Source organism: Humulus lupulus, chromosome 8 (genome assembly GCF_963169125.1).
Source record: "Humulus lupulus chromosome 8, drHumLupu1.1, whole genome shotgun sequence".
NCBI classification, from domain to species: domain Eukaryota; kingdom Viridiplantae; phylum Streptophyta; class Magnoliopsida; order Rosales; family Cannabaceae; genus Humulus; species Humulus lupulus.
Genome location: NC_084800.1, coordinates 14,745,490 through 14,816,692, shown reverse-complemented (window position 1 = coordinate 14,816,692; position 71,203 = coordinate 14,745,490). Strand labels below are relative to the sequence as shown.

The following is a 71,203-nucleotide window of genomic DNA, read 5'->3' as shown; positions in this document are numbered from 1 at the left end:
AAGCTCTATGATGTTACAACATCAATTCTGGGCTTGCTCTCTGACTTGCTGTTGCTGCAGCAAAGTTCCATGATGTTGCAACATCAAAATTCAGGTTGCTCTCTAACTTGCTGTTGCTGCAGCAAAGTTCCATAATGTTGCAACATCAAAAATTCAGCATGCTCTCTGACTTGACTGTTGCTGCAGCAAAGTTCCATGATGTTGCAACATCAGCATTAAAACAAAACACATTTTTGGTCTTGCTCTCTAACTTGACTTTGCTGCAGCAAAGTTCTATGATGTTGCAGCAAAGTTGTTAAAAGACACATAGAGTAAAAATTTGACCCAATCCATTTTTAAAACCCTAAGCCCATCATCTTCATCATCACCATTTCTCTGTAAACACCCAGCCGCCCATAGCCCCCACGAACCCCCAAAATTGACCCTGATCTCAAATATTCATAATTTATCATCAAATAAACATTTCTATTACCCCAAAATTGACCCCGTTATGACAAAACCGCTAATCCACTATATATGACCGTCTCATGCCGAATAGCTCGAATATATCTCCATAATAATAGAATCTCATTCGCAAATCAAGTTATGCACCCAAATACACATATTCACCCTCAATGGGCCAAATTATCAAAATAACATAATTATTCGAATGTGGACCCACATGCACGCATATAACATCATATCATAATATAGTTCACATATACATGCATAATATCATTTAATGGCATAATAAACAAGTATGGCCCGCCCGGCCTACTAATCTCGCCATTAAACCATACCGGAGAATTTGGGGCATTACAGGTAGGGTTGACTCTGTCGCCTGTGACGCCGCCGAACCCATGGAGGATGCCACCTAGCCGTCAAGGAGGATCGAGAGGGAAAGAGCGAGAGAAGGAGGAGAAGAACTTATGGGTGGGCAGTGTCTGGTCGTCTGGGTGGTTGTTGTGAGCCGCCGAAGGGAGGGAGGGGGTCGGGGGGAGGGTCAAGTAGCCCTAGGTTGGTTTCTATCAGTCAGGGGTCGGGGGGGGGGGGGGGGGGGGGTTTAGTTTTTATTTTTTAATTTAACCCTAAACTAAAACTAAAAAAAGTAAAAAAAAAAAACAAATGAAGAAATAAAAATTAAGTAAAAAAGTAACCCGAACCCAAAGTTTCTTGATTTAGGCACCCGAACCTGACCCGATGCAACCCTCGGGTTGAGCCCGACCCAACTTCGTGGGTTTTGCCATTTTTTCAGGTGTCTCGGGTGTGAGTCAGGCGAGTCCTGTGGGTTGTTGGGTTTTCAGGTCCAAATGTGTACTCCTACACGATAGGTAAGCATTCCGAGTATGTTGTGATTCAGTTCCAAAGATGAATGTCTTCAAGGGTGCTGCGTCCCGAGGACCATTATCCTAGTCCTCCTAATTTCATGTTCATCTAATCCTCCAAATTTGCACGAGTTATCCTTGGGGTTTGGAGGGAAGCGCCAGGTGTCGGGCGCAACAACCCTGGACCACAAGCAACTGCTGACAAAGCTACCATTCCTTCAAGTCGTGGTGTCGAGTCTGTAAAAGTGACAAACGACATGTCCCAATGCGCTGCCTGATGAGGGGAAAACGTGCAGCGACCCCCTGACACTTTCAGGGGCGTGTCTCTCCAGAAGTTTGTAGGCTACAATCTTGGAAATGGGCCATGTGTGCTATGCACGGGCCCACCACCATCTTTATTATGAGAATGTGTATTAATTAGCATTTTGACCCCAATTAATTGAGAATGTTTGTAATAAATCCCTGTTAAGAGAATTAATTGTCCTCAGCCACTATAAATAGGGCTAGGACACCCATTGTATAGGGACCCCAAATTTTTGGTATTCAGAGAATAGCCAAGAGCTGCCTGAACTCCATAGAAGCTTGAAACCTTAAAGCTTCCCCAAATCCTAATATAGTAAACTCGTGGATTAGAGTTAATTAATAACCTAAACCACGTAAAATTTGTGTCTTCTTGCTGCATTTTCTCTAAGTTCTTTTAATCGGTTAATAGCGAAAAAAGGCAGCCAACAATGGTAAATAAAATAAAAATATACATCATAATATTTTGTGAAACTAAACGTTTAAAATAACAATTGTGGTTAAATAACACACAATAAAAATTATTTGCAAACATAGTATTTTTAACACCTTCAAATCCTATTAGCACGCATATATAATGTATATTATGGATATTGTTATTTAAAAAAAGAAAAAGAAATTGCAGTGAAAACCAGCAATTTAAAAAGTTTCACATAAATCACTAAATAGTATTTTTTGCATAAAAAAAATAGTAAGTAGTCTAAAACGTTGCACTTAAGTACTGAGTAGTTTTGTTTGCGGCAAAAGTCAGTAAATAGTCTGAAAATATTGCACTTAAGTCACTAATTGTTTTTTTGTTGCAAAAGTCGTATTTTACTAGGGATGGAAACGTGACAGGTACTTGACGGGGGGGTGCTTCCCCCACCCCATACCCGTTAACCATTTTAATTCTCGTCTCCACCCCCATCCCCGCATATTCATCGTCGGGGGCATGATGGGGAATCCCCGTTGGGGCTGGGGTTCCCACAGGTACCCATTTATTAAAAAGTAAACAAAAAAAAAGGTAGATTGCCTTAAATTAATATAAATTACACTATATTAATAGCTCAAAGTATTAAATATTATCAAAATAAAATTAAAAATCTTTAAAAAGTTACTAATATGCTAAAAAAATCACATAAAGAAACGCAAAATAAATAAAAAATATTATAAAATAAAAAAACTAAGTGGGGCCCTGTTGGGGCGGGTAATGCTATTTCCATCCCCACCCCATTTAATATTCGAGGATAGAAAATGGCCCCGCTCTCTACTCCATTACCCGTTTAGGCAGGGAATCCCCGTCGGGAAAATTTATATCTCTATATTTTACATCAATTTTTTCTTAATTTTAATTAATATATATATATATATATTCTCTACCTTTGAAAAATTATTTGAAATATGTTTTAAAAATAAAAAATAAATTGAAATTTCTAACATGAAAAAGTTATTTAATTTTACTTAAAATAAGTTTTAGAAAATTATACAACTTAAATTGAATTATACTTAGTTTAATTAAAATTAGATGTTTTATTCACGTTAAAACTTTTAAATTATTTTCTATATTTAAAACAGATTTCAAATAATTTTTCAATATTAGAAATATATATTTTTAGGTTTTCGTTAATTAATTAAAATTAAGACAAAATTAGTGTAAACTGTAGTTTTTGCAATAATAAAAACTATTTAGTGATTTAAGTGTAATATATCACACAACTTACTGAATTTTGTAGCAAAAAAAAATATACTTAGTGACATAAATGCAACATTTTAGACTACTTGCTGATATTTGCCGCGAAAAAAAAACTTAAATGATTTAAGTGCAACCTTTTAGACTACTTGTTAAGTTTTGCACAAATTTTCATTTAATATATATATATATATATATATATTAACCAATTCTATTTGATATCATTGCAAGTTATGTCATATATAAATGAAATCATTTGTGATAGTAAGACATCATTATAATTTTTATTTTATTTTAATCTAAAAAGCAGTTACAAATCTCACAAAAGACAATTCTTAAAAATGAACTATATCGTTACAGAGAAAAAACACCATATATGATAATATAATGAGAATTTTCACAAAACAAGCAAAAAGATGAACAAATGAACTTGATTTTCTTTTACAACATATTTTGGTGAATTAGTGAACCTATATGCAATGAAGTAAAACAAACACAAGGATATAGACTAGAACCAAAACTATAGTAAAAGTCATAAACTTGAAAATGTCACAAAAAATAAAGCGCGAGGCAAGGCACCGCGGGTGCTACCCCACTAGGTCTATCATGTGTTAATCAGGACAAAATGCAAGGCAGGGCACTACCTCGCCATATTGTTAAATGTATAAAAAGAAACATGATTTTTTCAAAATATTCTCTCACTCTCTACTATTCAAGTAGAAATTCTAAGGCAAGGCATATTACGGTAAGACACGATTTTGTTTTAGGCACATAAATCAAATTTTACTCTAGTTTTTTTATGACCATGTTCATTGTAGTCACAGTAGGCCTCTTGCAATTTTTTTGAAAAATCTGAAAAATTTACTGTGACGAAAATAGAGTTCAAACAGTTTGTTTTCCTCTGCGTATAAAAAAAGCACTCGTGCAACAAACTATTTAAACTCTGATTTCGGTACCGTAAATTATCTAATTTTTTCCGAAATTTTGCAGGAGGCTTACTATGACTACAATGAACATCGTTATAGAGAAAAAAAAAGTTGGGGTCAGGATCGAGATTGTTGAGTATTGACTCAAATTAATTATGGTTTTTATTTATAGAGTTTTAATTTTGGGTAATTACTTATTTGTGCAAAATAAGTGTCTTGTTGGGCAAGTTGTCTTGGTGTCCAAGTTTTACAACTCTATAAATGTATTTTGTGCATGTGAGGGTGTGAGCTTTTAATAAGACTATGAAAGTGGGTTTTGAAGAGACCGTGAGAGTGAGCATGTAGAGTGAAATAGTGATAAGCAAATGTTGTATTGTGTTTTGGGTAGAGAGATTGAGAGAGTTTGAGTGTGTGATTTTGAAATTTGAAGTGAAATAGATCTCTCCTTGTGGGTTTGGTGATTTTACCAAACCAAGTAAATTGCTTTGTTTTTTATCATTTCGCTGTGCTTGATAAGTTTGTCTTTTTCCCAACAAGAGTGGTAACAGAGCCAAGGTTCAGATCTTCATTGAATATGGCAAAGATGATGTCTTCCACAAAATTCGAGATTGAGCTTTTTGATGGAAATAATAATTCCAGTATATGGCAGAGCACACTGAAAAATGTTTTGGTACAACAATGACTCATGAAAGCACTGCAAGGAAAGAGCCTGAGAGTATGGATTATGAGGATTGGGAAGAGCTACAGGCAAAAGCTTATGTTTGGCTCCTGAATTAAAGTATAATGTATTGAATGAAACATGTCATTATGAGTTATGGAAAAAGTTAGAGAAACTTTATATGTCGAAATCCCTAACAAATAGATTATATTTGAAGAGGCAGTTATATAACTTAAAGATGATTGAAGGTGATGATGTTAGAGATCATATAAATAGATTTAATAAATGCATAACTCAATTGTTATGTGTAGATGTCAAAATTGATGAAGAAGATAAAACTATTATTTTGTTGGCCTCGCTACCAAAATCATATGAGACACTAGTGACTACACTTTTAGTTGGAAATACCGCTTTAACTATGGATGATGTGTTAACTGCTATTTTGGAGACATAGAGTATCAAGCAACCAAGAAAATCATTTTATACTTATCAAGCTCTTGTGACAAGGTCGTAATTAGATGGTGGTAGGAGTAAGTCAAGAGGAAGATACAATGACAAAAGAGATAATCATAACCAATCACGCTTTTGGAGAGAAGTTGAATGTTATTATTGTCACAAAAAGGGACAAGTGAGGAGTGTTGACTACGTTTTTGGCCAACGACGTGAGAACGTAAAAAACGATAAAGCCTTCAAGAGAAATAAAACGACATAGACAGTTTTTGAACAGAAAGTAAATAACACATCAATTTTTATAGTGGTTCAGCCCCAATATGTTGGTAATAGCCTAATCCACTTAGAGTTGTGATTATAGATCTGTACTCAAGATCAGATGAACTGAGCCAACTGAGTTTCTTCAGTACAGATTACAAGAATTCTTTATGATACCAGCACTTTCTCTCTCTAGAAAACTCAGACCCAAAATTTCCCAAAAGTCCCAAAAAGAAGAAGAAGCCTCCTTCTGATCTCATAAGCCATGTATTTATAGGCTTAAGATCATACATCTGATATCCCCTAGAATCGAGATATTTTATTATTCTTATTATATTTAAATTACAAAAATATTCAAAATTTAACAGAACACCCAATTTGTGGGGAAAAATGAGATATTCCTGCGTGTGCCAAGACCGGTTCTTGTTGAAGCCGTTTCTGGGAATCTTGACTTAGTCCTCCTCTATCTGGTCGACCCATATCTCCTACTGACCATTCATGCAAGTGCTGGTCGGACACATGCATGCTGGACATATGCAAGTGCTGGTAGGACATGCACTTGCTGGTAGGACATGCATTTGCTGGTAGGACATGTGCATGGTGGTAGGACATGCACTCCTCTCGTCTAACATGGCACTCTCCTCTAGCATGCCATGTTTCTCGTCTAACATGGCAATCTCCTCTAGCATGCCATGTCTCTCGTCTAACATGGCACTCTCCTCTAGCATGCCATGTCTCTCGTCTAACATGGCACTCTCCTCTAGCATGCCAGTGCTGGTAGGACATGTGCATGCTGGTAGGACAATGTCACTCCTGGGCAGACAAACACGTGACTGGTCGGACAAGGTCATGCCTGGTCGGTCATGACACTTCTCAAGCAGTAAAACTCTTCATCAGTCTACCGGGTCACTTTATCACAACTCTGAGGAGTCAATGTATTTATTGACTATTTAATGTGTCTTTTACGGAGCATGTACTGCAACTTGTCACCTCTATTGCCACGTCATCGATCTCCATTTTTTGGGGATAACATTTGCCCCCCAAGTTTATTATACGATTTTTCTCGTATGATAAACTTTTCTTCTAGCAAAATATTCTCGAGGTCATCCAAAAGCTCCTACCCAGTTGATAACTTTCACGTAAACTTCCACGACTAAACTTGTCTTGTGATTTCTTCAAACTCTATTTTCTTGATATAATGAAAACATAGCCTCCCTTTTGATTCTCCTTTGTATATTTTGCAAAATCATCATGGTATAGAGACAGGTTGTTGAGTATCCTCGATTTGGTTGCGCTAGGATTACAAATGTGATTCGATCGGACCACGGGTGAACTCCTTGGTCCCTCGGACATGCGTCCGACTAGGCCTTTTGTCTCCTCGGACATGAGTCCAATCACACCTTTTGTCTCTCCTCGGACATGGGTCCGACCACACCTTCTCGGACATGAGTCCGACCACACCTTCTCGGACATGAGTTCGACCACATCTTCTCGGTCATGAGTCCGACCACATCTTCTCGAACATGAGTCCGACCACATCTTCTCGGACATGCGTCCGACCAGGCACACTCCTAGCCCAAGTACACTCCTCAGTCATGCATCCGACCAGGCATGGTCCTAGCCCCAAATACTCTCCTCAGACATGCATCCGACTAGGCACACTCCTAGCCTAAATACTCTCCTCGGACATGCATCCGACCTGGCATGGTCCTAGCCCAAGTACTCTCCTCGGACTTGCATCCGACCAGGCATGGTCCTAGCCCAAGTACTCTCCTCGGACTTGCATCCGACCAGGCATGGTCCGCTCGGACCAACCCATGCCTCATCGCGGACATAAGGCATGCACCCTCTTGATCCTTCTCCTCGAGCTAATGTCCGACCACACTTGGATTGCTCCTCGAACTAATGTCCGATCGGACATTCGGACTGCTCCTCGGACTAATGTCCGACCGACCACTTAATCCACTCAGGCGTGTATCTCCTCCTCGGATGCAGCACCTTAGGCACCAAATTTCTAGGCCTAGATCCTTGGACATAGGCGAGATGCCCCTCGGACCAACATGCATTCGATCGGCCATCTCAAGGTATGCTTGGACACCACATTTTTCAAATACTTTAAGCACCCTTAGGCACTCTTAGGCATTTTTTTGGGCACATGGCATAGCCATTTAAGTCCTTCCAAACACCATCAAAACACCTTGTTCGAATCTCCCATAATTACTTTGAGAAGTTGATTTCTCTCAATCAATCTTGGTGAAAACTTGACTTCTCCTCTCAAAGACAACTTTTCACTATGTAGCATTTACTTTGCATGCATTCGTTTGATTCACTCCAGGGACTCATTGATGCTAGTCATGCTCAACAATAGAGTTCCCTACTTAACCAGTGGTATATGCTCATGCTTAGCTGACCAGGGAAGTTGTATCTCTCCCGACCAGGAAAACGCTGCACCTGATCAGCTAGACTTTGTACCTTGCCAGTAGTTTACTCTTTTTTGTCGTGTAGCTGTGTTGTTGGCATTTATACTTTACTTTTCTTTGTTAACTTAAAACATTCTAAGTCTCCTCTAGACTTAAAAAGTTATAAGTTTTTTGTGAATAGTAAAGTCACTCTGGTTTATGCCTTATATTTTCGCATGAGTACTTAGTTTTCTAACTTAGAAATTCTAGACATTTCATAAGTCCATGCTAAGTATACTTTCTCACACTCTTATTGCTCTAACATTTTATGAGCATGCTTATTGTCACACGAATATCTGCTCCTAACTTGAAATTTTTTTAGAAATAAATTCCAAGTTACTTAAGCTTTGTCAAACAAGTTAGCTTAATGACCTTTTTGGACTTCGAAAATTTACAAGTCAGCCTAAAAACAGATATATTAACTCGTGCTCTTATTGCCTGTGTTAAATTATATACCAGTATACCCCATGTGCCCCCCAGGTGATTGAGGGTTGAAAGATCCTTAGTCACTTGCTACCTGACCGAATCTGTTCGAGCAGTTAATTACTCGTGAAACACATAGAATATATGGAAAATATTATAGCAGTTGAACACTGCTTGAACATATCAACTAGTTGAACACTGCCCGATTTTACCGACCAGTTGAACACTGCTCGGATAACTAACACACATGCACATTTGTAGCAAGGATCGACCACGCTGCGTGTAGTCTCTTTTATTACTCGTAAATTAAAATGGAAAAAACATGTCTAATAACGAGTCTTAAACAACCAAAATTGTTCAAAAATAAAATGAATGGTTAACAAATAACCAGTTCATAAACCAAACTTAAATAATAAGTCTAACAACTCGAAATCAAGCTACCACTCTGAAAGCGATATTTAAAAATAATATATCCTTCGATGCTCTATGTGCACGCCACTCCAGTGATTCCTGATCCTAGCACTCCTGCTCAGTATACTTCTCCTTTTGCTTCGTTGCTCTCCTCAGCCAAGTGTGGACCTCCACATATAGTGTCTAAGGTAAAGTCCACAGGTCCAGGCTGCAAGGGTGGAGATCTTTGTCACTTGAGACCAGAGTTGCTGCTACCTCCTTCTCCTTGGGGTGTCTCTAACCGGTACTTCCTCAACTTGCCCGACCGGAGAAGAAATTCTATCTCGTCCTTGAGGTGGTTGCATTCATTCGTGTCGTGACCATAATCTTCATGGAAGCGACAAAACTTGTTCATGTCTCTCTTCCTCATCTCTTTCTTGATGGGTGGAGGCTTCTTGTAGGGAACCTCTTCATGACTAACAAGATATATCTCTGCTCGGCTGGTTGAGAGAGTGGTGTAGTTAGTGAATTGAGGCTCATACTTTGTTGGCTTTTCACTTGAATTCAACTTTGCTTTCTTTTCCTCATGGTGGTCAGACCCATTATTTCCACGTTTCTTTCCACCATCACTAGGAGAGTCAGTTGATCTGCCCGGATTGTTTATGCCATTCTCCCCTTTCTCTATTGCATCATCCAATTTCATATATTTGTCCACCCGGTCAAGAAATTGTTGAAGTGTTGAAATTGGATTTCTATGTATACTGTCCCACAAAGGGCTCCGATAAATTATCCCAGCAGATATGGCAACCATCTTCCCCTCGTCTCCTACAACAGTGGCTCTATTGGCTTCTCTCATGAATCTCTGTATATAATTCTTTAGAGACTCATCTTTTCCTTGTTTGATTTCTGCCAAGTCATTGGCATAAACTGGTGGAGTCCGGGCAGTGCTAAATTGTCTACAAAATTCCTTCCTGAATGCCTCCCAAGAGGTAATGGAGTTTGGCTTAAACTTCCAATACCATTCCTGGGCAGTATCCGTCAAGGTGGTGGGGAAGACTCTACACCGATAGTCATCACTTACTCTGAGCAGTTCCATATGGTCCTCAAACTTCCCAACATATCTGATGGGATCTGCCTTTTCTGTATAAATTGGCAGTACTGGTGCTTTGTACTTTGCTGGTGGTTGGGCTGCTCTAATTCGAGCACAAAATGGGCTGCCACTCCGGTGGTCGATCGCATCTATCTTGGAAGGTCGTTTCGACAAACCTTGCACTACAGCTGCTAGCATGTCAAGCTGGGCTTGGATGGCTGGTGCAACTGATGAGGTTCCAAGGTCTTGACCGCCTGGTCGGGCATTACCATCTGGCGCGCCACCGTCAAGTATTTCTACTTGACTGGCAGGGCGGTCCAGATTTTGCCCTTCGACCGGGACGGTCCTCCTCTTGTTGGTGATAACGTCTCTCAGATCCTTCCGGGAAGCATGCTCTTCAGCCCGATCAAACACCGTACTTTTTGATTTTTCAGAGGGCTTACTACGCAGGACTTCCTCTCTCCTGCTACACTGCTGGTCGAGGTGCAGTGGAGGCTTCTTGGCGCGCTCTGGGCAGTTTTCTCCTCCTTGTGGGTTGTGGCCCTCCTTTTCCTTTGACTGGTCGATAGGATGACTATCAGCCTCATCACGACCATGCCTATCTTTGAACTGTGAAGTCCCCTTATCTCGAGGAGCTCTATTTTGCTCCTGCCCAGGTGGAGTCTTCTTACTACCCAATCGGTGACTTCCTGATCTTGAATTTTCTGATCAGTGGCTCTTGGAGGGGGTCCTAGAGTGCTCCCTTTGTGTTGAGGCAGTGTGCGATCGGACTCCATCTTCCTCACGACCAGGTGGGTTATTACCACCCCTCCTTGGTCTATCATTGTTCTTACGACCAACTTCTGTAGTCCTTGCTCCTGGGGTGGCTGCTCCTCGTGCTGCATCTTGGGCATTGGCTTGGGCCAACTGGGTAGCTGCCTCTAAAGCAAGTGCTGCTTCACGATGTCTCCGGTTGACCTCCTCCTGTTGTTGTCTGAGCTCCTCGCTTCTGGCCTCCATATCGCGTCTTTGCTGCACTAACGCAGCTCTCTGCCTGGCCATCTCTTCAGCAAACGCCTCCTGCCTGGCGTGGAATTGTGCCATCTCCTCCTGGAAGGCCCCCATGGCCTCCTGGAGCTCTTCAACTTCTGGAGTCACGTCCTCGAGCATGACTCTAGGCTCATTCTCATGGTCTTGTGGGCTAGGACCTTCTGATCTAACAGGCTTTTTAGAGGAGCTTGTCTTCTTGGAGGCTGCATTGGTGTTCTTAGGTGCCATATGACTTCAGGGACCGTCTGTCTTTCTCTTCAGGCTCTCAATGAAAGCACCAAAATGTTGACCATGTTTTTGGCCAACGACGTGAGAACGTAAAAAACGATAAAGCCTTCAAGAGAAATAAAACGACATAGGCGGTTTTTGAACAAAAAGTAAATAACACAACAATTTTTATAGTGGTTCAGCCCCAATATGTTGGTAATAGCCTAATCCACTTAGAGTTGTGATTATAGATCTGTACTCGAGATCAGATGAACTGAGCCAACTGAGTTTCTTCAGTACAGATTACAAGAATTCTTTATGATACCAGCACTTTCTCTCTCTAGAAAACTTAGACCCAAAATTTCCCAAAAGTCCCAAAAAGAAGAAGAAGCCCCCTTTTGATCTCATAAGCCATGTATTTATAGGCTTAAGATCATACATCTGATATCCCCTAGAATCGAGATATTTTATTATTCTTATTATATTTAAATTACAAAAATATTCAAAATTTAACAGAACACCCAATTTGTGGGGAAAAATGAGATATTCCTGCGTGTGCCAAGATCGGTTCTTGTTGAAGCCGTTTCTGGGAATCTTGACTTAGTCCTCCTCTATCTGGTCGACCCATATCTCCTACTGACCATTCATGCAAGTGTTGGTCGGACACATGCATGCTGGACATATGCAAGTGCTGGTAGGACATGCACTTGCTGGTAGGACATGCATTTGCTGGTAGGACATGTGCATGGTGGTAGGACATGCACTCCTCTCGTCTAACATGGCACTCTCCTCTAGCATGCCATGTTTCTCGTCTAACATGGCAATCTCCTCTAGCATGCCATGTCTCTCGTCTAACATGGCACTCTCCTCTAGCATGCCATGTCTCTCGTCTAACATGGCACTCTCCTCTAGCATGCCAGTGCTGGTAGGACATGTGCATGCTGGTAGGACAATGTCACTCCTAAGCAGCAATGTCACTCCTGGGCAGACAAACACGTGACTGGTCGGACAAGGTCATGCCTGGTCGGTCATGACACTTCTCAAGCAGTCAAAACTCTTCATTAGTCTACCGGGTCACTTTATCACAACTCTGAGGAGTCAATGTATTTATTGACTATTTAATGTGTCTTTTACAGAGCATGTACTGCAACTTGTCACCTCTATTGCCACGTCATCGATCTCCATTATTTGGGGATAACAAGGAGGAATTATGAATAATTGACCAAGCATTTGGAGGCAATGAGAAATCAAGAATGCAAAAAGACTTCAGATTCCACTAATGTTGTTGGTGCACGTGTTTGAAAGTGATAGTGATGTTCTTTCATTCATTACTAATGAAATCTTTTTATGATTATTGGATTTTAGGTTCTGGTTGCTCATTCCACATGTGTCCATATAAGGAGTGTTTTGACACTTATAAGACATATAATGGTTGCCCTGTTTTGATGGCCAATGATTCTAGAAGGTGAAAATGTTTGATGTTGTTGTGAGAACATTGACTGATGTTAGACATGCTCCTATGTTGAGGAGGAACTTAATCTCATGGGAGCCATGGACACTATAGGGTGTGACTATTTTGCAAAAGTTGGTGTAATGACTGTTAAGAAATGTGTTTTGGTAGTCATGAATGGTCAAAATGAGCAGAATTTGTATAAACTAGTTGAGAATACTATTTTAGGTGGAGCTCTGATGGTGGAGCCAAGTCATAAAATGTTATAGTCTAGTGTTGTAATAGTAAAAGAATGCACAAAGGTGGTGAAGACTCCAGCTACAGTCAAATGTTGTTTGAAGAAAGAAGACATCAACACTCATAAGAAGAGTGAGTCATTGAAGAATGTGAAGACAAGTGCTCTTGTGAAATTCATGAGAGTATGAACTTAATGCATGCTTACTCTTAGTTGTGAGTTTAGAGAATTTAAGTCAAGGTGGAGATTGTTGAGTATTGACTCAAATTAATTATGATTTTTATTTATAGAGTTTTTAGTTTTAGGTAGTTATTTATATGTGTAAAGTGAGTGTCTTGTTGGACAAGTTATCTTGGTGCCCAAGTTTTACAACACTATAAATGTATTTTGTGTATGTGAGAGTGTTAGCTTTTGAAGAGAGTGAGTTTGTAGAGAGTGTGAGAATGAGTTTGTAGAGTGGTGAGAGTAGGTTTGAAGAGTGAGAAACAAATGATGCATTGGGTTTTGGGTAGAGAGATTGAAAGAGTTTGAGTATGTAATTTTAAAATTTGAAGTGGAATAGATCTATCTTCCATATTTTTTTCTTCTTTATCATTTAGCTGGAAAGTTTGTCTTTTTCCCAACAATCTGACCTTGCCAAAATTTATTCTTAGATCCATCAAAAGAAGAGCAAAGGCCTCAGGAAATCATGGAAGTTCGACTCTAAAACTGCTTGTTGTGCCAGAGTTAAGCGAGCCCAAAAGGCACCCGGTGTAAACATCACTATCAAACTTTGTAGTTTACATTACATATTAAAATATATGTAAAAAACTTCATACTCTTATTTAAAAAGTTTAGATATATGTTTATAAATATAATTTTTTAAAACATTTATATCATCTTTAAATACATTGCATTTAAAAATATTAGTATAAAGACAAATTATTATCTTCGTAAATTTGTAAAATATATTTTATTATAGTTTTAATAAATGATATATATACCTTTAATAAAGAGTATAAAAGTATCTTGTAAATAATTTATTTTGATTCCAAATAAAAATAAACACGTCAACGAAAAATATTGATTAGTATTTATGAATGATTTTTGCAAATCAAGTAAATGATTTATTATGATTTCAATTCATCAATTATATGAAACCAATCTTGTTATAATGTTATTATTAGTCGATCTGATTGCAAATAATTTTAATTTAGCAGAAGTACACCTACAATTCGATATTTACTCAACTATAATTTATGCTACATCATAGTTCAAATTGTAATACCAAAATTTCCCCAAATATATCTATTAATGCAAATCATTCCTCACTTGCTTAATAATATTGTCTAATATTTCATATCACCATTAACAAATGTTAGCTGAGTATTGGAATTATGTTGAAATAAATAAGTGACCCTATTAATAATTTGAATGTACTTAAATATAGTTTTGATCAATTTTTTTTCAAATTATATTGTGCTAATTTTTTTGCAAATAATATAATTTCATTATTAATTGATATAATATTTGCTTAAGAATTATATATGAAATTCCCACTAATTTTTTTTTCATTTCATTTCAATATAGCTTGATGAATGATGATAATTTGAACAAAATTTGAGTAGTTTGAACCAATTTACTTAGTGAAATTTAGTAATTCAGCATTGAAAGGTTAGTGTGATCTAACACTAAGAAAATATAATTTAAGTATTAAGTGTAAAATTAATAAAGAGTAAGGATCATATCTCTTATATATAAAAAGTGTATTGATAATGAAAATTCTTAGTTTTAACGGTTTGTTTTGTTAATTTTAACGGAATATTCTAAATATTTAATGGAATATAACTTTAAAACTAATTAGAAATAGATATTTATGAATTATATTAATATAAATTAAAATATTATAATATAAATTTAAATTCAAATTTTATAAAATATTATTATTATAATAATATATAATACAAAACTAGATATTTAATAATTATAATAATACAAATTTAAATGTGATAAAATAGTATTATGATAATAATAATATATAATCCTAATTTTTTACTATTTATATTAATATAAATTAAAATATTATTATGATAATAATATTTAATACTTATGTTAATATAAATTTAAATATTATAAAATATCATTATAATAATACATAATCTTAATTTTTATTCAAAAAATTATCATTTATGTTTAAAAATCATACTATTTATACACATACAACTCTTATATATAATGTATTTATAATATTTATTATTATTTAATACAAATGTATATTTATTTAAGTTAGACTAAATAATAAAAAAAGTAATATATTTACTTTATAAATATAATAATAATATTTTATAACATTTGAATTTAATATTTTTTTTATATATAATATTGTTTATTTATTTGAAATTTATATGATAATAATATAAATTTAATAAAAATAATTAATATGTTGATTGTATCTATTATATATATTTACACATTCAAGGTTTTTTTTTAATTATTTTATTTTTCTATTATAAAAATAATATGCTTATTTGTTTGTTGTTATTATTATTATTACTATTGTTTAGTGATGGAAGTTTATTATTATTATAGTTATTTTTTATGAATAAGTTTATGAGCAATTATTTTTAAATTAAGTCTAAGAGCGCTCCCAAGAGGTATTATAACTAATTTTTAAAATTGAACTCAAAATCATCAAAAATAACTTCGAGCAGATGAACTAAATTAATGCTCTATTTTACCTACATTTCCACATATAGCTAAATGTAGTATTTTTTATTCTTTCTTTTGCTAAATTAATTATTTTAATTAATAAAAATTTAATACTTAAGTAATGTAAATAGAAAATATTGATAAATTAATGTATAGTTAACATAAAAGGTAGATGTAAAATAAAAAAAAAAAAGTTTTTAGTAAAGTATTTTAAAGGATAATATGCATAAGAGCACTCACATCAGGTGAGTTATATCACCAAAAACCGTAAAAGATAGCTCAAACTAAGCAAAATGGGTGTACATCGGATGAGCTATTTTACAAATATTTTTAGATAAATCTACAGTAAAAAGCTATATGTAATGTATACTATTCATCCTTCAACCCAATATATTATTAATTTTTCTCCCAAAATATATTCACAATATTATATTATATTTAAATATTTCCAATGAAAACTCCCAAAATATATTTTGAGAATAATAAAAATTTTTATTTGTAATTTTTTTTAGAATAATTGATATTTTAGTTTATCTTATAAATTTGGATAAATTTAAATTATAATATAATTTTGTGATATTACATATGGGTAGATATTGTAAACATTAAAATATATAAAAATATTATTGATAGTTATAGAAAATATTTTAAATGAATAAAAAATGTTTGAAAATATAATATTTAAATGATATAGAAAAAAAAAATAGAGAATCTGATGTATGGTAAAATATAAAAAAATATAAAACTTAGAGGTAAAATAGAAAAATATGTGTTTTGAAAAAGTATTTTAAATGATGAAATAGAGCAACGAATAAGAATGTCCTAAGAGTGTTCTAAGATGACGCAAATTTTTCTGTCAAATTTAAAAATTGATCAAATCACAAGCCTGAAAATAAAAAAGATTCAATATAAGGAAATTTTTTCATAGTGATACCGCGATGTATAGTCCTTTTTTAAATAAAATTTATGAAAGGGTGTACAAGCGGAATTGTTTTGAATGTAAACGGGCACAATTGAAAATAAAGTAAAAGACAAGGACAAAAGTGCAAAAATCCGGAATAAGACTAAGAAACTCGGGTTTATACTCATGAAGTGAGTAGCACATTGGTGCAAATTTCGCTTCATTTGGTTTTGTTGTTCGAAAAAGCCCCTTCGCCAAAGACAGAAACTCATAGAGAAGAAAAGAAAAGAAAACAGAGAGAGAGAAAAAAAACCCATCTCTTCTCCCTCGCGAGTCGTGACCTTCAAACTCCTCAACCCTTGTGGACCAGATGAGAGAGCTGTAACGCTCTGAAACGGCACCGTCTTTTAGCTCTACGAAGGAAATGGCTCAGAAGCTCGAGCAGCAGCTCAAGGAGTTGGGATCCAAACTCGAGACCCTTCCGCCTACCAAAGACGCTCTCGTCAAGCTCTTAAAGGTTCGCATTTTTTTTTATTAATTTGAACATTTGCTTCCTTTTCACGCTTTTCAGCGATTAAATTTGAAAATTTGTTCTTCTTGGGTGAGAATTCATGCCCTCATGCGGTAGTTATTTCAGTTATTTTTTTTTTAACTGTTTGGTTCCTCTGAAAACTTATTGGAAGCAAATTAAGTGTTTGCAAGTTACGTTTCTTTGCTGCGGTTTCTTCTATATTTATTTTGTTTTTTTTAATATTAGTGAAATAGTGTAATTTTCAGCTCTATTGAGTAACAGAAGTAGTTGAATTAGGGTTTAGTCAGGGAAAGTTTTTGTTTTTATAGTGTTAAAGAGTGAAATTTCTTAAGATTTAAGTTTTGAATTCAGTTTAATTTTGTGAGGTTAGGGCGGGAGTGTTTCGCGAGTTTAGGGATTTGAATTTTGTGAAATTGGATGTTTGGTTTCAAAATTTATTCGAACTAGGATTATATATTTGGTACTTTCCAGAATGCCAATTTCGCATGTTTAATTTTTCTCTTTAAAAATAAAATAAAATTGAATCACGTCTATACGTGAATACCAAAGTTTTATGCTTTTAGATTAGAATTTGTAAGTTCTGTTGATGAAATTGTGGTTTGTATTACACTAGTTAAAATTTTCAGGAAAATATTCTTATTTCATATCCAGAGGTTCACATAAATGAAGAGTTTAAGCCAGAAAATTGTGATATTGATTTTCTTTGATTAATATTTTTTAAGGGGAGTTCTTGGAATTTCTTACAATTGTAAGAAACACTGTAAAAATTAATTGGTGTCATGTTACATACAGCAAAAATGCTTAAACTTGCGAGACATAAAATTTTCCCTTTTATTTTATTTTTGACTGCAGCAAGCTGCAACATGCCTGTCTGAGTTGGATCAATCACCATCGGCATCTGTCTTAGAGTCGATGCAGCCTTTCATAAATGAAGTTGTTAAACCAGAGTTGCTTAAGCATCAAGATAGGGATGTCAAGCTTTTAGTTGCAACAAGCATATGTGAGATAACACGAATTACAGCACCTGAAGCTCCTTACAGCGACGATGTTCTAAAGGTGCTTGTTTCCTTGACAAAAATTCAACTAGCTAATGGACATTGATCGTGCATTTTAGTGACTCATTATGATACCTATGGTTTTTGAAATTTCGCCTATTGTAAGCTGGATCCTTTTGCAGGATATCTTTCAATTGATTGTTGGCACTTTTGGTGGATTACGCGACACAAATGGTCCATCATTTGGTAGAAGGGTTGTCATTTTGGAGACTCTTGCAAAATATAGATCTTGTGTTGTAATGTTGGATCTTGAATGTGATGATTTGGTGAATGAAATGTTCAGTACATTTTTGGCTGTTGCCAGGTTTGTTTTATTGCAATAATTTTTTGTCTCAATAGTTATTTGAAACTTATTACTGCAAAAATTTCTGTTTTACATCTAATCTTATTAGTGTTTCTGTGTGATATATTATAGAAGTCCATTGTTTATTCTTTTGATACTTTCCCCCTCCCCTTTTCTGAATCAAGTTTAATAAGTTGTTCTTATTTATTTATAAGTAGAAATGTGACAAGAATACTACTTTAGAATGACCAAAGTAAAACCACATAATAGAAGTCAATTAAGAAAATAGGAACTGTTTAAATGACTGCTTTTGTGTTACCCTTTAATGGGATAAACTTTGATGGCTTTATTCAATTGATTAATTGTAACACAATTTTGACTTTTCCCTCGATTTTAATAATTGCTTTGAATAAAAGCTTTTCATTATGTCCCCTTCTTTATTAGTTTTTTCGTCTTCTTGTATATGCAGTGATGATCATCCAGACAGTGTTATTTCATCAATGCAGACAATCATGGTTGTTTTATTAGAGGAGAGTGAGGATGTTCGAGATGATCTTTTATTTATTATATTGTCTGTGTTGGGCCGTGGTAAAACTGTGAGCATGTCTTCTCTACTCTGGACATATTTTGTTAAATAATTTATGTATGATTAACATGCTACTGCTGCTGATACGGTGTATAGCCATTTACTGAGGTTTTCCTGCCTTTTTTTCTCTTTTCCTTTTTCAATTAACTTGGTAAACTTTCAAATCCAGGATGTTAGTATGGCTGCAAGGAAGCTTGCTATGAGTGTTATAGAAAAATGTGCAGGAAAACTTGAAGCTGGAATCAAGCAATTCCTTATATCATCAATGTCGGGAGATAGCAAATCAGTGAAGTATCAGATTGATCACCATGAAGTGATTTATGATGTATACCGTTGTGCACCCCAGATTTTAACTGGAGTTGCCCCATACCTAACTGGAGAACTACTGGTAAGTATCAATCCAGTGGCTTAAATTTCTTTCTTCTTTTTTGTACGCATGGTATCTTATGATTTGTTTATGTACATAAAGTTACTTGTGTTGATTATTGTAGGAATTTTGTTCAATTATAGTTTCTTATATTCTATATGTCCGAAGAATGTGTTCAATTAAAGTTCTCATATTTTGAATGGGTTTATATGTCAGTAGAAAGCGAATTACCTTGTTTCATCTTCGAGCTAACATTGCTCTTGGGATGGTTTATATGGTGTCTTAATGATTCAGGAAACATGATCATATTTTTTTTAAATTTGTGAAATTTTGGCCTATAGTTCTCAGTGAATTTTTTCGAAATTTGCAGACTGACCAGCTAGATACTCGCCTAAAGGCGGTTGGTTTGGTTGGAGATCTATTTGCACTACCTAGCTCTGTTACCTCTGAGGCTTTTCAGCCAATCTTTGCTGAGTTTTTGAAGAGGTTGACTGACAGAAATGTTACAGTGAGAATGTCTGTGGTTGAACATGTGAAGAGTTGTCTTCTGTCAAATACTTCCAGGACTGAAACTCCCGAAATTATTTGTAAGTGCATTGAATTGGTGTAAAATTTATTTGTGTTCTTCCATTCTGATGTAGTCTTGGGTTATTATTTCCTAGCTGCCCTCTGTGACCGACTCTTGGACTTTGATGAAAATGTAAGAAAGCAAGTTGTTGCCGTTATTTGTGATGTAGCCTGCCACGCTTTAAGTTCCATTCCACTTGAAACAGTGAAACTTGTTGCTGAGCGTCTTCGAGACAAATCTGTAAATAAGCTTTTCCCTTTTCATCTTTACTTGTTATTATCTGAATTTGAAACCCATCTTCTGATGGCTATTCATATTTACTTATCCCCCCTCCTTACTCTACAGTTGATTGTTAAAAAATATACACTAGAGAGGTTAGCCGAGATTTACAGGGTCTGTTGCGTGACAAGTGTTGAATCTGCTGATGGCTCAATCAAGTCTGATGAGTTTGATTGGATTCCTGGAAAGATTTTAAGATGTTTCTATGACAAAGATTTCAGGTAAAGCCAAAAGTTTCACAGTTTACAGGATCAAAATTACTCAACTCTTTACTTTACTCTTTTTTTTGAAATATTTTTTTGTGATACATAAATATCAACAACGAAAGCTAGATGTTTATCCATTGTATTTTTTTTTTAAATACAACTGTGCAATTTGCTCTGAAACATTTAGTGATCTTTGGTTAAAATAAATCTTCAAAAGTAATCAATGAAGTCTTTTCCTTTTACTTTGCAGTTTCTAATTTCTGAATTATTAGAATTCATTTCTTTTAATAATTGAAACTGCAGATCTGATACAATTGAGTCTGTTATTTGTGAATCGCTGTTCCCAACTGAGTTTTCAATCAAAGATAAAGTTCGACATTGGGCAAGAGTCTTTGCAGGATTTGATAAAGTCGAGGTGAAGGCTCTTGAGAAGACAATGGAGCAGAAGCAAAGGTAGTGCAAATTCTAGTTTCACCTGGCTGCAATTTGGATGAACCTCTCAGACTTTCAGTTTGGTCTTTGATGAATTATAAACTAATTTTCAGGGGGTTTCTTCTTGGATTGCAGGTTACAGCAAGAGATGCAGAGGTATCTGTCTCTCAGGCAGATGTATCAGGTTTGCAAAATTTTAAAATCAGAAAAATATGGACTAATAGCAGAAATGAAATGAAAAAAAGGATTTAATAACAATCAAATGCAGGATGGTGATGGTCCTGAGATCCAAAAAAAAGTTCTGTTTTGCTTCCGTGTAATGTCACGCTCGTTTGCTGATCCTGCCAAGGCTGAAGAGAATTTTCAGATTCTTGATCAGTTGAAAGATGCTAACATCTGGAAGATCCTTACTAGTCTTGTTGATCCGAATACTAGCTTCCATCAAGCTTGTACTTACCGGGTGAGAATGATCTATTGATGATGCAAATTTTTAAGAGTACATTACATTCAGGTAGCAAATGGTGTTGCCTTCAATGTGAGGTCCTTGACGATGGGATTAAGAATGATGTTGATGTATTATTTTAGATTTCAGAATTGCATACTTGTCAAAAAATAAAATCTTTTACCAAAATCCAAAAATTACTCCACTCCTTCCTCCCCATTGACTCCTTTTCACCGCTGTATCATCAGTTATCTGTTTTTTTTATTCAAATGTTGTCATGCAAAAGTTGCTACCTCTGTCGTGAACATCCTTTTCCCTGAAATCACTCAATAACCACTACAATTCAAAACAATTCCCTTAGCTTTTATATTTGTCTCTAACCTCTGAAAACTGGAATTTTGATGATTTACTTGAACAGTGAACTCTTTCTACTTTTATCAATATTGAGACTGGGGTACCAATTCCTACAGTCTATTTTTAAATTTCATAATATTGGAATTTGATTTATAATTTCAAGCAGTTCCACATTTTCCAAAATTGAAGGGAGTGCCAAGTCCTTATCAATCTCTTGGACGTGTTCTGCTTTTCTTTGTAAGATAAAATAAAGAAACCCATATGTTGTGTCTATTAATTAAATTGTTTATATTTATTTTCAGGAGGATTTACTTAGGATTCTTGGGGAGAAGCATCGGTTATATGATTTCCTTAGCACTCTTTCCGTGAAGAGTTCTTATCTACTTTTCAACAAGGAACACGTGAAGGAACTTCTTCTGGAGGTCGCTGCTCAAAAATTGGCTGGCAATTCACTATATACATCATCGTGTATGAATATACTGGTGGTAAGAGCATATGGTTCATGCATTTTGAGTTTTTTTCCCTTTGGAAATATTCACAATACTTTATTGTAGTATTTCAGTATCAATCTCTTGCATTTCTTCCCTTTGCTTGAATTCAGTTTGTTTTTCTCGTATGTTAGTTGTGTACTTGTCTTTTTCCCCAATATGTTTTCTCTATGTGAAATGTTTCCTCAGTCCACTGATCAGCAGCTAATGTGTCATTTTCTTTTTGTGATTGTTATCCTATGTTGGTTGTAAACCTTATGCATGTTGTTAGTTAAAATATATTTAAACTGTGGAATATGGAATTTTATTTTCTTTGTTTTCCGTATTTGTATTAATGCCCATAGAGCTTTTTGGCAGTTATGACTGTAAAGTTTAAGTTTTACATTTGGTTCTCAAGTGTTACAAAATTTTGTATGCTATTTTTCAGATTCTTGCACGCTTCAGCCCAATGCTACTTAGTGGGGCAGAAGAAGAACTAATATGCTTTCTTAAGGATGGTGATGAAATTATAAAAGAAGGTGTTTTGCATGTCTTAGCGAAGGCTGGTGGTATCATTCGTGAACAACTAGCTGTATCAACAAGGTGCAATTTGAAAGGATGTCTTGCATGCCCTTGCATTTGATTTTTTTTTTACTAACATAGTACAGTGCTTATATGTTGCTGTTTACTTGCAGTTCCATAGATCTTTTGTTGGAGAGGCTATGTTTAGAGGGGAGTCGAAGGCAGGCAAAGTATGCTGTACATGCCCTTGCAGCGATTACAAAGGATGATGGACTTAAGTCACTTTCTGTTCTTTACAAGGTGTAATTTTGATTTATTATGATTATTTTTTTGCATCCATCATTATATATCACTTCCACTTGGTTTAACTTTCTTTATCCATGATTAGTATTAACATTTGCAAGACATGGTGTTTTTCGATGTGCAGAGGCTTGTGGATATGCTGGAGGAGAAGACGCATTTGCCTGCTGTACTACAATCCCTGGGTTGCATAGCTCAGACTGCGATGCCTGTATTTGAAACCAGAGAGAGTGAAATTGAAGAATTTATAATAAACAAGATTTTGAAATGCAATAATGTACGAGTGCTTAAATTGATTGGACCTACTATATCTCTATGTATGTTGTTCTTATGATTAAATCTCATGCATTTTCTTGCTGCATTCTTGCAGAAGACAGAAGGCGGAACAGAGACATCTTGGGATGAGAGAAGCGAACTTTGTTTGTTAAAGGTTGAACATTTGGCTATTTTATTTGTTTGGACAGAAAAAAGGCTGTGTTAACATGATCTAGAATATGTTGTGCTACTGTGACCGTCTGTTGTGAGGTTATCTTTTTATGAAGTATCTAATCAATTGTATTACACCTTAGTATTTTTTACCTCATTTTGGCTACAGATATTTGGTATTAAAACACTGGTCAAAAGCTACTTGCCTGTCAAAGATGCAAATGTTCGTCCTGGTATTGATGGTCTTCTAGAAATTCTGAGGAATATACTTACATTTGGAGAAATGTCAAAAGACATAGAGTCAAGGTAGTTTTATAACTAAATCTCCTCTTTTGTTTTTAGGCCCGATAATTTTCTTCCAAATTATCACATGACATGAAGCTTAAAAGTCTAATATGCATGTTTGTGTGTACAGCTCAGTGGACAAGGCCCATTTTCGGCTTGCATCTGCAAAGGCTATTCTTCGTCTGTCGAAGTTCTGGGATCATAAAATACCTCTTGATGTGTTTCACTTAACATTGAGGATATCTGAGGTGTGGCCCCTTAAGATTTTTCTATTACTGTGATTTAGATGTCATTTTATGATTTAGATAGCTACTTTAATGTCATTTTCTTGTGTTTACAAATAACAAGCTGGTCATAGGTTACTTATCTGTTTTACTTTGGGTTCCTAGATTAATTTCCCTGAAGCTAAGAGCCTGTTTTTAAGCAAAGTTCATCAGTACATAAAGGATCGGATTTTGGATGGAAAATATGCCTGTGCCTTTTTGTTTAATATTTTTGGATCCAAGCCATCAGAGTTCCAGGAGGTATTTGGTCTATTCTTGCTTGGTTTAAAGTAAATTATCCATGCAAGTGCCTTTATGGTTGAGTTTTGTTCCTGATTGAATATGCAGGAGAAGCAGAACCTGGCAGACATTATCCAAATGTATCACCAAACGAAGGCACGGCAACTTTCTATCCAAAGCGATGCAAATTCCTTGGCCGCTTATCCCGAATACATTCTCCCATACTTGGTTCATGTTCTTGCTCATCATTCATGTCCTAATATTGATGAATGCAAGGATGTGAAGGCTTATGAAGTAATATACAGGTATATCATTTTCAAATTTATTTATTCATTTATGATACCATCTCATTATGTAGTTTACATATAATGCATGTTGAATATTTACTAGTTGAGACTTGACAGAACTGATATATGTGTTAAAGTATCTATTATCCAACGTATAATAACATGGCTTAGCTTCTCCTAAGCAATCTTTCAACATATGTTAGAAATTTTGGTTCTTTCTGTAATTTTCAGGCAGTTGTACTTGATTCTTTCTATGCTGGTGCATAGAGATGAAGATGTTAAATCAGAAGCGAGTAACAACATGTTGAAAGAAACCATTTTTGCAATAATCTCTATATTTCAAAGTATCAATCAATCTGAAGATATAGTTGATGCAGAAAAGTCGAAGGTTGGTAATAGATATCTCATATCCATATTCATATTAAATTCTAAGTTACTATAAGCACGATCAATTAAATTGCCACCACCCAACCATCAAAGGAGTGGAAAGAGGAGAGAATTTAAAATTGTAGAATAGATTGCAAAACTGTGAGCTTACACGTCAAAAATTGATTCTTTTTATTTTATTTTATCAGAATTCACATGCTATTTGTGACCTGGGATTGTCAATTACCAAGCGCTTAGCCCCAAAGGATTATGATGCCCAAGGCCTGACGGCATCTGCCCCCCTGCCTCCAATGATGTACAAACCATATGAAAAGAAAGAAGGGGATGATTCTGTGGTTAGTTATATTGTAACTATATATAGTTTTCTGTACTATATCTAATGTTTGGTAGATTGAGACAATTCATATTATACATGTGCTCTGATTCCTCCCACATAGCCGTGGTTAATGGAAATCTTTTGATCCATACTTGGTGGGCTTAGGTATTGCAGTACATGTACACCTCTTCACTACTTTTCACTATTTATCTATGAATTTTCTCATGTGCTTTATAATAAAATCAGACCAGGATTAATGATTTGCATGTGTATGATAGGCTAGTGAAGGGAAAACGTGGCTGGCTGATGAAAGTTCCTTGAAGCACTTTGAATCGCTTAAGCTGGAAACCAGTGAAACAGTATGCTACGCTTACAACATTTCAAGCTTGTTATTAATATTTTGTTTATGATTTCTTGCAGTGGTGACTAACTTGTGATGTATTTTTCTTCAATTCCCTTCTTTTATTTATTATTCTTGTTTTTTGCTATAGCTTGTTTCAGAAACTGCTGAAGATGAGATTCTTAAAGAAGGTGAAGGAGATGGAAATGAAGTACCTTTGGGGAAAATAATTAAACACTTAAGGTCTAAGGGTGCCAAGGGCAAAAAGTCTAAAAGGGACAATTCTACATTGGCTGTATCAGGGATTGCTGAAAATGATGTTGATGTCTTGAAAATGGTTAGGGAAATAAACTTGGATAACTTGGGAAAATCTAATAAATTTGAATCAAGCAATGGTCATGAACATTCTCCTAGTAAGAAATCAACTCCTGATTTGAAGCATAAACAAAATGAAAAAAGAAAAGCTAGTGATGAGACACCAGTTCCAGTTCCGAAACGAAGAAGGTCATCATCAGGGCAAAGTGCTTTCAGATCACAAAGCAGTACTTCAAAGGTCTCGTCAACAGATACTGGGGATGATTTGCTTAAAGTAAGAGTTTATTCATTTCAATATATTGATATGGAACCTGAGACTCCTTTTGATTCAAAACACAAAATGTGCATGCAGAGAAAATTGGCTAGAAACAATAAGTCAGATATGTTAACACCACGCTTTCAAAAGAATGTCTCTTCATCAAAACGTAAAGGGAAAGGTTTGGACTGGAGTCGGAATGATGAGACCAATGAAGTTGGGGAAGCTAGTGACCGTGAGGTAGGCTGCCTAACTATTAATTCTTCTTTTATGTTGTTAATTGTAGATAACAATTACTCTTTCTATGTCTCTTGCAGATGGCAACGGGCAGGATTGACACAAATAGCGATGCCCAGTTTTCTTCAGGATCTGTCAAGAAGCGGAAGCGAAAAAGTGTCGCAGTTTTGGCAAAGGTATACCTCATTCATACCAACATCAATTAATTCTCGTTAATATACATTTGGTATGCCATTTTTGAAGCTGCCTTCTTAACATGACACATTATCATGTAATTAATAAAATTCTGATGTCATGGTGGTGTGCTGATTGCTAATGGTTGTGTTAGTAATATATATCTATATGCAACTTATGAAACTACTCACAATATGCTGATTCTAATTGGGACCTTGCAGTATGCCCTCAAGTCATGTATTATTATTATTCATTTTAAGACAAACATCAATATCTTAATGTTAATAAAAGCTAATTACTTTTTAGTCTTCTGGATTAACTATATATTTGGAGAATTGACAGGTTTATACCATCCGATTTGTAAACAGTAACGAAATCTCTTATCATATCTCTATTTCAACTTCATTTCCCCCCAGTTTTAGCATTCTTAGCTACATATTGTGTGGGAATCATTATGGATAGTTGGTTCCTGTGCACTTGCTAGAGAACCCCTCCCTCTCTCTTTTTCTGTTGGTGTTTCTAATTCATTTTAGCATCTTGAAAAGTGTATATATATAAACCACGGTCTAGCAAGTCTATAATTACTAGCGGGAATGACTTAGGTGTAGATGTGTATGTGCTTTACACATATGCTGTGTTCATTTCTTGAGTAAATCTTCTCATGTCAAGTTTGATTCTAAAACTATGTTATTCCTCGACATAATTTTTTTTTCAAGTGCAAATTCAAAGAAGGTGGAAAGGATATTGAAGACTTGATTGGCTGCAGAATAAAAGTCTGGTGGCCTATGGATAAGCAGTAAGTTCTCTCTTGATAAACAAAAGAAAAATGAAGCATCCACATTATTTTTAATAATTATTTACCGTTAAACTTGCAGATTTTATGAAGGCACAGTGAAGTCATTTGATACTATGAAAAAGAAACATGTGGTAAGCTGCACGTTCTTGCTTCCCACCTTTTTGATAAGAATACTCGATAGAATGTGAGGATCTTTTTCTTTCTTTCATTTTTCATGAGTTTTCTAATTTTTCTTGTCTTTTGATGTAACATGGAAGATATTATATGATGATGGAGATGTAGAAGTGCTTCGCCTGGAAAAGGAACGCTGGGAGCTTGTTGACAGTGGCCGCAAGCCTACAAAGGTCTAAGATTATGATCGTCACTTTCCTGACTTGTTCTTTTATTTTCTTTAGTAGTAGAAATAGAAATCGTGACATTATCCTGACACTGGTACTTTTCATAATCTACAGAAATTGAATTCATCAAAAGCTTCCCCTTCAAAAGATATGTAAGTTTTATTTCTATTGCATGAGTTATTCACTCTCTTCTGTATATGTGTTGAAGATATTTTGTAACGGTTTTCTGGTGCAGTATTGATAATATCCATTTGCTCTGATAGACACAGAAAGTATGGGTGACAGTCGTTTCTTAAATGTCATCTTATTTATCACTTCAATGTCTTGCAGATCGCATGGTAAGACTAAGAATGTTGATGATCTACGCCAGAAGAAGAAAACGATCAAACCGTGAGTAGATATTGGGCTCTTGTGTGGTTCTATACTTTTGATTCACATAGTTTGTATTTATAGCATGGATGATTTTTCATTTTTATAGAGCTAAGGGGAAAAGAACACCAAAAAAAGTTTTGAAGCATGGAGGAAAGGGTGTGTCAAAAGGTAATCATTATGAAACTGAAGACAAAGAGAGTTCAGATGTGTCAAATCTTGAACCGAGCAGGACATCTGAAGTCGAAGATGAAATGAACTCAGGTACAAGTGTCTCGTCAGTTACAATTGTGTATTTGATCATGTGTGATCTGTTAAAAACTTCATATCATGGTGTGATGTGAAAACTTGATGAACTGGAGAATTTTATTTTAAGTTCTATTTTCTCTTTCCTTTTTCTGGTTCTATTTTTCATCATTTCTTTGCTCTTTCCAGGTGGTTCTGAAGGGGAGCATGATGAAAAAATGGATGAAAACATGTCTGATGAGAGAGAATCCGACAATGAAGTGAAGCCAGTGTCCAAAAGAAAACAGTTAATAGGCAAGAAGAGGAGCCCAATTGTTGAGGAGTCTGATGAAGAGAAACCTGGAGAAAGGGTTGCTGAAGATATGGACATGAGCCAGAATAGTGATGAAGAGAAGCAACATTCAGAAGATGACCATGAAGATGAATCAAGTGATGCCTTAGGGGAGCAGCAGGCTAAAGAGGAGGAGAAAACAGATTCTGAAGATGATCAAGGAAATCAGGCTAAAGATGAAGAGAAAACAGATTCTGAAGATAATCAAGAACATCAGGTTAAAGATGATGAAAAAACAGATTCTGAAGGTGATCAAGTAGAGCAGGCTATAGAGGAAGATAAAACAGATTCAGAAGATAATCAAGACGAGCAGGCTAAAGAGGAAGACAAAACAGATTCGGAAGATAATCAAGAAGAGCAGGCTAAAGAGGAAGACAAAACAGATTCGGAAGATAATCAAGAAGAGCAGGTTAGGGACGAAGAGAAAACAGATTCAGAAGATAATCAAGAAGAGCAGGCTAAAGAGGAAGAGAGAACAGATTCTGAGGAAGAGAGAACAAATTCCGAAGATAATCAGCAAGAGAACGAGGAAGAGAAATCCGGTTCCGAAGATAATGAAGAAACGAATGATGTTGGGACTAGTCCCTTAAAGTCAAAGATACCTGATAAAGAGCCTCCAAATTCGCTTGCTGGTGATGATGAACTTTCAGATGATGAACCTCTGGTAAATCTCCCCTCTGGTGTTGAACACATATATTTATTTCTGCACCACTGATCTCACTGCTGTCTTCATATTTTTTGGGTGACATTCTACTGATCTTCTCCTAATGCAGAGCAACTGGAAGAATCGGGTGGCAAAGAAAGGTTCAAACCGAGTCCGGTAAGCAGTTCTTAAAGCAGATTTTAATGCCTCTCGAGTTCCCGTTTTGGCTTGGAGAGTTTTGAAAAAGGCGAATGGAGTAGAAGTATCCAAGCACACGCAAATAAATGTAGCAAGCAGTCGCCGGCAGCCCCATATGTAGATTGTAAAAATAACAGTTTAGACAGTCTCCCACGTTTAGGTAGGTTAGTGCGTGTAACAATGTTGGGACATGATTAGGTGGTAGAGATATAGGTTTGACATATGATTGGTGGGGACGTTGTGAATCTTTCTTCCTCGCCATAATTGATAAAATCCATCGCCTACATGTACATACAGTTTATACGTGGGGAAAGTTAGTTGTATGTTATTCATGATTGGATTCTAACATCCATCCATCGAAGTGGTACTTTTGCCTACTTTGGTTTATTGGTTGAGGTTGTTATGCATTTTTTTTCTTGGGGCAGTGTAGAAGAATCAAATATTGAAGACCCCAAGTATTTTCATGTGGAATTCTATATTATCTGTGAACCCGTCATTTGGTAAACTCCTTTTTAACGCCTTTAATCCAAATATTACAAGTTTATTATGTTCTGTTGACAGAAGAGAAAAATTCAAAAACCATTTGATACATTGGACGACGTCTTCAAATTCCCTGAAAAACTATGTCTAGGAAAGAAAGATTGAAATCTACGTTGTTCAAAATCGAAAATTTGGTTTTTGACTGACGAAACAAGAATTAGAAATTGAGCAACTTTCTTCTAAACAAATATATTTATTGAGTTTTTGGCAGAGGTTAACAATGCACTGATTAAAATTAAAATGCTTCGTTCAACGTTGTTTCTTTCGAAAAAGACTTCGTTCAACGTTCAATAGTATATATTATTCTTGAGTCAACAACACTTGGTTCAAAAAGCCTGACTTGTTAACTCTAAAAATCCAATTAAACTTCTTGATCCGAAATGGAAATGTGAACAAGTTGTAATGGTACTCTACCTATCTTTTTCACCCTTAACTAAGACGAGCTTTGTCCACCGACCATACTTATTAATTTTTTTTTTGGTAAGGAGCTACTTCATCAATGAAATGAAATGATGCTCGTGCTAATTATTACTATATTTTTTTTCTTCTTTTTGGTCTTTTTACCTTTTTAAATATGTCAGTTTCAAGGCCTATTCAGATGCTTCTACCCCCACCAGACTACAATTATTTTTCCCCTTTCCACTTTTTTTGAACAATTTCACCTTCCACTTTTACAACCTGTCTTCTGTTATAATTTTATTTTTTATTTTTTCATATATCAAAATAATTTTGTTTTCCTTAAAATAATAATTACAATAATGTCCAGACAAGGAAAGTTAAGAGTGGACCGCACTGGTTTGGTTTGAAACAAGTAAATGAACTGGTCTAGTCAAAGCTATGATAAAATATCCTCATCACCGGCAAGTGCCGGTTACGTACATATTTTTTTTTTGCTTATGTTTGAACATTACAAAAGAAACAAAACTAATGAAATCCTCACGATCAACCCGTTGTTGCCGGTAGCCAAGCCACTGAAATCCAAAAATCTGGTTTCGCTCACTCTATTGCAGCGAACCATATATCAACACCTTCTTTTGTTTTGGCTGAGAACTATATTACAAACTTGCGAGATCATATATCAAATTCAAAACTATCAACGAACTTTTTTTTTGCTTGTAAGTTTCTATCTTCTACTTGTATATTTCTCTTCTTTTCTCTTCAAAAATATATTTTTTTCGTTTGTTTGTTGTATCAGTTAACAAAGGGGAAAAAAATTAATACTGGGGGTAGTTCTGCTAAATCTGTTGCCTTTTATCGTTACTTTGATATTATTTATGGAAGGTATGGTTTAGATCTTATGTGGATTAATAATCCAATATGTTGTAGCTTTTGAGTTGTGATAAAAGCTGCTTCCTTTTGATTTATTGCAAAGTTGGGACTACTTTCTTTTCTGATTTTCATGGCAAATCATCAAGCTTTGCTCTAATTTAAGCTGTTCCTGCATAATCAGGAGCCTGTTTTTGTAAATTAAGTTCCTCTTTTTCTGTGATTCGCACTCATTAAGGTTTCTTCATTCTCCTTTATACATGTGTACTTATATATATGAGAGATGTATCACAATATAAATATACCCGAATGTATTTGATATATCTCTCGGTTGGTAATGATATGATTCTTTGAAAAAATAGGCTTTCCTAAATTTACAAGTTAATGTGGCATTGGTTTACAAACCGACACTGTTCTTAACGGCCCTTTTTCTTTTTACATAATCCGGTTGAATCTTTGGTTAAGTTAGAAGTCTTTTTTTTTTTTTGGAAATTAATCAGATTATGGAGGAGCAATTGGGGCTACTAAAAGTTGTTGTTGTGCAAGGGAAAAGACTGGTCATCCGGGATTTCAAGAGTAGTGATCCTTACGTTGTAGTCAAATTAGGCAATCAGGTGAGCTACAATCTTCGTTTGATTCGTTCCCAACCTGGTACACTTTGTCAGTCCTATGATGTTGATATTTCTCGCCAATCTTGGCTGAACTCCACTGATTCTTGATTCTTTTGGGAGATGACAGCACAAGGGGCCTACATTTTTTATCCTTCTGCCCTCAACCTGGCTTTAGATTTTTTTTTTTAAATTTTATTATTATTTATTTATTTGAGTACCTAAAATGGTATTTTTTATTCATAGTTGGTGTCTAAAAATACTTGGGACCTTGGTCTTCCTTTGTTAATCTTTATTTCTGCAACAGACAGCAAAAACAAAGGTCATAAATAGTTGCCTTAATCCAGTCTGGAATGAAGAACTGACTTTCTCCCTCAAAGAACCTAATGGAGTTTTGAATTTGGTAAGTTCCCAAGATTTTGAATTTGTAGCTATCCAAATCTGCCACATAGTTTCAATTTCAAGATATAATTTAGTTTGGCACTCATCTCTGCTATGGTAAATCCTGAAGTTGTATTTTGTTTAGCCATTCTGAAGTTGCATATTGTTCAAGTCTTTACATAACTATGTTTTAGATGGACGTCAATTGTGTACAAACTTATTTTTTATGCGTTTATTAGTCTGAACTTGAAGTATTACAACTTTCTAATTGATAGCACAGCTCCAAAACCTTTATTTATTATCCCTATATTCTTTTCTCTCTGAATATGGGAGCTTCAGCTCTAACTTGTGAGTTTATGTAGCAAATGTTTCACCTTTTCCTTCCTCAAGCCAATTATTGGCTTTTGGCCTTTATCAATAGTTTCAGTTTGCATCTATTTTGTAAATCTTCTTCTCATGTATTCCTTTGAAGACATAATTAAGACTAGTATGTTATAAATTAGGATTACTGAGATTGGCAAAGCTCAGCTTAGTGAGCATGGGATTAGTGACCATAAGTCTCATTACCATTCTGTTGTAACCACTGCCACGTGAAGTTAGTTATCTCTAACTTTCTTGTAACAGAATTGGTTGTAACGGCCTAGTGTGCTGTGTTCTTCTACAGCTGTTGCTTTGTAATCTTATTCAGCTATATATATGTATATATATAGGCTTGGCCAGACTCATCAAGTAGTCTGGAGCTTCTCATATTCATCTGTAGCACAGTTTCATTTTCTCTGTTTGCATTCCGTTATCATATGACCAAAGTGCTTTATCCCCTTAGGAAGTGTTTGATAAAGACCTCTTGAAGACAGATGACAAAATGGGACATGCACAACTCAACCTTCAACCACTTGTCTCTGCTGCTAGACTCAGGCAGATTCTGCAGAACTTCAATGGCGAGACGGTGTTAAGGAAGGTTGTCCCAGATAGTGACAACTGTTTGGTCAGAGAAAGCTCCATCACTTGTGTCAATGGTGAGGTGGTGCAGGGTGTTTGGTTAAGGCTGTGCGATGTTGAATCTGGGGAGATCGAATTGAAGATCAAACTAGCTGATCATCCTCCTGTTGGTCATGCTACCCCAAGAAAGAGTGGAAACTAAGGTTGGAGTAGTTGTAGAATGTAGACTTGTTTCTAACAATTGAAGATTAAAAAAGAGTGGAAATATTGTAGTTTAGTTACCCTTGGATAAAACCCTATTTGATAATAGAAGGAGATTTAAATTTTGCTTAGCATTGGTTAAGTTTGAATATGAGATTGCTTAGTGGGGTGCCAAGATTGTTTGTGCTTGTGAGCCTGGTGAGTCCTATCCTGTGTATGTACACATGTTCCTTTTGAAAATGAGTTTTAATAAAAAAGCTTTATGTTTTTAAACTCTTTACAAAGTACTTTTTCTTGAGTACAATCTACCAAGCCCGACAACACTCAAACCTGTACTCAGTTGATTTCGCAGATAACTTTTAAACATAATGTTTTTAGTATAAACTAATAATGCAAAACGTTTAATTTTTATAAATTACCTTTATTAGTATGAAGTCACAAAGACTACTGATGTTCTAGCCATACCATTTGTGGTCTCCATTGTTAGATTCAAAAGCAATAAACTATAGTTTTTAGTGGTTTTTTTTTTCTTCATGAATGTTCTGGCGTGATTTATTATTTGTAATTGGCAGCAATGTTTGGAGATCTTTTGTTCCATTGTTTGTTATAAATCCAATTGAGTAGCATGCATGGGGTGATATTCTTGTCAATTAATAATGATAACTTTGATAAAACTCTTGTAGAAAATATTACCTAGAAATTTGGGCTCAATAGTATTTTTGAAGTTGAGTTTCAAACCAATTTTTAATGTAAAATTTCCGAAACTGCCCCTAATGAAGATTTGTAAAACGACTGACAAATATAAAATTAAAAATGGTATTAACAACAATAAAGTCCAATCGGGCTGAATCGAAGAGCCCAGATGATATGGGGTATTGGCCCAATAACAGCCAGAGACAATACGGCTGCTTGGCGCGTAAATTGGAAGTGGCAGTTGAAGAGTGGTGAAGGACGACGATGAGTTTGAAATTGAAGCCAGAAGAATTCTGTGAAAAAAACCCTAACCAAAATGAAACCCCAAAGACACAGACACTGGACCTCGGCGACGAAAGCCAAGTGCTATACATACCCAGGTTCTTGAGCTTCGATCAGGCATGGAGCTTTTTCGATTATCTCAACAATGAAATCCCTTGGACCCGACCCACCATTCGTGTTTTCGGAAGATCATGCCTCCAGGTCTCTCTTTCTCTCTCTCTCTGAATATGTATGTACAGACTCCACATTGAATTGCTTCAATTTCATTTTTTTGTACTAAAGAGGTAACTCAATCTTGAAAAGTATGCAATTGGGTTATTAATTTTGTAAGAAACTATTTATGGTAGGTTGGAATATATGTGTTTGGCTTTTAGGATTGGCTTTGTGAATTCTAACTGTACTTGCGTACATTTGCGTGTAGCCTAGAGATACTTGCTATGTTGCAAATCCTGGATTGCCAGATTTGATTTACAGTGGATATCAGCCACATGCTTATAGTTGGGATGATTTTCCTCCCTTAAAGGACATTTTGGACGCAGTAAGTCAGAACGCTTCTTTTTCTTGTCTTAGCTCCAGATTGCATGTTTGTTATTTTATCATGTTGGGTTCTTGATATTATCTCAATTATGCGTCTATGAAGGTTCATAAAGCGATTCCTGGGAGTAGTTTCAACAGCTTGCTTCTAAACAAGTACAAAGATGGTAATGACTATGTAGCTTGGCATTCTGATAATGAGAAGCTATATGGATCGATTCCTGATATAGCTTCAGTGTCCTTTGGATGTGACCGTGAATTCTTGTTGAAGAAGAAGCCTGGAAACAAGTCCAAAGGTATAGTTAAACCGCGCTCTCATCTCTTGATTCTTTGATCTTTTTGTCCTTCTGCTGAGAAAGAAGTTTAAACACCTGACATTTCATTACTTAGTAAAGTAGCTAATTGAAGTGGAGTTGAATTAAGCTGTTTTATGCTTCTAAGTTTGTTTTGCTGTGATTTTCAGAAAGAAGAAATGAAGAAGGGCCAGCAAGCAAACGATTAAAGAAAAGTAATCAAGTTGATCAACATTCTTTCACACTCAAGCACGGATCACTTCTATTGATGAGAGGTTACACTCAAAGAGATTGGCTCCACTCGGTGCCTAAGCGTGCAAAAGCTGATGCAACTCGCATTAATCTTACATTTAGGCATGTTGTCTGATGGGGTTTTGGAATCAAGGGATAATCTCACTTCATCTGCTGTGCTCGTTTTGTGTATTTTGTCTTTTGGAGCATGGCTGCTAAGGTATAAAACCCCTTTGTTTTGTGTAACACTTAGTGTCCTCTGTATGTTATTTATCTTTATAATTAAAACTACAATTAATCTGTCTGATTAAGCGACGTAACTGACCATATTTCTGTAGCTGTTGTGGTTGTTGTTGTCTGCTTTGCTATTCTCACCTAGTTATTGGACTTCCTACTTTACTGTGATAAATAGGCGTTTTACGTTTTACATCTGAAAAATGTCGAGACAATTGAGCTATACAAATTAAAAGATCTTCTTAGGTCCCAACATCACATTAGATTTATGTGTGTGAATTTAAAATTAAGTTGTTTTTATCATAATTTAATAAGTAGAGTATGACATTATAAAATTTTTTAGTATGACATTATAATCTAAACATAAGTGTGTCCTCTCACGTGGTGTTAGAAAAACTGGTTGAGGTAAAATCCTTTCCTTGCCCCCCAAATCCATCCCCACCAATTCTCACCCGAAAATATTGCCATTTGCGTTGATAATTAATATTCAGCACCACTTGTGTATAATAAACAATTGAAGACGAGCGATTACTTTTCGATTAATGAACGCGACGCGTCGGGCTAGTTGGGAAGAAAACATACCAATAATTACACTAAAATATAAGAAATAAAATTAATAATAAAAAAAAGAAATAAAAACAAGAAACATTTCTTCATTTTTCTATCATAAATAAAATTTTAGATTTTGAAAGAGCTTATAAAAAGTGCTAGTGTTAAATTTGTAATGCATTATTAAAATATACTTTATTTTACAAAAAAAAATTGTTATAATAGTATGTTAGAATTGTACTAAATTTGACATACAATATATCATGATGTATGTTTTACGTTACTATAAATGCTACATTTTTTATTTTACTTTTAGTATTTTTAATAATCATCATTAAAATAAATGCTACACTTTTTATTTTACTTTTAATATTTTTAATAATCATCATTAAATACTAGATTTTTTAATTTATTATTATCTTTAAGAAATATAAAAAAAAAAATTACTGTTTGAATATTAAGATTGATTTTTGCATTAGGCTTTTACAATTATACTACAAATTAATTTTTTGTGCCATATATAACAAGATATTATGGTCTTACCTGTCTAACTTGATTTTAACCACTCCGCCCCAACTTTAGCACATATTAATGAGGACGATATAAACTGATAGTGTTAAACCCATTTTAGGGCATAAACTACTGCGTAAAAAGGAGAAGACTTTATAAAGTTTCTTTTTGCACGTTAGCGTTGCCCATTGAAAAAAAAAAAGAAGAAAAAAAAAAAAAAGTGGGTAAATTTTATAAAGGAGGATTCCGGCGTCCCTCACAGGACTTTATGTGGGCCCTAGAAATTTGCCAAGTGTCAAAGTTACATTGGTATAAAAATGTTGACTTTTGAGTATTATGACTTGGTATAACCGGTTGTATAACCAGTTGTGATTTTTTTAGTTGGCATTGTTTTAGTAAGTGGGGGGTAGAAGGGTAATTTTAGGTCCAATAAATAGTACAGTTGAGGGTTTTATAGTAAATATAGGTAAGAGTTGTGACTTATTTACGATTGTGGACACGTAACTATTTGACTGCTATTAACTAACTATTATAATTGATTTAGACAAATGTATAATAAAATAACGTAACAAAAACTGAAGTTGTTATATATTTTTTTTATGTTGTATAAGAAATGAATATAATGTGGTGGCAAATTTTTAATATAAATAATTTTTTTTAAATGTATTAATTATTGAATGACACACCACATTACCATTTAGTAGTTAATTTTTGCATGCGCTTTTTATTTTGGATGAATATTGGGCATATTGGTATATGTATTGGCCAAGACAACCCACCGGTCGACATAGGCAAGCACCTCTCATCGGCATAGGCAAAGCACACCTCTAGCACATCTTTGGTCAGTATAGGCAAAGCACTCTTCTAGCACACCTCTACTCTACCATGACACATCTTTGATCTGTAAATGACACATCTCTGGTCTAGCATGACATATCTCTGGTGTAGCGAAACACTTTATTGGTCGGGCAAAACAAATGACTGCTTGGTCAAAATACTCTACTGGTCGGTCAAAATACTCCACTGGTCGGCCATAACATTTTACTGGTCAGTCAAAAATCTTCACCGGTGGGACAAAAATTACGCATTACAGTAACACTGTTGGATTTACTGCGTCGTTACACACATCGTTAAAGTCTGATGTGTTTACATTTTCAGAGAACGAAAGAACTACGGTACATATGAAAATCATAAACACACACGATCGATGACAGAAACTGGAAAATAATGGTGTTTTGATTCTCTCGATTTAGTTGAGTATATTATGCAATAGGTTATCACAATTATAGGGGGTTCACTCTCTCCCATTGATTATTTTCGAAAACGAAATTCATCAATTTCATGATCTTTAGTATACATATTACGAAATTAGTGGCTGATTTTGAAATTAATGAAAAATAATGTAAATCTTTAATTTGTTTTACGCATATATGGAAAAATAAAAGTTTCTATGCCTAAACCTTTTTTTTAGTTGCAGTAAATAGGAAATTTTTATATGAATATATAACAACACTCATATTTACGATAATTAACCGATTAGCACAATTTTCTGTTATACATTTAAAGATGTGGGGTAATTTGCCATAAAAAAAATTCAATTGTCACCACCCTTTTAATATATGCTTTATTGGTTTTCCTATGAGCAAAAATTTTCCTTGTTATGCGTAATTTTCCTTAAATTTTCTTATTTGTGGTGTATTAGAAATGGAAGACGCAAATCTAAATTCACATGAATTGGATAATTTGTTTTATTACGATTTAGAAGCCCGAAATGGTTTTTCAAACGTGGGACCCGAACCTATTGTAATGGACCCGATACAAAAAAGTAATTGAGTGGGAATATACCAAGGCATTTGCACTATATATTTTTTTTAAATTCAGAAAAAAGTATGAGGACAAATTTAGCAAATCATTGTCAGGGTACACTGTAATGTAAATATATTTTAGAATATAATAACCAAACCAAAGAAAAGATGGAGATGAACAGTTGTCATTTATAGGGAAGAAGTTAGGGGTATTTTTGTATTTTACACCACTTAAGCTTCAACTCAAATCCTACCATTCAATCCAATAAATCACCCCATCCAACGACCAAAAATGACCACAGGACTTAGTCCTGTAAAACAAAGTGAGAGACTCCAGAAGCTCCCATTTTATAAAGGGTGTTGTTATTTGTTATGTTAAGGTGTCCAATACCACATGAAGTAACATCTCATAATTAATGAGTGATACTCTCGTAATGACTTGTTAAAGTCAAATAAATGAGATCTTATGTTAAATTGTACCCATAATAGCCCACTCTTAAAATATGGTACAATAAAACCGTACTAAATAACATGTAGAAGTTGTTTTTTTGTTTTTGTTTTGGGTAGTTTCGACTTTCGACAGTGGGAGACGTATTTATTTAGCATTCCAAAGTAGATAAATGAAACCGACGTCATCATTCATTCTTATCTCTCCAATTCCAACATCAAAACTAATTAAACCAAGAACAGTGATCGGCTCACATACTCTACTTTGGCCTCATTTCTCATTCCAATAAACCAAAACTCAAATAATAGAATCAACTACCATCCTTTTCCTCTCTGAATTGAATACTCTTCCACCCCATTCATGGCTCCAGGACCAACTCCATCTTCTTCTTCTTCTTCTATTGAACCACGAGGTATATAGTCAAGCTTTTATTTCTTTTTATTATGATCGTTAATTATGGAAGATCCTTGTTCTTAATATATTATTTGGACATAGATGTTTGCATAGTGGGTGTTGCAAGAACGCCCCTGGGGGGTTTTCTCGGCTCCCTCTCCTCTTTCTCAGCTACTCAGCTTGGCTCTTTTTCCATTCGAGGTAATTCAACATTCCTTTTTTGAAGAGATAAACCCTCACTCAATTTGGATTGGAAAATTATTCATTGAAATGGCCTCTCTCTTTGCAGCTGCTCTTAACAGGGCAAAAGTGGACCCCTCACTCGTGCAAGAGGTCTTCTTTGGCAATGTCCTCAGTGCCAACTTAGGACAAGCTCCAGCTAGGCAAGCTACCCTTGGTGCCGGCATACCCAATTCTGTCATTTGCACCACTATTAACAAAGTTTGTGCATCTGGGATGAAAGGTGATAGTGATAGGCTTGATTATACATTAATTATGTTTTCTAATTTCTATTTGTGCCAAAAATCTGCAGTTGTAGCAGGTGATCACTCTTAATTTTTCATTTACTTTGTTTAGCCGTAATGCTTGCATCACAAAGTATCCAGCTTGGCTCCAATGACATTGTTGTGGCTGGTGGAATGGAGAGTATGTCTAATACTCCTAAGTACCTTCCAGATGTAAGGTCAGACCATTTTGCTTCTGGAACAGGAAAAATTTGAAGCTTAATATTTAACTCTAGTCTAGTTACGAAATGGTTCAATGTGCTCAACTTGGTCATGTATGGCAATTAATTATTAACAACTCAAATGGACCGTACACGAGTCTTGGATCTATTGGAGCTTCACTTGGTTGAAAAGTGTGTTTATATGGTATTAGTGGTTTTTGATTCAACAAACAAGACTTGCTTTAATAAAATTTTTTATTGTACATTTATCTAAAGCCTTTCGTTTACCTTTGTGACGAGATTTTTAAGTTTATTGTATGTGTTTGACAAACTCTTTTGTATCAATTTATTGCAAGAAAATCTCCATAAACCAGTCTGACTCGCATTCTGTTTTAGAAAAGGATCTCGATTAGGACATGAACAAATTATTGATGGAATGCTTAAAGATGGCCTGTGGGATGTCTATAATGATTTTGGAATGGGAGTTTGTGCAGAGATATGTGCTGAACGATATACTATCTCGAGAGAAGAGCAGGTATTGTTCTGCAAAGATCTGTTTGAATGTCAGGTCGAGAGTATAATGATCTCTAGTCTACTCAGTTCTGAAATCAAATGAACTCCTTCAAACTAATATGAATTCTCTTAACTGATTCATTTTTTTGCATATGCTAGTTTAGTAACCATTCCCAAAAACCATGCATCTAAATAGCAGGAAGAGAGATGTACATTGGAAAACAACAAGAAACTATAAAGTTCCAATATTCAGTTTCATTTATGTTTCACCATAACACGTTAGCATGTTTAATTATTTTCATGCTTACGTAGACTTCTTAACTGCAGGATGCTTATGCTATACAAAGCTTTAAGCGAGGAATGGCTGCACAAAACAATGGTTTCTTTGCATGGGAAATAGCCCCAGTATGACTTATTGCTTTATAAAAAGATTAGTTTTATGGTTGAAGTTAATTTACAATATCAATCTTAGTTCACAATTTTGTAACTGTAGGTTGAAGTGCCTGGGGGCCGAGGGAAGCCATCCAAAATTGTTGACAAGGATGAAGGTCTAGAAAAGGTATGCACATCTAATAGAAATATAATTTACTTTAGGAGATTTGTTCTTTTGACAGTAAATTACATAAATTACTGTTGTCATTTTTTTTTTCACAATGCAAATATCAAAATTAGAGTCAGTTCAGAATCCATATTTCTTCTTTAGTTGTGAATGTTTCTTGCTTGCTCATTTGGTTGTTCCATAATTAGAAGTTTCTACCACTGCAATTTGTTGGCTTGATTGCTTCTAGGGTACTAGGATTTTCTGAGGTCCATTTTTAAAAAAAAAATATATGGATGTGGGTTATCTTGATACTAAATGGTATATGCTAAATTTTGTGAACTTGTATAATTATTAATTTTTATGTCATAGTAAGCTTTTCTAGTTAAAAGTAGATTTTAAGTCAGATTTTTCAATACTTGCTTAAGTACTTTTAATTTGTTTTTGTCTCTCTTCATAGTTCGATGCTGCAAAATTAAGAAAGCTAAGACCAAGTTTCAAGCAGAACGGGGGCTCTGTTACTGCTGGCAATGCTTCAATCATAAGGTTCCCACCTCTCTCTTTCCCCCTGCTGCCCATGCTGAAAAAAAATTATTAACTTAGTGTGGTAATGCAATGGGATATATTGTTTCCTGTGCCTTCTGTTTAGGGGCTTGTACTATCTAAATACTCATGTACTTGTACATTAAAGCAACTGGTGTCCAACACTTATTGTAGTTTATGCTACAACCAAACTGGTTTATTTTCTATGTGCAGCCTTTTTCTTATTTTTATGTGTGTGACTAGGGTTTCAGATTTTAACTTGCCGTAATATGGTTTGGTTTTTATCATGAATAGTGATGGTGCAGCTGCATTAGTCCTAGTGAGTGGAGAGAAGGCACTTCAACTTGGATTGCAAGTAATTGCAAAGATTAAGGGCTATGCTGATGCAGCTCAGGTACTCCAATGTATTGGCTTCCTAGTTCTATTTTACTGTTGTTGAAACATAGCTTAAAGAAGATTATCTTTGCAGGCACCTGAATTCTTTACAACTGCCCCAGCCCTTGTGATACCAAAAGCTATTTCAAATGCTGGTTTAGATGATTCTCAGATTGATTACTATGAAATAAATGAAGCGTTTTCTGTAAGATTTTAGTACTTGTAATCCCTATACCGTTCTTGATTTAGTAAGCATTTTTTTTCTTTCATTTATATTTGTCCTTCTTCTCTCCAGGTTGTAGCTCTAGCCAATCAAAAGCTGCTTGGTCTTAATCCTGTGAGTTTGGAGAAAACTAGATAATTTCTTTCAAGTTGATGTACTCTTAAGTCTTAAGTCTGAAATGTATGCTATTTTAATAGTGACCACTCTTCCATTTTCTGCAATTTGTATAGTCATGCATCTGTCCACAATGCATTTCAGCTTTGCTCCATTTTGCTCACTATCCTTATCTACATTTTTTTACTCTTCCAATTTCCGAATATCTCAGGAAAGCCTTAACGTACATGGTGGGGCTGTATCATTGGGACACCCATTAGGATGCAGTGGAGCTCGTATCTTGGTCACATTGTTAGGGGTATTCTATAAGCTTCCCCTCTCTTGCACTGCATTCCTAGTTTGACATTCTAATATCATTTATATAGTTCTCTGGTTTTGTTTACATGTTTTCTTAATGATCTAAAATCATAGTTCGTGGTCATATCTAAGCTTTTGCTTTCTACATATACTCGTGTGAAGTGATCTCGTGATTATCATTTATTTTTTTAAATTTCTGTTGAGAGTTTAGCATTTTTCTGTGGAATAAAAGCGACATTGGTAACTATGCTCTCTCTGATATATTTTACTTGGAATTTCTGAAATAAGAATAATGTTGTTGCAGGTATTGAGACATAAAAATGGAAAGTACGGGGTTGGTGCCATATGCAATGGTGGCGGGGGAGCTTCTTCACTTGTTCTTGAGCTCATGTAAGACCTGTAATTGTTTTTGAGCTTATCTTGATTGAATTCTCCTGCTCGGATTTTTATTTTCTTCTTGTCATCTCGATTTGTTTTCAGTGTTTGAGAACTGAAAGCTAATTTTAATCTTTGCTCCCTTTGAATTTTCGGAAGCTTAATAGTAATTTACAAATATTTTATTTTCATCTTGCAGGTCGGTGTCAAGGATAGGACTTTCATCCTTATGATCTTGAATTTATTGTTTACCATCATCCTAACTAGTATTATGCTTTTCCACCTCTTTATAATTTAAACTTTGTTACTGGAAAAAAAAGTAGCAATGATAATTCTGTAATGGATCCATTAAGAAAAAAACAATGTTCTCTGTTCCAACTTACCATGCCTTCAGTGCTCATGTCTTGCATTCTTTGTTCTTTCTAACCCTTCCCTTTCCTCCTCGTGCTTTTGTCTACTGGAGGAGTAAGTTTCTCCTAGGTTTAAACATGTAGTATGTGAGCGATAGAATCATCCATGAAAAGAAGCAGCTTGATGAAAAGTTTATTTTGCTTATTTATTCTGATGCATATAATGAGATAAGTCCAAAGAAGACATCATACAAAGGTTCATCTTATTCAATTTCAATACAAAGAGCAGAGTACTTCAAGCCGGCTTGACCAAGTACTCCTCTTAAATTAAAATTTTAAGTTATCTTTGCCAAAGATTCTAATAAAGAACGATAGAGCATGCCACTAGAGTGAGCATAACTGATTGGTAAATCACGGAGTTGGGCAGTCTGCCCTTATCCTTTCTTAAAAAGATAGCCTGGTAAATTGGCAGGTTGATGAAAACCAACAGACCACAAAGAACAGCCTGCAGTGCAAATGGGTTAAGGCCCAAACTTTGCTCAGTGAAGACCAACCTCGTCAATCCCCAGATGAAACCTGTGGCATTGAGCAATGCAAGTGTCGTCAAGATGGTAAACATTGGTGAAGTAATACCGAACTCTATTAGCTCTTGCTTGTATCTCGCAGAAACATCGTCATCAACCACCTTTGCAGTTATGATGAAGGCTGCATCAGTGTATCCCAATAGCCTTAGCATGTGGTCCAAGACGGTGAAGAAATAGGAAGTTGTTCTGTTAAACAGCCACATTCTTTGATTGTTCAACCATTCCTGGTATGTCCCTCCACACATCAAAAGTTCTCGAAGGCTGTACACCCGGTTGACGACGAAGACATAGAGAAATGGTGCAACCCATATATTGGACATCTGCCATAACAAGGTACTATTCAATTTGATGCAGTATTCTACTTGTTAGCAATTCAACTAGTCATAAGATAACATTTTACTGAGTTGAAAAAGTCCCAAGTTTGGAATGCATGAGAGTACCCTTATTTAGATTCCCAAAAGGTTAATTTGTTACCTGAGGAAATAATGAGATTCCTTTGAGCAGACAAAGTGTTGGCACAGTGACATAGTAGAGTGAAGCGAAGCAGTTTAGGGACCATAGCAAGTAGACTAAGTATGAAAGTCGTAGTCTTAGGGGAATCTTTTTGTAGCCGTACGTCAAGGGACAGTACTTTGAGAGAAAGATTTGAAGACATCCTTCAGCCCATCTCTTGTGCTGCACAAGTGTTTGGAGCAGTGTTGTAGGAGCAGCTCCTAGAAAGCCCTTTCTTTCTGGACTATAATAAACTGATCTCCATCCTCTATACTGTATCACAAGTCCTGTTAAAATGTCTTCCACCAAACACCCATACAGCACACCCATCTGCATATCAGTATATGTGCACAAATATTAATAGTAGTATAGAAATAGAATTACCGCTCATCTTAATATTGCCTCCGATTTTTTCAACTAATCAGAAATTGTTAAAGAAAAACTTGTATTTCATTTGAAAGTTAAACATCTCTTATTCAAGGGAGAGAAGAGGAGAATATAAGTGCAACCTTTTTTCCCCACAGTGTGTTTTCTTTGTTTTACGTCAAGCAATACGTGGAGTAACTCCCGATATAGCAGTAAAAGCAAGACGTGTAGGCGGATCGACTCATCAGGTTCCCATTGAAATAGGATCCACACAAGGAAAAGCACTTGGTCTTTTGTTGAATCTTTTTCATGGCTCGATAGATAATTTGATAAGCTAATGATTTTTTTCCGTGTTTCAGAATACGGTCGTAGGTACAGCTCGCAAGAACTTTGCTTGCTTTTTCGAGAGCTTCTGCACTACTCCCCTCATCTTTATTCTTTCTTTTCCAGTCTAGTATTTCTTTACTCGCCTCATTGAATTTCTTACCAGTAAGAGATTCCCTTCTGTGAAAGCACCCAGTACCAATATAGCAAGGCCCGCCATTAGTGTCAAATCCTCGAAGCTCAACCTTGGGATTACCATGCACGTCTTATCAAATCAAGAGTACCTCAAACCAAAAAAGAAAGGGTGCCTACTAATATAGAAGTACAGGGCTAACCTCCATTATAACTCTCAAGGAGCTACTGTAAATATCATTCTCGGTGAGGTTCTCAAATGCCTGCGGAAATTGAACAAAGGCAAGCTCCTGGCCTTTCTTTTCATCCAAAAAGAAGCACATTGCATCTCTCACTGATTCCGAATTGTTCGAATACATGTCGCAGTCCACGTTGAGAATTATCGGAGCATTGCTGATTTGCGCTGATACTCTTATCTACGAGACAGAAAAATCAGTTTTCAAATAAATTTTCAAAGCTATCCATTACTTTGATAAAATAATTAAGGAACTAATTAATTAGCTAAGTATCATTATAACCAATGAGTTCATGGCTCCTGCTTTGAAGTTATGGTGGTACTTCGGTCTCTTTTCACGTGCCAAATATACCAAAGTTGGCAAAGGATGTTCTTCAATGTCCATTGCCTTGGGGTCTCTTCCATCGATAAGAATCTGTACGATGCATATATGGGAAAAGAATGAACATACGTACATAATATATTAACTTATTATTTAATCTCAGCTGGAAACCCTTACAGGATTAAATGATTAAGATCCTAATTTTCTACTATTAGAATGCTAAATACTCACTAGTAAAAATTATTATATCTAATTATAGGTTTTCTCTTAGTTTTGAAATTTGTATTTAAATAAATATGTGAGTGAATTTAAATAAATAAATATCTCATCATCTATCGAATTTTAAGTGATCATACTTAAATTTTTATTCTATATGAATATTATAAGAATTAATTGGAATGGTAGTAGGATAGTAATTAATTAATCGATAGAGAATATATAAGGACGTAATACTTGAATAATGGTCTGATGATCACGTTTGCTTGAAAGAAAGTCCCACTCACGAAACCCCTTGTGTTCCCTTCGTATCGCTTCTGAAATTTGGCCAACTTTTGTGGCACTTTCAATTCTTGTCTTCATGTCTTCATATAGTCTCTATAAAACGAGGAAAATATACGAGTCTCTATTATATATATAATCTAAATAACAGAAATTATTTTTCAAATAAAAACATGGCTACTCTCTGTTTTATCTTTTGATTTGATTTCTCTTACGATTCTATTTCCTTGTTATAATATATATTTAGTTGAAAGTTCTTTGGAATATTGGGCAATATATAATGACAGGAATATGAATAATATTACAGCCGCCTGTCATTTTCCATTGAGAGAAGACAAAAACGTACATCCTTTTTTGTTTAAATGTCAAGTTTTTTTTTTCTTTGCGAGAACGATTCATTCATTAAAATCAAAGTAAATCGATGGAAACCACAGGAGGAGTCCTCCCTCAGGCTATATTCAACAATGTTTGTAGAAATTCTAATTTAACATTGTCAAAGTTAGAAACAGTGCTTAGGTTGACAAGTTTGTCAAAGTTGGAAAACGGGAAGGGAGCAGTGTTTAACATCGCTCCCACATAATGGCAATAATTTAACATTCCATACAAAAGTTCTGATGTATTATTGAAGAAAATATATGTATACATAAACTTATATTTGAAATCAATGAGTTTTACATAATTTGTCACTTACTTTTAAATAGTTTTATTGGAATTTTTTTTAATAGAAATAAAAGGTTAGTTTTCATGTTTTAATTGAGATAATTTATATTAATTGGAATATCTCCATTTAATTTATCTATTTTACTTAAATAGTATGCAATCAATTATCTGGACCAACATAATTAAGTGTAGCTCAAGTTATTAACATCCAAATATTACTATATATTTGTATGCATGATATTGTCTTATTAACACCATAATAAGATGACCAAGTTAAAGGCACATGGATGATTCTACCTAGATCACTAACCAACCTATTGGGTTAAGATTCACACTTAGTCCAACGTACCCTTTTAAGCTCATTAATGAGAGAACATATTGTTTGTATATAAAGACACTACTACACTACACTAGTTGTACTAGTCCTCAACTTGCTTGGTGCCTACCCTACGTACCCCCACACACACGTGTTTCTAATGTTACGTTGTTGTCGCCAACTGATACATAAACACAACACAGCATAAATATGCAGCAATTTTAAAGGCCATGGAAAATATAAAATGCTAGCAAGAAAACGACCAGGCGAGTTGCCTGTAGGAGAGGAGAGTAACTATATATACCTTGATGGAGGTCCACTGATTATGATGATGATCATCATCATCATCGAGTGGTCGAGAAGCTTTGGTGAAATAAACCTCAGGCGATCTGGGCTCTACTCGGAACTTGTTGCAAAAGGGAAGCCATTCCTTGGAGAATTTAGAGGCCTCTAAGAGAGCATAAAATGTCAAGTCCGAAGCACCATCGTCAGAAAGGTACACACTAAGTTTCTCTGGAGGGTAGTCATAAGCCATCACTGACAACACCGTGTTCACCACCATTAACGGTGGTTCCGCCTTTGGATCCGCAGTGCACACAAATATGTCCACGCCCGGCAAATCCTTCTCCCCATATCTATCATTTAGATCATATATTATTCATGTATGAAGTTGTTGATATATATATATATATATATAGGGAGAGACAGAGAGATACTTAATAAGCTGACCTGAGAGTTAGCCTGTCTTTGAAAGTGTGACGATGTACGGGATTCCATCGAACCACAAGTGTAACAAACCAATAAAGAGTGTACCAAAGCTCAGAGAGAAACAATCCAATCCAAGCCCATAATCTGATTCTAATGATGAGTACTGCACCCTCTTCTTTGGTTGGCAATGGCATATACCTTAATCTGTACACAAAAATCAAGCATATCCCCACTAACATTGTTCCTACGAACAATCTAAATTGGGTACGGCTCTTGGCCGACTTTGTTTCGAAAAGAGGAAGATAATCATGAACATCACCATGATTTTTTTCCATATTCTCCTATATATCATTTCAAACTCTTAAGAGGTATATTTTATAGGGGCTAAATTTTGTCTTCTTATGAAATGTATTATATTCACCCTAGACAAGGCAGAATACAATTCCAAGGTGGCCAAAATGTCAAAAAAAAAAAAGGAGGCAAAGACATAATTTTCTTACAAAGCTAATGACTATAATGAAAATTAAGTAGCTCCGTTTCTGTCCACAATCATCCGATTAATAGTTAGATTAATCAAACATGCAATAATCATTGAAAGTTCCGGTGCATCGAATCAAACCTATAGTATATAGTAAGTCTTAGTATAAGTATATAAAATAATACATAAGCATGCGGAAGCAACTGGATATAATATGAGGTAGGGGACTAGTGCAACTAGTCAATATTTAAAGAGTAAAAGAGCAAGACGTAAGTGTAGCAAGCCATAGACCATGTATAGATTTATATGAGAAATTGGTGGAAATAGACACCTATAGGGTCCACTTTACACTTTAACCTATTTTTGAAATTGTTTTAGTTTATTGCCTCTTTTGTCATTAAAAATTATATAAATTATTAGCGGGGGTATTTGAAAAAATATCATTAATTCATTTTACAGTCAATTTGCATGATAGTACTGTTTTTGATTTTTTTTTTTCTTTTCAAAATGACATATCATACCCTTCTAACACCGCTCCACACACTAAAAAGAATTCCAAACATTTTATAAAAATTTCTTTGTCTGAATTTTAGACAGAGACTATATTATAAAAATAATATCAAAAGAATGTTGTTTAACAAAATGATATTTGAATTAGTCTATTTTCACTAATTACTCAATAATTAATTTGCAAAAAATATCAAAACAAAGCCATTATATACAATAATACTATGAAAGTTACTCTTAATTATGTGTTGAGCTTTCTAGGTTAAAAAGAGAAATTAGTTGAGTATTTAATTTGGGCCGTTAATATAAAACCATCTAAACCAAGTAGTGGCTTAATATTTTCAGTAATTCTCCAGACAATTAGTCATTAGGTAATATTTTTTATTTGAGAAAAGTACGGAATACACTATATAACCAAAAAATTTGAAATATACAATATCTTACATTTATACTGTAAATTATTTTAAATATACAATTCTTATAAGTTTTTAAAGGGTTTATTTTTATATCTAATTTTTAAAACAAATAAAAATTAAAGGTAAAAGTAAAAGTAAAGGAAGAAACCTGTAGAAACTTCTCTTCTCTTCTCATTCCCTCTATTATCTCTCTTAGGGGTATGTGGTGCAGGCGGTGCGGGTTTTTACCAATTTATTGGCTTGCACTGCATATGCGGTTCGAACAATTTTCCAAACCACAACCCACACCGCATGGACCTCAAACCACATAAATCGCACTGCAAAAATGCGGTGTGGTGTGAGCGGTTTATATCTATTACCAAATAATTTAACAATTAAATATTATAATTAATAAAGATTCATAATAAATCTCATAACTAAAGATTGCTTAACAAAATAATACATATACAACAAACTAAGAAATTTTTAGCGAAACAATTATAAAACAACAAGCTAATAATAAAGAAAAAATATAATATAGAAGTAAATATTTTGATTAAGGAGGAATATCTTTAGGTTGAAATAGAATATGTGTTAGCATCCTATAAAACATAATAATTTTTCTAAATATTGTGTATATTGTACTGTATAAATATATATGCATTAAGTTTAAATGTAGTAAAACTGAATATATATATAAGTATAAACATATAACGATGTGGTTCGGTGTGATTTGAACCGCATTTATAAACTTTAAAACCGCAAACTGCACCGTACCACGCGGTTTGGCAAGAATGCAAATCGCAACCGCACCGCGAAATGTTCCAAACTGCAAATTGTTGTGAAGGGTGGGTGGTTTGTGCAGTGTGGGTGGTTTCATGAACACCCCTAATCTCTCTACTATTCTCTCTCATTCTCTTCATCTCCCCCCTTTCTCAGTCAGTTTTCTACATTTTTGCCAGTGATCCGACCATTTGCACTCCTCCTCATGGTGCCATTTTGATAACTCTACAAATTAGAGTTATTTTACCACTTTTTATGTGCTAATTGTTGCTTAATTCTTGAGTTTTTAATTGATTTATTAAGTTTTTAAGTAATTTTGAATTTAGTAGTCCTATCATGATTTTATATAATTTTGTGTGTTTTTATAGCTATTTTGTTGTAAAATGTTATAGTTAATTATTTGAATTATTATTGTTAAGTTAGTGGTAAAAAAAATGTTGTATTATTGAACTTAAATGTAAAATATAAATTAAGTTATAATTAATATTTTCAAAGAATTAAATTGATTTATTTTATAGATTGAAAATATTGTATTATGATTTATTTTATATTTATTTTGTAGGGAATTTATGCTCTTGAAAAGCAAGAAAAATGAGAGAAAAGTGGTATTTTTGGAAGAAAATATAGGAAAGTTGGCATTTTTGAAAACTTTCAGCCACAAGGCCCAAGGCCCATCACGTGAAGCCCAAGCTTCCAACCCCACACAAGCTGCCTCCAGGTCACACTTCACCAATTGCCTCCTGAAGCATCAATGCCCACAGCCATTCACGTGTAGCACACCTTCAGCATATATATATCATCACCATGCTCCCTTCCTTCCTTCCAGCACACGGGCCCGAATCCTTCAGCAAAGAAGGCCCAACTCCAAGCAGCTCCAGCTATCTACCGAAACAGCTTCAAGACCTTGGTTCACGCCTGAAGCCTAGCTGACCATTTCCTTAATCTGCCAGGCCCAACACCAATTTGCACCCCATGCCAGCCTAGACCAAGCTGCCAATAGCCACCAAAAGGCCAAAAAAAACCACATTTTTATTCCCAATATTTTCACTCAAATATCAATTCACTCTTCCCTATTTTTCTTACCTAAATAAACTTTCCTAATTCATTTTTTTACCCTAGCTTTTCACTAATCTTTTACCCAACCAAATATTTCATCTTTCCAATACTCTTACACTTACTCTATTTATCCTACCACTTCCCAACACAATTAAATTAATCAATTTATTTATTTTAATTTGATTAATTTAATCTCCATATTTTGCCTATAAATAGAGTCTTGTAAGACCATTTGGGGGCTCTTTTTCTTCATCTTTTTTTCAACCTCTTCTACAGTCCATATATCTCTCTTCTTTTCACTATTTTCTCTCTACCATTTTCATCTTTTGAAGAGCATGTCAAGTATGTTATTTTGTAATTTTTATTTCAATCTAGTTATGAGCTTCTAATCTTTTTCAAAGGTTATTATGATGATGATGAAGCAAAATGTAACTAGATAGTATTTTTTGTTGTATGTTGATTTCCCATTTGTACAACATTGTTTATGGATTTTTCTATCAAAGATATGCATTTTTCATCTAGTGTTGATTGTTAAAGCATATTACACTTAGTTCTTCATTATGCAAAAATATGATATTCTTTGATTAAATATTTTTCATTAAATTGTTCACATCTAATTCTTAGAGCATAAGTATCATATTTTGCCTAAACATAATCTCTTTGATTTTTTGTAGTTTCATTAGGTTGTAACACAACTAATGCTTAGAAATTATATCTTATATAAGTGAAGAAAAATCCTACATTTTTGAAAAAGTAACTTGTGCTTGAATAGAAAATATATTTTGAAAAAAATATATAGTGTGATTTATTTCAACTATATCAAAACTTGGGAATCAATATACTTATAAATGCTATTGAACTTGCATTTTGTGGATTCTAAAATCTTAATAATCTTATTTTACTTATCTCATTTGAAAACCATTTTTCTATTTAATCTTAAATCTTTTTATTAGTTGTCTTTTATTTTTCTAAAACAAAATCTCATCAAATATTTGGAACTAGGTTAGAATATTCTTGCTTTGTTTGAAATAGTTTCTTTTGATGTTAGTCAACTCCCATGGGTTCGACCTCGTACTTACATGAACATTATATTCCGAAACGATTCGTGCACTTGCGAGTTTAATTATTAAAACACCCTCTTTTGGGATCAACACATTTTCATTGGTTTGAGCTTGATTATTTGGGTTTCAAGCTTCCTTTCCTTCATTTTCATTTTTACCATTTATCCCTAAAATGCAAGTGACACGCTCAGGATTTGGTCCTCCGGTTGCGAAGGAGGCTTCCATTGTTGTCTCTAGAGGGTCTAATAAAAAATTAAAGCGAAGATCATTTTTGGGTTCGAAGGAGAAAGCGATCCCGAAGAAAGTGAAGTAATTGATTGTTGAAGGACATCCTAGTGGAGTGGTGGAAAAAAACCATTGCTAAAAAATCATTGAAGATGAATGTTCTTCAGTGGCTAAACCCAAGGTATTTGTTTATGTTTTTTTTTTTTTAAAATTACTAAGCCATTGTAGTATATATGTGTACGCCCTAAACATCCACGGGTTATTAGCGAGCTGGAAAATGGCATAATTCTATCCGCTACGTGGAAGCCACCTACTCGGAGCTGTTGTTACGAGTCTCCATCTTTTTAGCTCGGGTAGTCAGCGGGTTGGTAAGAATACTCGCAGGCATCGGGTCAGCGGTGTGGGCACCACGAGCTGGAAGTACATCAAGCTTGGGGTACGGCATAGAACTGACACCCCTGACCCCTTTATGAAGTCAACCACGCAATGTAAACGTGCGCATATCGGACATCACGTGTCTACTCCATTCCTGAATTCTCGGACACGTAGCCTAAACGTGCGTGTTCAAGCACCCCACGACTGGTTTGGGCCATGCGGCCCATTATCCCCCTTACCTATTGATTAGACAACATTTCATTGTCAGGTTTTAGGAATTAATCATAAGTGTCACAGATGTGACATGATGGGTAAGAAGGTCACGGGATGGCCTCCTTTACCAACACCAGGTGTCCTCTCCCTATAAATATGGAGACCCTGGGCGTTGCAAAGGGTTGGCGTCTAGTTTGTAAAGAAACCCCCTGTAAGGAATACGAGAGAGATATCAATAATATTGGCTAGTGGACTAGAGAGATTTTAACCTTCGAACCACCTAAAAAGTAAAGGAGTTATAACCTTCCCCTGAGACTATTTACATATTACGGTTCATTATCTAGCACTAATCCATCCTGTTTATTCGTATAATTATCTGTTGCCGAAGAACCGCGTCAACAATATGTTTTAAGCATTTACTATGATGAGTAGTGTTAGGATTAGTTTTGGTATGTTTTTATGGCGTGTTTTAAGATGCAATTTTAGTCTTTTATTTGGTTTTGTGCGATATTATGCAGGTGTTTATTGTGTTTCCAGAATTAAGTGTGGTTATTAAGGAAATAGCTTGAAATTGGAGGAAAAACACTTAATTCTTGAAGAAACGGTGTTAAACGGGCTAAGAAATGGAAACTGGGCAAAACCGGGGGTCAAATTGATGATTTAGTGAAAAATTGGAATTAGAGCCGCAACTCTATGATGTAGAGCCACAACCCTAAGAGTTACAGAGAAGAATTAAAGATTCAGCCAGAATTAGTGCTGAGGCGCCAGGGAGACAGAGCTTAGGCTCTATTAAAATGGGAATTAGAGTTGCGGCTCTACAAGATAGAGTTGCGGCGCTACATACGCTGGAGATGAAATCTGGAACGCGAAGCACATCAGAGCCGTGGCTCTACACACTAGCGCCGCGGCGCCAATCCATACGGAAGCATAAATTAGGGTATTTTTCAAGGGCAATTTTGTCCTTTCGTACATAATTAATTAGGGACTATAAAAGCTTTCTTAATGACATTTTTAAGAGGGGATTAACCCTAGGAGACGAAGAGAAGCACATGGTGGATGATTGCAAGTGGAATCAAAGAACTTATCATAGTTTTTCTTCTTTTCTACTTTTAATTTATGTAATTTGGATGCTTTTTAATTCTTCTATGGTTATTATGAATTCTGTCATGAACTAAACTCTTTTTCTAGGGTGTTAATGGATTCATCTGATACTTTATTTTGAATTAATGCAAGTTTTATGATTTCTATTCTATCTTGTGATCTATTCGAAATTAACCTTAATGCTTGTGATTGACTGGCCATCTATTACATGATTTATATGATTTTGATTCGAAATTTGAGAAGTGAGAATTGATTATGCTGTAATTGAATAGACATAGATTTCATTATAGGACGAGAGTACCTAGTTGGTCTGTGTAGCTTTAGGGATGTCGTACTTAATGCATGTCTTATGTGTTATATTATTTCATATAATATAATATTAGATTAAATAATGTGACAAAATGTGATTTGTCACACCTTGTAACATATTATTGAGAGTCACAAAATTGGACACATGTGTGTGCCCAAATGTGACATATTTTGGAGTTACAAAATTAGTTACAAATTTGAAACTCCCAAATATTACCCAATAATGTGTATATTATATGTTACACATTTGAGATTGGATTTCACAAAGTCATGATGATATATGGCTATTGGAGATATGATTTTAACCCCAATAATGTGTTTTGGGAGTTACAAAGTCATTTGGGAGGGTTTGGAATCGTTTGGAAAAACAGTACATTTTCAAGTGCTGAAAATGGGTTGTGGTCACGACCACTGAATGATGGTGGCCGCGGCCTGGGGGACAGAAAGCAGTGGCCGCGGCCACTGATGTCTCTGGCCGCGGCCACAGGTGCATTTCAGGCCAAATTTTCAGTTTTTTCCAAATGTGTTGAACGGTTCTAAACACCCAAATCTCAATTTTAATTCCATATTAATCAAATTAAACATTGGTAACAACCATGGGGGTTGGTGGAATTTGAAATCCAAAGGGTATCTCAAACTCTATAAATAGGAGCCTAATGCTCACTTGTAAGACACACAATTTTTCCATCCACAAAGCACTTGGTTGGAAAATACACCAAAAGGCTTGATAATTCCAGAGAGCTATTTCCTAGAGGGATCCCTTTTAGTGCTTAGAGAATAGGTGGAAATAAGATTTTGGACAAAGGTTTTGAACTTTGTTCAAGTTGGTGATCCCCATTACTCTACACTTTGGTTGAGTGTGAGTTTGTGTTTTTCATTGATCTTTTCATTCAGTTGTTCTTCTTGTATTATTATTGTTTTGAGTTTGTAATCATCTTCTTCTATTTCTATTTACATATTTATTGGTATCTCTTGTTTTAGAGTTTTAGTTCTAATAATTCTCTTCTTTCTCTCTTTTCTACATTACCTTGTATTGTTGGTCATTGAGTTGTAAACCTATTTATCTATTATCTTGTCCATTGTATTCTTTGCATAGAGTTGTAATTTTGGTTTTTCCACTTTTCCATTGAACAATAAAATATATTCTCTAACAATCAAAAGCTTAATCCTCTTTGTTTCAATGGAAGGGGAGACCATCAAGATCATGAACAAGGACCTAGTGAGGTTGGATAGGTTTGATGGATCCAATTTTACTAGGTGGCAAGACAAGGTGAAATTACTTTTGACAACACTCAAGATAGCCTACATCCTTGAGTCATCCTTGGCACCTCTAGCCGAGCCATCCGACAAAGACACTCCCGAGGAGGTGGAGAAAAGAAGGAAGAGAGAAGATGATAACCTTCTTTGTAGGGGTCATATCCTTAATTCCCTATTCGATAGGCTATATGACCTCTATACCAATACCAAATCTACAAAGGAGATTTGGGATGCCTTGGAGAGTAAGTACAAGGCTGAGGAAGAAGGTACAAGAAAGTTCTTAATTTCTCAATATTTTGAATTTTCTTTCATTGATGGGAAAACTCTTTTACCTCAAATTCATGAGTTACAAGTGATTGTGAACAAGTTGAAAGTTCTCAAGATTGAGCTTCCCAAGGCCTTCCAAGTTGGTGCAATAGTGGCAAAATTACCACCAACTTGGAGGAGCTATAGGAAAAGAATCCTCCATAAGAATGAGGATTACACTTTGGAAGAGATCCAAAAACACATTAGAATTGAAGAGGAATCGAGGATAAGAGACAAGAGTGTAAATGAGTCTAAAGATGAGACTTCCAAGGCCAATGCGATTTCACACAAGCATTCAAAGGGCAACAACAACAACAAAAAGGGTAGTGGGAGCCTTTTAGGTCCAAAGAAAGATCATGGACAATTCAAAGACGTGAGAGGTCATTGTTTTGTTTGTGGAAAACTCGGGCACTATGCTAGAGTATGTAGGTACCGAAAGGACCCACATGAGAATGAGGTAAATGCTATAGAAAAGGAAGAAGAGATCCTAGCATGATTACCATGTTTATGTGCCTTGTTGGGAAAATTGTTAATTTGTAATAAAGCTTGGACTCTTGAAAGCTATCAATAAAATTAAAGTATTATTCTATGATAATTCTTTATTTTGCTATGAGACATTTGTGTGAGACATTAACAAAGTTTCAAAATGAACTTGTTAAAATAATAGGTAAGTGTGTAGACCTATTATTTCATAATGTGATGATTTATTTGAGAAATTCTCACATTACACTTGTGTTCACATTTCATTTTGTGAAATATATAAAAGAAAGCAACCAAGTGAAAGTTACTTTCAAATAAGTGTGCCTTGCTTTAGAATGTAAATGAATCAAGATAAACATTGAGGTTTTTTATCTTGATCTATTGAGTGTTTATCATGAAGCTTAAGGACTCATGATGAACTTTGAGAATCATAGGTCTAGATTTATCTTGGAGGATAAATGACTTATTAGAAATGAAGAGATTTCTATTTTGAAGTGATATTTTATTATCACTATGTGAGAAATGTGGGGGTGATGCTCCAAAGTTAATAAATTTATTTTGTTGTTACTCAATTGATTAATTTGGTCATCCTATCAAATAGGTGATTTGGAATTCCACATTTTAAATCACATTGGCTATATGTGTATAGAATGGATAAATCTAGACATGTTTGGTGTCTAAAGTTACTGTTTGTAATATTTTGATTCAAGAAGGAATCAATTTAAAACATAAAGGAGAATTTTAGAAACAAAGAGGTTTCTAGAATTAATATTCAAGGAAAATGTTTAACTTGGATATTAAACTATAAAATAGTGGGGGTGTTGGCTATGGTCAAAATCACTATTTTAAAGAGGCAACTATTTTAATCAAACTATGGCTAGCAACAAAGTTTGAATAAAATAATGAGAGTGTCTAAGTATGCATACATGAGAAAAGAAATGATTCAAATGGAATCATTTCTACATCTCAAGGGGTGGGACTTAGACTCCCTAAAGAGATTCACGGTTGATGGTAACCTATCTTAATACTAGTAACCAAACTAGTATTAGGTTCAATAGGTAATAACAAGTAAATCAAGTGAATAGTAGTAGTATTGAAATTTTGTCCCATATGAGATAAGAGTACTAGTGTGTTACCAAAATGAGGGTTAAAACCAAAAGGTTTTTTAATAGAACTTAGTCATGAGAAGACAAATATTTTAGGGTAACAAAATACTGTAAGAGTTCTACCTATATAGACCTAGGGGTGGTGCCGCCCCTCATGAGAATTGGGAGTCATTCTCAAGAAAAGTCTATGAATGGAATGTGCACATGACCATTAACGGTGCAAAAGTGAGACATTGAGGTCTCAAGTGAACACAGCAAAGGTGTGTGTGTTATCACCGGTTTGTTATCAAGGGATAGTGGTTCAATGCTTCGGCAACCAAAATTTCAACAAACTTTGTGATAATTACACTAAGGTAAAATTCAAGTAGAAAGACATTTTACTTTATGCACCAATGCAAAGGTTTCTATAGAGAGTGATTATTTAATCAAGTGGGGGAATATTATATTTTAATATAATGTTTGATTGATTAAATAAGTGTTACAAAAAGTGATTATTTAATCTAGTGGGAGAATGTTATATTATTTCATATAATATAATATTAGATTAAATAATGTGACAAAATGTGATTTGTCACACCTTGTAACATATTATTGAGAGTCACAAAATTGGACACATGTGTGTGCCCAAATGTGACATATTTTGGAGTTACAAAATCAGTTACAAATTTGTAACTCCCAAATATTACCCAATAATGTGTATATTATATGTTACACATTTGAGATTGGATTTCACAAAGTCATGATGATATATGGCTATTGGAGATATGATTTTAACCCCAATAATGTGTTTTGGGAGTTACAAAGTCATTTGGGAGGGTTTGGAACTGTTTGGAAAATAACACATTTTCAAGTGCTGAAAATGGGCTGTGACCGCAGCCACTGAATGATGGTGGCCGCGGCCTGGGGGACAGAAAGCAGTGGCCGCGGCCATAGGTGCATTTCAGGCCAAATTTTCAGGTTTTTCCAAATTTGTTGAACGGTTTTAAAAACCCAAATAACTCCCAAATCTTAATTTTAATTCCATATTAATCAAATTAAACATTGGTAACAGCCACGGGGGTTGGTGAAATTTGAAATCCAAAGGGTATCTCAAACTCTATAAATAAGAGCCTAATGCTCACTTGTAAGACACACCATTTTTCCATCCACAAAGCACTTGGCTGGAAAATACACCAAAAGGCTTGATAATTCCAGAGAGCTATTTCCTAGAGAGATCCCTTAGTGCTTAGAGAATAGGGGGAAATAAGCTTTTGGACAAAGGTTTTGAACCTTGTTCAAGTTGGTGATCCCCATTACTCTACACTTTGGTTGAGTGTGAGTTTGTGTTTTTCATTGATCTTTTCATTCAGTTGTTCTTCTTGTATTATTATTGTTTTGAGTTTGTAATCCTCTTCTTCTATTTCTATTTACATATTTATTGGTATCTCTTGTTTTAGAGTTTTAGTTCTAATAATTCTCTTCTTTCTCTCTTTTCTACATTTACTTGTATTGTTGGTCATTGAGTTGTAAACCTATTTATCTATCATCTTGTATTCTTTGCATAGAGTTGTAATTTTAGTTTTTCCACTTTTCCATTGAGCAATAAAATATATTCTCTAACATTATGTTCCTTTATCACAGAAATATAGAAAATTTACATAAGCTTGAGACTTGTATATCCTAGTACGAATATATGTTACTTTTGTTGACCTGCTATCACGAGAGAGAATTGAATAGTATAATTGGTATTACTGAAATATAAAATGGATGGTAGATGAAGTTAATTGCCCTAGTTCATTTAATTATTGAATTCTATTTCTTTTGCTATCTTTATTCCTGCAATTACGTTCTTATTTCAATAGTTTTACTCTACTACAAAAATACCATTTTAGGATACTTTTTTAGGGCACTCACCTAGATGTGAGCCCTAAAAATATCTCCTGGACTTTTTAGGACTCGCAAACGAGCCCTAAAAACTATGTGTGTCCTAAAAGTTTGAATTTTTTTAAACAAACACCTCTTAGACTTTTTAGGACACTCATTGCGAGTCCTTAAAGAGTTTTTTTAGGACACACAGTGCAAGACCTAAAAACTTATGTGTGTCCTAAAAGTTTGAATTTTAAAAAATCACAAATTCCCTCCAATCCCTCAAATCACTCAACAATATAAAAAAACACAAAAATCACTATCTCTCTCTCCTCTGTTCTCTCTCTCTCTCCCAAAGCGCTCTCTCTAGCTCGTCTCTGCCAAGGCCAAACGGCCGCCTTGCTGTTGCCGCCCATCGCCATGTGTCGCCCCACTCAATGCGCCGCCCCCCGAAACTCCCAACCCCTAGAGCTCAGCCCCTCACGCGCGGTCTAAGGCCCTCAAAAGGCTTGTCGAAGTTTATGCGATTTTGGGTTTTCCCAAACTTTCCGACAATTTTTTGGCCACCTCGAGCCACCACGAGATGAACCACCACCACCACCACCATATTCCTTGCCTCTTGGGCTTCAAAACCACTAAAGAATTAGACCTAATGGCCACTGTGAAGTAGTAGCGCCGCCACTTACTTCGACCATTCTTTTAGGGCTTGCGTTGCGAGCCCTAAAAACATTCTTTAGGAATCGCGAAAATCTCAGTTTTAAAGACTCTCAATTAGAGGACTCGCGCCCCGCAAGTCCTTAAAACTTTTTTAGGGCTTGCTAAAAAGCCTTTTTTGTAGTAGTGTTACTTAATTCTTATAATCAAATTATTGTTAACCAAATAGAATATTAGGATTAATAATTGGTACTTGGTAACAGTCCTTGTGGGTTCAACCTTTTTTACATTATATTACTTGTTAAACGAACGCATATACTTGCTCATAGAAAATCCGTAACAAGTAGCTTCAATTTTTTTTCATGGTATGTTGGTGCTTCTTGTTCTAATCTTAGCTTCAATTTGATATGTTTAGCCTTTGTGAATTTTTTGAATGAATATATTATTTTAACGGTATGTTACATATTATGTTTTATGAGTGTTGTCTGTGTTTTCAGCATTTGACACGTGACATAAATTATTATGTCGTTTAGCCCTCCTTGGGAGCTTGAGCTCAATTCTTGTCATTGTTATCACTAGAGGAGAAGTATGTAATTAACGACCATTATCTCTTGGGGACCTAGTCGGAAGGTGCTCATCTAGAGCCCCTTGAGCCGTGACCAACTCATCAAAATACCAAAAAACTTCCTCCGAGGGAGGATGACAATTGACAAGTGTCGCCTAGAGAAGTACTTTGGACCACAGATACCTAGTGGCCACAAATATTGTGCTGTACGTTCCATACAAGCGACAAAACGGATGTTCCACAATGTCGCCTGACATGGGAGAACGTGCAACTACTACTTCGACAGTGTCAGAGGCACTTTTCCAATAAAGCAGTGGACTTGGCATCCTCGTATTGGGTCCGCCGAAAATCTAATGGGCCCATCAACCTATTGAGTATAAGAAATCTTCAGTTATGTAATAACTAATTCCATTATAAGAATAGTAATTGTAATCATCTCCCATTGTTGAGCTTACTCCTCTCAGCCGCTTATAAATAGGGCTAGGGCATTACTTGTAAAAAAGATCCAGACTTTTAGAGTGAGCAAATGCGCTGCATAAAGTCTAAGAGAACTTGAACTTTACAAGTTCTTCATCTTCAATATAGGTGACTTATGGAATAGGGCTAATAAATAGCCTAAACCATGTAAAACCTGGTGTTTGATCTTCTTCTTCTTTAAGCTTTTTGATATTTTTTTAGTTGATGAAAAAACTAGTTAACACAGAGTATGACAAGTTTGGTTTCATTTCATTGTTGGTATTTGATATTATGTTTTAGAATATACCCCCTCTGTAACAATATGTGTGTTGTTGATATATGCAGCTTGCTAGTTGGGGCTAGCAAAGGAGATACTCTGCTATGATGTTGGTGTAATGCCCCAAAATCCCTAATGAGGTTTAATAATTGGATTAGTAGGCCGGGAGGGCCATAATTGATTTATTATGCCATTAATTGATTATGTGCATGTTTTTGTGAATTATATTATAATATGATGTTAAATGCATGCATGTGGGTCCATATTTCATGGTAGGGGCATTTTGGTAATTTGGCCCATTGAGGGCGTAATTGTATATTTTCATGCATGTTGGTGAATCATTGATGAGACCACATTATAATGTGGATTTGTTCGATCCATTCGGCATGAGACGATCTTTGAGTGCAAGTTAGCGGTTTGGTCATAACGGGATTAAGTTCGGGGCTCAGGGTGAGTCTCGGGGTAATTTGGTGATTAGAGCTGTTGATTCTCGATTTGACCAACGACACGGAGTTAAAAATACGACAAGAAATGAGATGATAATCAATAATGGAATCTAATGATAAAGAATAGACGCAAATGATTTATAGTGGTTCGACCCCAATTGATGGTAATGACCTACGTCCACTTAGTGCTATTATTAATTGAATTCCAATGCCGTGATCAAAGAACTAGGGTTCTTGAGTTTCACAAACCTTGGGAGAATTACAACAAGATGATGGTTAATACAGTCGCACTGTATGTTCTTTCTCTCAGTATTCTGAGAAAAGATTCAAAAGTCAAAAGTCCCTTCCTTGAGCTCTCTCATGCATATTTATAGGCTCAAGGGGGGTTACATGGGCCAATGGGCCTCAACTCTCCTTAATATCTGTGTATCAAGGTAATTAAGAGGAAATAATCAACGTAGTTATTACAAAATTACAATCTTTTAAGGAAATAAACTGAATCATACGACCAGCCTGGTCGTATCTAATCATGATGTTTGACGAAGCAAGGTGTAGCTGGTCGATAATCGAACATCATCTCCTTATTTCAACTCTGCCACGTGTCAACCATGTGTGGGAAATCCTTGCCACGTCATCAGTAGCCGTTTTTGGGTAAACAAGAGCGTTGCTGGGAATTAAAGGGTAACAGGGTATGATTTATTGGTAGTTGAGAATTTTGGGAATAACGGGAATTGGAGAGCGTTAATTATGATTAACAAAATAGGCGGGAAATGACGGTTTTACCCTTGGGAGCCTTTAGAAGACTTTAAATGACCTAGGGGCAATTTTAGTCTTTTCACCCTAGGATATGTATAAGCCATTGAAGGCTGTAGAAGCTTAGCCAAAACAGAGTATCAAGAACTCCTCTCCCATACATCATTTCCTTCTCTTTTCTTCTTGGATTTTTGAGCTTCTTTTGAGGATTCAAGCTAGGGAAGTGGATCTTGAGGGCTTAGGATTGTGTTCCACCATTAAAGAGGATCCTAAACTGAGCTTGAGGTAAGATTCTAGCCATTAAAAACTTTGGTTTGCTCTGTTTTGTTTTGAATTTCAGCTTGGTTTTCTAGAGTTGATATTGGGAATTGATGGGAGTTTTTGGCTAGGGTTACTTGGGTTATGATGCCTAGGACATGTGTAGATGATTTTTGGGTTCATTTGGGACTTAAAATGAGGTTTGAAAGCTTATTATTCAGGTTGGAAATGGTGGTGTCGAAGGAGGGAAAAACTAGGGTTGAAAACCCTGGTTGTAGCGCTACAGCGCCCATCAGTGGGCGCTACAGCGCTAGCCAGGCGCCAATCTTCTCTGCCAAGGGCGCTGTGTAGCGCTACCCTGTTTTTCCAGATCCTGGTTTGGGCATTTTTAAGGGTTTTTGGCTCGGGGTTTCAATTCCTAAGGCTCGGGATCGAATCTACTCACCGTTTGGGTACAATTCGGGGTCCCGGGAGTGAGGTTTAGGTCAACACCCTTTATTGTTGATTTTCATTAATGGAGGTTATAATTGGTTATGACTAGATAATCGCTAAGGAATCAAAATGTCAATCATTCTCAAGGGTCGTTCTTTTACTATTTCTCGCTCGAATTAGAGGTAAGAAAACTGCACCCCATATGTGACATGCATGGTTATTATTGAGGCATGTTGAGTGTTTAAATGTGGACGTTGATTACATATAAAATTCTTAGCAAATCTTGCTTACTTGTGAATGGCACTGACTTATTAGTCAGAATCGACAATGGTGTCAGAACTGACTGTGAAGCTGTGACTTACTAGTCAAGTTCGACAGTAGTACTCAGCACTGGTTGTATGGTATTGATCTATGAGTCAGGAGTGGCATAAGCGTCATGAATGCAGAGCCGAAAAGATTTGATCTAATCGACATCAACATTGAATGACTCACTATGAGCATTAATGCCGGACCGACCCCAAGTTCGATGAAAACTAAAAGCACTTGTCTAGTTCCATGACTAGTTGCTCAGAGCCAGTGATAAGCGTACAAAATATACGCTTATTTATAACATTTTCAGATTGATTTGGTTGTTTTTCTCAAGAGAAAGTTTCCATTTAATCTGTTTGGTGAACTTATGCAGTGTGTCGTAATAATTCTGATTTGTTTGAGAATGTTGATAAATATTTGTTTGAGTAGTCAGAATTGGTGAACATTTGAGAAATTCGGTACAGGCGATATATCGCCTGCCTTGGGCGATATATCGGCACAAGCAGCAGTTTCAATTTTTGGCTTAGCAGAAACGACATCAGAAACTTGCGTTTTTATCGAGCACATTCAACAGGCGATATATCGCAGTGTCTTAGGCGATATATCGGCACAAGGGAATTTTTGAAAATTATTATGGAAATTCGTAGGTTTTTGGATTTTTGTAAAAAGAATAAAAAGAAGATCGAAAGGGACAGAAAAGAGGAAGCATTCTGACGGCAGAGGGAAAGAAACAGAGAAGAATCCACGTTTATTTTGTTTGTGTTTATTTATGCTTTTGAATTTTAGATTGTGTGATGAAGTTTAATATTATGAACTAAATTTTTATTTAGAGTATTTTAATGTAGTCACTGGATATTCTATTCGTCTTTAATGCAATTTCTATGAATCTTTGAATTTATGGTTATCTATTGTTCTTATGTTTAATGCTTGTAATTGATTGGTCATCTGTTGCATGATTATTGGTTTTAATTCAATATCTGAAAAGTGAGAATTGGAATAGCTTTAGACAATAAACATAGATTTCAATTTAGAACTAAAGTATCAAATTTGTTTGTGTAGCAATTAGGTTTTTGTTCTTAATGCGGTTTATGTGTAGAATTTATCACAGACATGTAGAGAATTCATAGGTAAACTGAATATTTTATATCTTGAGAAAGAATAGAATTGTCATTAGTAAACTTGCTATAACCATAGATCAAAGAAACATATTAGTTGTATTATTGATTGAATAGAATTGAAGGTTGATGAAATTAGAATGCTCTAATATTTCGCTTATATTAAATTTCGTTAATTAAATCTTGCTTTGCTAGTTTATTGTTCATTGTCAATTGTCACTAAATTTTCATTAGTTGAATAAAAATAAAAGTTTGCTATTGGTAATTATTAGATCAATTCCCGGACGGAACGATACTATATTTCCACTACTATTACTTGTTTATTCGATTGCGTATACTTGCGCAGTAAGAAAATTATCACAACAGCCAGGGCCAAAAGGCCCAGGTGACTGCATCGTCGCATGGCTAAGGGTACAGAATTCACACTAGTGACTCCATGGTTACTTATTTGGTTTACATTAGTGACTTGCTCATCAGTCACTCATCTGGTTTAAGCTAGTGACTCGGTCACTCATTTGTGAAGGGTGCGGAACCCACATTAGTGACTTACACATCTGTCACTCATTTGTGTAGGGCTATAAGTCCTGTAGGATTATCATGATCATCATTTGATATTATATACATGCAGTAATGAGTTTTCTTGCCGAGCCTTGGCTCATAGGTGCTATGTGGTGCATGTAAAGGGAAAGAAAAGCTCACCCAGCCTTGAGTGGAGAGCTTAGGTGGTGATGTGTACATATGCGACCGCTTGACCACCACGGCCAAGGAGTTTCTCGGATGAACTAGGGGGTTAAACCTATTTTTTCGCTTAGGTCGGCGGATTGTAAATTTTACAGTGCAATGACCATTTTGGATTGTAAATAACTTGTAAATGTTTTTATGGGCCCATGAACAATTTTATGTTTTAAATAAAATATTTGGTTTTTCACCTTAGCCTGTTAATAACACCTAGATGCACGTTTATAACCAAATGACTCGATTAGCGAGTTAAGCACGATTTAAAGCTCACAGTAATGGTCTTGGAGTAACCAGGGCGTTACAGTTGGAGTGTTTTAAAAACCTTATAGACGACTTAGTGATTGCGTATCTATGAGTTGGCTTGCTTTGATTGTGATATTTCATGACTTGCTTTGAATCTATAATCCTTTGTAAATAGTTGCTAGTTGGTACGATAGTTTGATTCTATTTTTTCGATATAGGAGAGAAATTTATACATTACAATTCTTTTTTTTTAAGTTGTATTATGGTTCTGTAACAATATGTTACAAGTTTGTTAACACATATTTTGGTTCTATAAAGAGCTGTTAGAAGTTTGTTTAATATGTTTTATATAGTTTTTGTTATACCCAGATTTCGAGTTATATTAAATATGACCTCGAAAGCTGAGTTCGCAATAAATGGTCTCGTGAGGGTTAGGGCATGCTCTAGGATTGTAAATCGAGTCTGCAAAGTACGATACATGACCTCGAGTATCGTGACCTCGAAATGATCTCGATCTCGAAAGGTAGCTCTGAGAGCACCCTCATCTTCAGAAACAACTTCGGAGCAGGGGTCTTGAGCTCGACGTACTATCTCGAAAGCCACGTTAGCTCGGGAGATGTCACTGGCTCGGGCAATGATGGGAAACTTGGGAGGCAAGAGCCTTAGAGATACGCGATCGCCGCTTTGAATATCAACAAGTATTATAGACATGAGATGTAATCCTCATTTATTAATGTAAATCCCCAAGAATTGTGGGATATTATTTAATCAGTTATGCGTTTCCTGGTCTTCAGGGACGTTTCCTTTTTTATCTGATTATAGGCATTTAAAGCCATTTATTTTATTCACAAAAGAGTAACTACCCAAAATATGTGGGATAGTATTCTGCATCCTTCTCTATAAATAGAGAAGCCATGCACCATTGTAAGGGACCGAAATTTTGATCCTTGAGAGAAAACTCTGGAGAATTCATGCTAAAGAATTTTTCAGAGATAATCTTGAGATTAATAACAGAGACTCGTGGACTAGGCAGATTTAACTGCTGAACCACGTAAAAAATTGTGTGTTTGATTTGTTTGTTTCGTTTGGCCATTGTCATTCATTGTTTTTGTGCTCTTCTTTTATCTGTTGACGAAAAACGGCGTCAACAGTTTGGTGCTTTCATTGAGAGCCTCAAGCATTCATCCCTGAGAGATTCATGGCTACAAACAATCAGAACACCCTTGACGAAAACAACCAATGGAGAACCCGGAGTCTGAGGAGAGAAGTGGGTCCTTCGATTCCCGGGGACCACCGCCTCCACCTAGGGATGAGGATATGTACTACAATCCTGAACGTTATGTTCCTATTGTAGAACTGTAAAGCCGACAGTTGAAATAGCTGTTGGCAGAAGCCAACAAACGAAATGAGGAGTTGACTAGGATGGCCGCGGAGGCACAGGTGGCTCAGCCCCCGCCTTCGCGCGAAAACCAAGTCCCTCCTCCAAGGGATATGCATGTTCCTCCCCGGAGGCCCCGTGGACGACCACGAAAAGATGCTGCCACGAGGAGGCCGACTCAACCTCCGGCACCAGCAAAGCCATCTGCTCCTCCTAGGCCCCAGAGGAGTACCCGAGCTCGGGTCCCGCCTAATCCACCTGTGGAAGCGCCTGCAGGAACTGAGAATAACCGAGCTCCTACCGAGGCTCGGACTCAGGTTCCTGGTAGCGCACCGAACGCGACTGACCCATCACGGGCAAATTCTGGACCCTCTAGGCCGAGGCAAGGGAGGCAGCCACCGTCGCCTATAAGGTTCCCTCCATCTCCCATAAGATATCCTTCACCTCCCCGCAGAAACACTCAACCTGTTCAGAATCAGGATCAAGGGCGTACGGGGGATAGACAAGGACACATGGAGACTTTCCAGGAGCGGAGAGGCGCACAATCTGAGAGAAGTCAGACGTCCCGGTCTCGCACTGCGGAGACAAGGCGACATGGGAAGAACCCATCTCGAAACGACCGATCAATGAGTTTCACCAGTGACGAGTCCGCAGAGACCAGGTCCGTCAGTAAACGCGACCGAGGTCGTAAAAATACTGGAAGCCGCAAGACCCGTCCTGACCTGCGGAATCATCTAAATCAGAGCAGGGGGAAGGGAGATCAGACAAATCCGGACCTAAGGAATCACCTAAATGGGCGTAGAGATCCCTCACGGAGACGCGAGCCTGGGATCATGATCAATGACTGTCAATTCCAGACACCACCTAAGGACCCAATCCAAGAAAGGATTGATCAGCTCGAAAAAGCCTTTAGGCTTTTAAAGAATGAACGAGGGAATGGTCGATATGAGGACTCTGACGAGGAGCTCGAGCCGTTTGCTCCAAATATTTCTAACACTCAATTTCCTCAAGGGTTCCAGATTCCTCACGTCCCAGCGTTTGAAGGAAAAACCGACCCATGCATTCACCTGAGTACATTCAACACTATTATGAGAGCTAGTAACGTGGGTTACGAGCTCAGGTGTATGTTGTTTCCAACATCATTAGTCGGACCTGCTAAGAGTTGGTTCGAAAAGTACAAGAGGCACTCGATAACTTCATGGGATCAGTTGTCTAGAGACTTCAAGAAGCAGTTCCGAGCCATGATGGGAGTCAGACCAGAGGCATCCACTTTGACTAACGTCCGGCAACAGCCGGGCGAAACACTGAAAAGCTACCTGACAAGATTTAATCTAGAGGTCGCACGGGCTCGAGATGTGGATGACAGTGGGCACCTGATGGCTATCCGAGCTGGTGTGTTACCCGGAAGTGCCCTTTGGGATGACATGCAAGGGAAACCGGTGAGGTCAATAACCGAGTTTAACAGACGGGCGTAGAGATTTGTCAATGTAGAGGAGGCGAGGTCAACGCTGAAGGTGACCTCGCAGATCGAAACTACAACGATAAACATTAACTCCGCCTCAACCTCGGCTGGCCAAGCAGCTCCACAGCCTACCTCGGAGAATCCCTCCAAGAGGAAAAAGAGCGAGGGAAATAACCCCGAGGCTGAAGGAGGAAAGAAAAAGAAAGGAGAAAGGTATTTCTCCGTATATAAAGTACACACCGAACTCAACGAGTCTCGGGAAAACATATACCTGGCTAATGAAAACCAGGTCCCCTTCAGGCGTCCGGACCCAATGAGAAATCAAAAGTCAAAAAGGGATTCCAGTAAGTATTGCCGGTTCCATAGAGACACCGGACACACCACTGATGAATGTCGACAGCTGAAGGACGAGATCGAGGGGTTGATCTTGAGAGGTTATTTCCGGCAGTACGTCAAAAACCAGAGTACTGGACAGACTACTGCGAGTCAGAGAGTAGCCGCGCCTTTGACGGCACAAAATAATAACTCCCGATCTCGGGAAGAAGACAGGCCCCCGCCGATTGGTGGAGAGGATGTAATAACCATCTCGGGAGGGCCTCATCTCGCGGGAGGGGGCAGAAATGCTCAAAAGCGATACGTTAACGAGTTGAAGACAGGGGACAGGTCTCCTTATGAACCCGAACCTAGGGCACCAAAAAGCCAAAGGGTTGAAACGCAACCGATAACATTCACTGAGGAGGACGCATCTCATGTTCAGTTCCCTCATCATGACCCATTGGTTATTACCCTTCAGCTTGCCAACAAGAGAGTCCGCCGAGTTCTCATAGATAATGGGAGCTCGGTCAACATTCTTTATAAGGCGACTCTCGAGAAAATGGGACTCTCCCTTCGCGACCTGAAAGCATGTGCAACTACTTTGTACGGCTTTTCAGGAGAAGGGACTGCTTGTATGGGATCCATTGAACTCCCCGTGACCTTGGGAGACTATCCAGTCTCGGTGACCAAGATGATGGAGTTCGTGGTGGTAGAGTTACCATCTGCCTACAATGTACTGCTCGGGAGACCCGCCCTGGTCGGGCTGGGGGCAGTGTCATCTGTGAGGCACCTGACCCTTAAGTTCCCAACCCCAAGCGGGGTCGGGACTTTAAAAGGAGATCAATTGGCAGGAAGGGAGTGCTATAGCATTTCTTTGAGGGGAAAGAAACAAACGAGCGCTCAGGCACTCGTTATCATACAAAATAAAGATGGGACGGTTTTGGAAATTGATGAGGAGATCGATCCGAGGATCGAGGAAAAATTTGACCTCCAACCTTTGGAGGAGCTCGAAGAAGTTCAGCTCGAGGAAGCTGATCCCTCAAAGAAGGTGAAGGTCGGAAAACACCTCTGAGACGAGGCAAAATAGCAATTAATTTGCTTTTTGAAGAAAAACCAGGATGTCTTCGCATGGTCACACTCAGACATGGTGGGGATAAGCCCGAATGTAGCGAGCCATGCATTGAACATAGACAAAAGCTTTCCCCCGAAGCAACAAAAGCGAAGACAGCTGGACGAAGACAGAAAGAAAGCACTAAAGGAGGAAGTTGACAGGCTGAAAGCAAACAATTTCATTAGGGACGCTTTTTACCCTGACTGGGTAGCCAATCCAGTTTTGGTCCTGAAGCCCAATGGGATGTGGAGAACCTGCATTGACTACTCAGACCTCAACAAGGCCTGCCCAACAGACTGTTTTCCGCTGCCAAGAATTGACCAGCTCGTGGATGCCACGGCGGGGCATGGCCTGATGTCGTTCATGGATGCCTATTATGGATATAACCAGATTCCCATGCATGCCCCCGACCAAGAACATACGAGCTTCATTACAGATAAAGGGCTATACTGTTATAATGTTATGCCATTCGGACTCAAGAATGCTGGAGCCACGTACCAGCGGCTCGTAAACATGATGTTTTCAGAGCAAATAGGGAACAACATGGAAGTTTATGTTGATGACATGCTTGTAAAGTCTCAACTTAACAAGAACCATGTTGATGATCTCGAAGAGTGCTTTGGCATACTCCGGAAATACAACATGAAGCTAAATCCTCAGAAGTGCACTTTTTGGGTATCTTCGGGAAAATTTCTGGGCTTTATTGTCAACTCTCGAGGGATCGAGGCTAATCCCGACAAAATAAAGGCCCTGATTGATATGCCTTCACCTCGGAAGCATAAAGATGTCCAAACCTTGACAGGCAGGATGGCCGCCCTGAGCAGATTCATCTCGAAGTCAACGGATCGAGGCCTTCCATTCTTCAACTTATTGAAAGGAAGTAAGAAGTTTGAATGGACAGAGGAGTGCGAGCTGGCCTTTCAGGAGCTCAAAAAGCACTTAGCTGAACCGCCCATCCTATCGAAGCCTGAGACGGGAGAAGTATTGTTCTTGTACCTCTCAACTACCGAACACGCGATAAGCGCGGTGCTCGTTTGAGAAGAAGAGAAATTGCAGAAACCCGTCTATTACATCAGCAAAAGATTACTGGGGGCAGAGTCAAGAAATCCACTGATGGAAAAGCTTGCCCTCAGCCTAATCCACTCATCTCGCAAGCTCCGCCCCTACTTTCAAGCACATCCCATCCATGTACTGACAGATCAACCACTTAGGCAAGTCCTGTCTAAACCAGAGGCATCAGGTCGGCTCCTTAAATGGGCTGTTGAGCTCGGACAGTTCGAGATCACTTACCATCCAAGAACGACCATTAAGGCACAAGCCTTGGCAGACTTCATAGTGGAGTGCACTGGTATAGCCGACGATGAGGTAATAACCACGGCCC

General features: G+C 36.2%; 5 protein-coding genes across 6 annotated transcripts; 4 read left to right on the top strand and 1 right to left on the bottom strand.

Annotated features, from left to right (window-relative positions):
- Positions 1–16,650: 16,650 nt before the first annotated feature.
- On the top strand, positions 16,651–29,824 carry LOC133794719 (sister chromatid cohesion protein PDS5 homolog A). The gene is made up of 34 exons (XM_062232098.1): positions 16,651–16,954; positions 17,822–18,025; positions 18,147–18,328; positions 18,777–18,903; positions 19,063–19,281; positions 19,631–19,847; positions 19,923–20,068; positions 20,174–20,328; positions 20,617–20,766; positions 20,881–20,929; positions 21,014–21,205; positions 21,844–22,026; positions 22,457–22,611; positions 22,704–22,830; positions 22,958–23,107; positions 23,201–23,260; positions 23,426–23,562; positions 23,672–23,789; positions 23,931–24,065; positions 24,153–24,349; positions 24,563–24,719; positions 24,907–25,053; positions 25,313–25,393; positions 25,526–25,963; positions 26,042–26,185; positions 26,263–26,358; positions 27,073–27,152; positions 27,232–27,283; positions 27,410–27,496; positions 27,605–27,642; positions 27,821–27,880; positions 27,969–28,123; positions 28,295–29,100; positions 29,210–29,824. The coding sequence occupies exons 1-34, from the start codon at positions 16,862–16,864 to the stop codon at positions 29,258–29,260; spliced, it is 5,388 nt and encodes a 1,795-aa protein (XP_062088082.1). The 5' UTR covers positions 16,651–16,861; the 3' UTR covers positions 29,261–29,824.
- Positions 29,825–30,774: 950 nt separating this feature from the next.
- LOC133794717 (protein C2-DOMAIN ABA-RELATED 11) lies at positions 30,775–33,343 on the top strand. 2 transcript variants are annotated; one of them, XM_062232094.1, is made up of 4 exons: positions 30,775–30,932; positions 31,584–31,697; positions 31,999–32,094; positions 32,896–33,343. In XM_062232094.1, the coding sequence occupies exons 2-4, from the start codon at positions 31,587–31,589 to the stop codon at positions 33,211–33,213; spliced, it is 525 nt and encodes a 174-aa protein (XP_062088078.1). In that variant the 5' UTR covers positions 30,775–30,932; positions 31,584–31,586; the 3' UTR covers positions 33,214–33,343. The 2 variants fall into 2 exon arrangements, with proteins under 2 accessions (XP_062088078.1, XP_062088079.1); XM_062232095.1 differs by lacking the exon at positions 30,775–30,932 and adding an exon at positions 30,984–31,098.
- Positions 33,344–33,623: 280 nt separating this feature from the next.
- On the top strand, positions 33,624–35,742 carry LOC133794718 (DNA oxidative demethylase ALKBH2). The gene is made up of 4 exons (XM_062232096.1): positions 33,624–34,388; positions 34,609–34,725; positions 34,828–35,017; positions 35,185–35,742. The coding sequence occupies exons 1-4, from the start codon at positions 34,170–34,172 to the stop codon at positions 35,379–35,381; spliced, it is 723 nt and encodes a 240-aa protein (XP_062088080.1). The 5' UTR covers positions 33,624–34,169; the 3' UTR covers positions 35,382–35,742.
- Positions 35,743–38,978: 3,236 nt separating this feature from the next.
- LOC133794715 (acetyl-CoA acetyltransferase 2) lies at positions 38,979–43,208 on the top strand. The gene is made up of 14 exons (XM_062232092.1): positions 38,979–39,203; positions 39,287–39,385; positions 39,474–39,647; positions 39,761–39,866; positions 40,245–40,383; positions 40,689–40,766; positions 40,855–40,920; positions 41,360–41,445; positions 41,737–41,836; positions 41,912–42,022; positions 42,113–42,154; positions 42,366–42,452; positions 42,756–42,841; positions 43,026–43,208. The coding sequence occupies exons 1-14, from the start codon at positions 39,152–39,154 to the stop codon at positions 43,057–43,059; spliced, it is 1,260 nt and encodes a 419-aa protein (XP_062088076.1). The 5' UTR covers positions 38,979–39,151; the 3' UTR covers positions 43,060–43,208.
- A 214-nt stretch (positions 43,209–43,422) lies between these two features.
- LOC133794716 (cellulose synthase-like protein E6) lies at positions 43,423–48,409 on the bottom strand. The gene is made up of 9 exons (XM_062232093.1): positions 47,835–48,409; positions 47,410–47,740; positions 46,085–46,225; positions 45,593–45,724; positions 45,278–45,490; positions 44,983–45,187; positions 44,762–44,784; positions 44,235–44,582; positions 43,423–44,080 (listed from the first exon to the last, which is right to left on the bottom strand). The coding sequence occupies exons 1-9, from the start codon at positions 48,146–48,148 to the stop codon at positions 43,535–43,537; spliced, it is 2,253 nt and encodes a 750-aa protein (XP_062088077.1). The 5' UTR covers positions 48,149–48,409; the 3' UTR covers positions 43,423–43,534.
- Between the last annotated feature and the right edge of the window lie 22,794 nt (positions 48,410–71,203).

Bases quoted from the DNA above. Each gene is read 5' to 3' on its own strand.
- LOC133794718 (XM_062232096.1), top strand. From the start codon at position 34,170: ATGAGTTTGAAATTGAAGCCAGAAGAATTCTGTGAAAAAAACCCTAAC. The intron at 34,726-34,827 runs GTAAGTCAGAAC...GCGTCTATGAAG, and splicing joins TAAAGGACATTTTGGACGCA to GTTCATAAAGCGATTCCTGG. The intron at 35,018-35,184 runs GTATAGTTAAAC...TGTGATTTTCAG, and splicing joins GCCTGGAAACAAGTCCAAAG to AAAGAAGAAATGAAGAAGGG.
- LOC133794717 (XM_062232094.1), top strand. From the start codon at position 31,587: ATGGAGGAGCAATTGGGGCTACTAAAAGTTGTTGTTGTGCAAGGGAAA. The intron at 31,698-31,998 runs GTGAGCTACAAT...TTTCTGCAACAG, and splicing joins TAGTCAAATTAGGCAATCAG to ACAGCAAAAACAAAGGTCAT. The intron at 32,095-32,895 runs GTAAGTTCCCAA...TTATCCCCTTAG, and splicing joins CTAATGGAGTTTTGAATTTG to GAAGTGTTTGATAAAGACCT.
- LOC133794719 (XM_062232098.1), top strand. From the start codon at position 16,862: ATGGCTCAGAAGCTCGAGCAGCAGCTCAAGGAGTTGGGATCCAAACTC. The intron at 18,329-18,776 runs GTTTGTTTTATT...TTGTATATGCAG, and splicing joins ACATTTTTGGCTGTTGCCAG to TGATGATCATCCAGACAGTG. The intron at 23,261-23,425 runs GTTGAACATTTG...TTTTGGCTACAG, and splicing joins GCGAACTTTGTTTGTTAAAG to ATATTTGGTATTAAAACACT.
- LOC133794716 (XM_062232093.1), bottom strand. From the start codon at position 48,148: ATGGAAAAAAATCATGGTGATGTTCATGATTATCTTCCTCTTTTCGAA. The intron at 47,741-47,834 runs GTCAGCTTATTA...TCTAAATGATAG, and splicing joins AAAGACAGGCTAACTCTCAG to ATATGGGGAGAAGGATTTGC. The intron at 44,785-44,982 runs GTATTCTGAAAC...CGTAAAACAAAG, and splicing joins TGCGAGCTGTACCTACGACC to AAAACACACTGTGGGGAAAA.
- LOC133794715 (XM_062232092.1), top strand. From the start codon at position 39,152: ATGGCTCCAGGACCAACTCCATCTTCTTCTTCTTCTTCTATTGAACCA. The intron at 39,204-39,286 runs GTATATAGTCAA...ATTTGGACATAG, and splicing joins TTCTTCTATTGAACCACGAG to ATGTTTGCATAGTGGGTGTT. The intron at 41,837-41,911 runs GTACTCCAATGT...TTATCTTTGCAG, and splicing joins GCTATGCTGATGCAGCTCAG to GCACCTGAATTCTTTACAAC.